Source organism: Nicotiana sylvestris, chromosome 3 (genome assembly GCF_000393655.2).
Source record: "Nicotiana sylvestris chromosome 3, ASM39365v2, whole genome shotgun sequence".
Taxonomy (NCBI): domain Eukaryota; kingdom Viridiplantae; phylum Streptophyta; class Magnoliopsida; order Solanales; family Solanaceae; genus Nicotiana; species Nicotiana sylvestris.
The window spans coordinates 200,919,495-200,991,583 of NC_091059.1; the positions used below are offsets into that span (position 1 = coordinate 200,919,495).

The window sequence follows — 72,089 nt, forward strand, 5'->3', positions numbered from 1 at the left end:
TCGGCTTACACCAACCAACCCCAGCTTCACACCAGACACTCCCCAGACCCCCCTCGTGACCAAACCATACTTGGTTTGGTCCGAATCTAACCAGGGAAACATGAATCCCGGATCTGAGCTTTGGAACTTTGTAGTTCCTCGTCACTAGTTCATACCCGTTCGAGCCAAAGAAATTAAGGTCCAAGGGACCTTAATCGAAGTGTTTCTCATCTGAGAAACACTTCGATTAAAGTCCGTTCAGCCTTAAGAAAGTCTGTCCAAGTCCGGTTCAAGGTTTCCGATTTTTCAAGATTTGAGGTGAGTCTGCCTTCTTCCCTTATTTGTTTGGTCCATGTGAGGGATTAGATGTCTGTTCATGTTTTGTGTCAATTTGTGTTTTGAATTTTTACCAACTTCCGTTTGTCCACCTTGTTTGAACCACTATGTTTGTTTGAACCCCTCATATTCTGATAAGACATATGTATTGGGTTGTATTCCAAATTTGTACTGATTATTTGACTCCTCGAGGGTATTTCTGTTTAGTCAGTATAATTCAAACCATGTGTCCCATACTTTAAATGTCTGATTTTTGGCTTCGATTGTGTATGTTAATGCTAATATAGTCGAGTCGACATATGTCGTCAATTAGTTTCAGCTACCCGAACAAAGTTAAATCAATTTGCTTCTGATGAACATTTGCCTGAAACAATTAAGAACCAAGTCCAGTTACTTATAGCTGTTAATATGATTTCAGAAACCTAAGGCTTGGTCTGTTAATTGAAATCTGAGTTGATGGCATGTGCACTTGTGCACAGCATGTGCATTGTGCACAGCCTGTTTCCTTCATAAAAGGGGCTTTTAAATTTAAAATGTGTTGACAGCATATGCTGTCAGATAGATTCTACTGCCCATACCTTGCTTTAAAAAAAAGTATTAAACCTTTTAAAAGCTAAATCTGCCAGGGAATGTTGATAGAGGTTAATACTTAAATAACTAATGGGAATCTGAAATGGAAATGCACATGGGAGGGGCATGGTGATATTCTGAAAACAGGCTGTTAAAAGGTTGAGTTTGAGACTTATAAAAGGGGGGATAGGAGGACCATCTGGAGGGGGATACACAGAGGTGGCATAGATAGAAGAGAGAATCAGAACTGAAAAAGAAAATACACACACTGTGAGGAGTGTTGAAAGAGAAAGCTTGAAAGACATACAAAGAGATACAGAAATTATACAATCTACAATCAGAAATTGTTTCTTCCTATTTGTTATTTGGGTTTTCAGTTGTTTAACTCGTTGAAATCAATTCTGATTGTTTGAAGTTCCAGCTGTGTCTATTTAGTCAAGTGTTTTCCATTGGTTCACTATTGGTTTGGTCTGCTTGGAGTTCTTGATTCTATTCCACTGGGTTGTGCTCTCGTTTGGCTATTTCTTTCTATTGGCCATAGTTGCATTTCTGCACTTGAGCCTTTTCTGCTGTTCGTTTTGTTTTGCTGCTGCCCTGTCCTGCTGCTATTGCTAGTCCTGTTTCTTTTGCTGCTGATTTCAACATCTTCTTCTTTTCCTTTGCACATTCAGCATTTTCAGGTACACATTTCAAGCCCATATTGATGTAATTGAAACAGTTTGAAAGCATGAAATGAAAAAGGTTGAAGAAGTTCAAAATCATTTGTTGTAATATTCATGGCATATTAAGGGGCCTGTGTAGTTGTTAGTTCCCAGTTCAATAGTACGAAAATGTATGTTAACTAATACACTTCTGAGCTTGGTCCTTCATGTTTTAGTTTGTAGCTATTTGTTAATACAAGGTATGGATACTCCAAACTTATACTATGTTGACTTGTTTTATTTTAGTCTTTGCTGGGTCTCGTTAGGCAGTACATAATATCATATTCAAATCCCATTAGTAACAACGCCTAGTAGTTAATTCCTTTATTTCAGCCCCAATAAGTCTAGTAAAATTCAATTCAAGAAACGTTTGGACACAAGTATAATATTGGGTCAATCTCGAATGTAATTTCTTTGTCCAATTAAAGTATGTTTCATAAGTTATGGCATCCCTCCGCTTTGTAAATAATCAATCAGAAATTGATAAGAATCCGGATTAGACAAAAGCATATAGTTAATTTAGCATTTTCCTTCTCTTTTAGTTTTTTTAGGGACAAATGTATTAAAATGTAGCCACTTTAGGATATCCTTTTCTAAAATAGAGATGAGCCTCGCCAAATAAAGATGCAAAATTGCGGGGCTCTCAATAAATAACCATGATAATTATTTAGAATTCAAGACAGGTCATTTAATAGCCTTCTGCAAAGATAATAACGCGTTAGACTCTGAAGGCGCGGCTTAATTAAATCATATTCTTAAATTCGGGTGCACATTGATGTGACCCAAATCCGAATCTCAACGAAGTCCGAATGTGTCGACGATCACGGGTGCATTGATTGTGACGTGGTTCGAGATGCATTTCCACGACGTTGCAATTCCATAAAAATAAATGATAATAATAAAAGCGGTTTAAACTTAATAAAAGCACGTAAGTCATAACATGTATTTAAATCAGATATTTAGCCATTATAACAATTTAAGCGACCGTGCTAGAACCACGGGATTCGAGGGTGCCTAACACCTTCCCTCGGGTCAACAGAATTCCTTACTTAGAATTTCTGGTTCGCAGACTTCATTTGGAAAAGTCAAAAATTTCCTCGATTTGGGATTCAAGATAAACCGGTGACTTGGGACACCAAAAGCCAAACCTTTCCCAAGTGGCGACTCTGAATTAAATAAATAATCCCATTTCAAATATTGTCACTTAAATTGGAAAAACTCCCTCGCGCATTTAACCCTTCGGGGCCGGGCGCGCAAAAAGGAGGTGTGACAGCACACAGATCCGGTCCTGCATCCTCAACACACCATCATCACCAATGGTCATATCTCTGGCATCATCATGATGAACTCTGTCCTTAAGGACAAGCAAATGCGGATCATAATACTGGCGCTCTTTGATGCGATCATATAAGGAAGACCGAGAAACCACACAAGCCAACACCCGACTGGGCTCCGAAATATCCAATCTCACAAACCGATTGGCCAAGGCCTGAACATCAATTGCAAGGGGTCTCTCCCCAACTGGAATATATGCCAAACTCCCCATACTCACTGCCTTTTGGCTCAATGCATCGGCCACCACGTTGGCCTTTCCCGGATGGTACAGAACAGTGATATCATAATCCTTAAGCAACTCTAACCATCTCCCCTGTCTTAAATTAAGATCTTTTTGCTTGAACAAATGCTGAAGACTACGATGATCAGTGAACACCTCACAAGATACGCCATACAAGTAATGCCTCTAAATCTTTAATTCATGAACTATGGCAGCATACTCTAAATCATGAACGGGGTAGTTCTTCTCATGGGGCTTCAACTGACGAGAAGCATAAGCAATAACTCTACCCTCCTGCATCAACACACAACCAATACCAACTCCCGAAGCATCACAATACACAGTATATGAACCTGAAGCTGATGGTAAAACAAACACTAGAGTTGTGGTCAAGGCTGTCTTAAGCTTCTGAAAGCTCTCCTCACACTCGTTCGACCATACAAATGGAGCACCCTTCTAAGGCAACTTGGTCAAGGGTGATGCAATGGATGAAAATCCTTGAACAAACCGGCGATAATAGGCTGCCAACCTAAGAAAGCTACGAATCTCTGTGGCTGAGGATGGTCTGGGCCAACTCTGAACCGCCTTTATCTTCTTCGGATCAACCTGTATACCCTCGCTGGACACCACGTGCCCCATGAAAGCCACTGAACTGAGCCAAAACTTACACTTGGAGAATTTTGCATAAAGTTTCTCCTCCCTCAATCTCCGCAACACAACCCTCAAATGCTCTGCATGTTCCTACTGACTACGCGAGTATACCATAATATCATCAATGAATACTATAACGAATGAATCAAGATAAGTCCGGAACACGCTGTTCATCAAATGCATGAATGCTGCTGGGGCATTGGTTAGCCCGAAAGACATAACAAGAAACTCATAATGACCATATCTGGTCCTGAAAGCAGTCTTAAGAATATCTGAATCCCTGATCTTCAACTGGTGATAGCCCGAACGGAGATCAATCTTAGAGAACACCCTCGCTCCCTGAAGCTGGTCAAATAAATCATCAATGCGAGGCAAAGGATACTTATTCTTAATTGTTACTTTGTTTAATTGCCTATAATCAATGCACATTCTCATCGTGCCATCCTTCTTCTTTATAAATAAAACCAGTGCACCCCAAGGCAACACACTAGGCCGAATGAACCCCTTATCTAGGAGTTCCTGAAGTTGTTCTTTCAATTCTTTCAACTCTACTGGTGTCATACGATATGGCAGAATAGAAATGGGCTGAGTGTCCGGCAGCAGGTCAATACCAAAATCAATGTCCCTATCCAGTGGCATGCCCGGCAGGTCTGCAGGAAACACATCGGGAAAATGCCTCACAATTGGGACAGAATCGATACTAGGAGTCGCAGCTCCAACATCCCTTACAAATGCTAGATATGAAAGGCAACCCTTCCCAACCATATGTTGGGCCTTCAAGAAAGAGATCACTCTACTAGGGATATAATCAGTCACACCACGCCACTCGATCCGCGGTACACCCGGCATAGCCAAAGAGACTGTCTTAGCATGACAGTCTAGAATAGAACGACTTGGAGATAGTCAATCCATGCCCAAAATGACATCAAAATCCACCATGCTCAATAGCAATAGATCCACTCGGGTCTCCAGACCCCCAATAGTCACCACACATGACCGGTACACATGGTCTACAACAACAGTATCGCCCACTAGGGTAGATACATGAACATGTAAAGCAAGAAACTCACGGGGCATACCCAAATAACGAGCAAAGTATGATGACACATAAGAAAAGGTGGAATTGGGATCAAATAATACAAAGGCATCTCTGTGGCAGACTGAAACAATACCTGTAATGACAGCATCCGAAGCAATAGCGTCGGTGTAAGCACGTGATTTTTGCCCTATATGAGAAATACTCCCAGAAAATGCAAAATAAAATGATTTTCCTTGGTGTGCAATTTTGAGTATTTTTGTGATATTTTTGGATAATTATTTGTATTTGTCTGTGTTTGCTTATTTGTTAAATTAATAAAAAATATAAAAATATGTCGCATTTTGCATGTAGGATTTCATTCTACAATTGTTAGTAATTAAATTAGTTTTACAAAAATTAAAAATTACAAAAATAGGCATCTTTTGCATTTTTAGCATTTAATGTCCAAATGAACAATTTTATGCTTAATTATTACTTAATTGTGCGTTAATTGTTATTGGGAGTTAATTTGCGCTTTTATAACTTAATTTAGTTCTTAATAATAATTTAAGTATTTTTATAATTTAGTTTTAGAAAATAAAAGAAGAAAAGAGAACAAAAATACAAAGAAAAATCGGATTGGGCCACTTCTTTAAAATTCAACCCCAGGCCCAAACATTTGTCCAACCTTCTCCATGACCCAGTCCATCTCCACATGGGTCGACCCGGTCCGCCCCATTAACCCAATCCATAACCCAATACCCCTATCTTGCATTTCAAAGACACAAAACAAAAGAAAAAAACAAAAGAACAAAAAACCCTAAAACACTAACTCATCCGCCTCCTCTCTTCATCCTCTCAAAACTCCAAGCTCACAACCATGGCTGCCCTCACCTAACTCTTCGTCTACTCAGAACAACCAACGTCACCACCATCCACGTCGACCTCCCCGTCTGCTTCGCCGTTGTTTCGCCGGAAAACCCTCGGCCAAAATGGAAGGAAAACCCATCGCCATGGATGCCTTGTTATGTGTGTTTGCTACTGCTTCATTTTCTTCAGCCTGCTCCAGTAGTGTCACTGCTGTTTGCTCCGTCGTCTCTGAGCTTTGCCATCGTCGTCCATGGCGGCACTGCCTTCCCGCCATTGACGCTGCCCGACTAGTCGAGCTTTCTGCTTGCTCGCCGTTTGCGTTGTCATCAACCAAGCAGGCTGCTTCAGGCTTTGCTTCAGGCTTTGCCATCGTCGTCCATGGTGGCTGCCTTCATCTTCTTCGCAACATCCAGTCTGCACTGCCCCATCCCCAGCTGTCGCGTCTTTGTTTCACTACTGCCCGTCCAGTCGAGCAAGCATCGACGACTCGGGGTGCTGCTGCCTTCTGCTTCGTTTTCAAACGATGCCAACTCCTTTGGTCATTCGTTCATTCGTCGTTGAGTTCGTTGTTGAGTCCGGGCAGATTTATTCCCATTTGAGGGTTGTCGAAACAGTCCATACAATCGAATTCGTCGTTGTTCATCTCCGGTTAGTAGATTTTCGAGTTTTATTTTTTGTCCGTATTTTGTTTTGATATTTTCGAATCTAAAATCGGCAAATGTTTGTTTTGTTTATCGTTTGAATTAATTTTTAGTTCATGTTCATGTGTTGTTTGTTAAATTAATTTTTCAGATTCCAAATGAAAGATTAATTACTTGTTTTTCATGTTTATTTCATGTTCGTATTATTGTTGAAGTGAATATTTGTTAGTTTAATGTTTGTTAGATTCAAATTGAAATTTAATTAATTATTTCTTCAATTTGTTTCATGTGTTATGTATTTTCCAGAAAATATTAATGTTGTTTGAATCGTTAGAATCCGTCATGTTTGTTGCTTAAAAACAGATTTAATTCATGTTCATCTTTGTTTGAAGTTCATGTTTAAATCCAGTGATTTAATGTGAGTTTATGTTTGTCTTTGATTTGTTAATTTAGTATTTTGTTGTTTGTATTGTTGTGTTCTTGCTCATACATTCATGGTCTAAATTAACTAGGATTGGTTCCCGATATGGTTAATTCATTCCATTAATTTTGAGTTGTGTTGTTCATGGTGTTCATATAATTGTTGTTGAAGATTGTTGAGAAATTGGTCATCTTGATCATATTTTGGTCAAGTTATGATTAATTGAGTGTTTAGAGCTGATGGGGGTAATTTGGTAAATTGCATTGCATTCGGGGGTAGATTTGTAATTGCAATAAGGTCGGAGGGGTAGTTTGGTAATTGAACATTATTTTGATTCTTTATGTTAAGCATGGGGGACAAATATAATGGGGTGGGGTTTTTGATGTACTTGTTTAATATAATGGGGGACAAGACAAAACATAATGGGGAGGAATCTTGCACTTGTTTAATGTAGGCATGGGGGACATATTGTAATGGGTTGGTAATGTGACATTTATTTAATGTAGGCATGGGGGACAAAGTTTTAAAATAAAGAAGACATTTGATAGTGGGACAAAGCATGCCATTGGGGGAATAATTTGGGGGTTGGGAATTGAAGACTTGTCTTGCTATATATAGAGTGATTCTTGACATTAAAAGAGAGAGTTTTTGGGGGGAGAGAAAAAGACTTGAACATTGAAGAGGAAGACTTAAAGAGAGAGAGGATTATTATTTGGGAGAATATTTTTGAGAGTAATACTTTCTGAAAATCTGAAGAAGTGTGGTAGAGTTTTGAAAAGAGAAAGACAACTTAAACTTTCACTTGAATAATTTCCGTTTGTTTTTTTCGAGTGTTATTCAAAAATCAGAAACTACTGCATCTTGTATCTTTTCTCTTTTCTGCTTTGACTGCGATTGTACTCTGGCATTGCTGGGTTTTCAATCTGTTACTGGGTTATTCTACTGGTTGTTGCTGGTTTTGCGATGTTGCTGAATCTGCTGTTGCTGTGGTATTATTGCTGCTGACTTCTCCTTGTTTTGTTCCTGTACTGCTGTTTCCAGGTACACATTTGTACAATCTCGGCTTGAAGCAAAAAATGAAATATTAATCAGGCTTTGTTCCTGTTGAATTCCTCCTGTTGGATTTGTGTTTGAATATTAATTTTTCTTTCTTCGTATAAAGATGTAGTTGAATGATTAATGAATAATGAGGTTGCATATGTATACTTTCTTCATCTAATAATGTTAGTTTAAATTAATCGGAGAATAATTAATCTGTTTTGATATTATGGTCAATCTCATGTTCTAGTATTATTGAATAACAGAATATAAAATGAAAGCAGTTTTTCTTTGTACAAACTCGATCGCAATTTTCCATTCGCATTAGCCGTAAACTAATAACTAATAAGTTACGTTTTTCAGCATGTAAATAATTAAGAGATTTTCTTTTATTTTAGAGACGAACTTAATAGAAAATATAGTCATTGTAGGTTTATCCTTTAAAAATAAAAATGAGACGAGCCTCGCCAAATAAAACGTATAGATTGCGGGGCCCTCACAAAATGTATGGTTTAATTAGAATTCGGAAGGACCGTTTAGCGAATTTCACGGTCTTCCCCAAAATAATAACGCGATAGTCTCTTTAGGCGCGTGTTTAATATTTTACTTTCTTAAGCCCGGGTGCACATTGATGTGACCCAAATCCAAATCTCAACGGAGTCAAAATGTGTTGACGATCACGGGTGCATTGATTGTGACGTGGTTCGAGATGCATTTCCACGACGTTGCAATTCTATAAAAATAAATGATAATAATAAAAGCGGTTTAAACTTAATAAAAGCACGTAAGTCATAACATGTATTTAAATCAGATATTTAGCCATTATAACAATTTAAGCGACCGTGCTAGAACCACGGGATTCGAGGGTGCCTAACACCTTCCCTCGGGTCAACAGAATTCCTTACTTAGAATTTCTGGTTCGCAGACTTCATTTGGAAAAGTCAAAAATTTCCTCGATTTGGGATTCAAGATAAACCGGTGACTTGGGACACCAAAAGCCAAACCTTTCCCAAGTGGCGACTCTGAATTAAATAAATAATCCCATTTCAAATATTGTCACTTAAATTGGAAAAACTCCCTCGCGCATTTAACCCTTCGGGGCCGGGCGCGCAAAAAGGAGGTGTGACAGCTCTGGCGACTCTGCTGGGGATAAGCTCCCAGAACCACTGGTTCAGGGTTCAAGAATTCGAGCTTAGAATAATTGTTATATTTGGCTTTATTATCTTATCTTTATTACATGTTTTTGCATAACGTGCTAAATGTTGTCTTTTACCGCTTTGATATTATCTGAACTATATATAAACTGTGCCGAAACCCTTCTCTTCTTACCTCCGGGGAGAAGCTCGCTGGTCGAGACTCCCTATTCTGTTAGTGTCAATACCTGAAATAAGAAAGAGGCCGGACAAGTTACAAAGCCGGACGATCTCGCGGGTCCCCGGTACGTAGCCCCCTCCTCGACTCGAGTTGTCCGCTCGGGTACACAGTCTAGAACAAATACCCAGGTTACGAACCTAGAATAACTTGACTTCATGCCGGATCCCTAGTAGGAACGCTTATTTGCATCATGTTGCATTTGACTTAGGGGACTCAACACAGGGGTTGGGTCCGTCTAGGACTAGCAACCTGAAATGAAAAGACCATCCTGTTGCATCCTATTTGTTTTCGTGCATTTATTTGTCTCGGACATGCATGCTGCCTCACTTTGGAGTATTTGAAAAATAAAAAAAAATAAAAAAATATAACAGTGTATAGGGCTAATTTTCTACTTTGAAAAATAGCAATGCCCAATTACTGTCAAAACTCTGCCGAAATTTTGCGATAATAAAAAGGGAAAATGTTTTGTCTTCAATAATTTGCTTTACTAAGAAAAAGAAAAAACAAAAAGATAGAAAAATAGTCTTTTATTTTTGGAAAGTTGTTTGTTGAAAAGGAAAGAATTTTGTTCTAAAATAATTCGGTTAATTTGACCGAACTACGCGGGTCTGATTCTCACCGGATGTGAGATACGTAGGCAAACCTCATCGGTTCCAGCCCCAATTTTCAAAAATCAAAAAAAAAAATATTTTCCTTTAGTTCTTTCTTTATAAATCTTTCTTTAGAAAATACAAAAAAAAAATAATATAGAAGTTTTTTTAAAAAAACTCAAATAAAAAAAAATTTCTTCTTTCTGAAGTCTTTATACGAAAAAAATAAAATAAGAATTAAAAATCAGCAACAAAAATCCAAAAATACTCTTTGCTTTTTAGTCTCTCTTTTGTAAATGTCCATAAAAAAAAATTTGAAAATTTGAATTCCAAAATATTAGAGCTTTTCTTTAGAAGTGATTTTGTATATAAATAAAACTCAGAAATTCCACATCATTTTCTTAAAAGTTCCTCTTTCAAAAATTTAAGAGGCAACATCATAAATCAAAAAAAATATATACATTCTTTCTTCCGTAGAAAAGGTGAAACAAATGGAAAAAAAATCAACCAAACATATTTTCTTTTTTGTTAAAAAAAATAATAAAAACAAAAAATTTCCCAAAGTTCAAGTCAAAAGCAAATAAATTTTTAGAAGTCTTTCTTTAAAAAATAAAACAAAAATCAAAATAAAAAAAAATTCCTTTCTTCTTTTAAAGCTTTTCTTTCAAAAAATTCCAAAAAAAGGGTTAGTTTAGTTACTCCATTTTCGATGCCCGAACTACGCCGGTTTGATTCTCACCGGATGTGAGATACGTAGGCAACTCTCATCGGGTCCAACCCCACCTTTTGCTAAAATAGCCAAAAATCAATAAATAAATAAAAACGTGTCAAATTTTAAATTTTGCCATAAATAAGTTGGGTGGTGTCCAACCTTCCCTTTTGCTAAAAATAGCCAAAAATATATGTCAAATTTTAAATCTGTCATAAATAAGTCGGGTGATGTTGTTTTGTCATAAATAGCCGAATGTTCCCGAAAGGGACGCCGGAAGGCTGACTTTGCATAAACAGCCACCTTTGGGTCATTTTTTAAGGTTTGGTCCAGTTGACTCACACAGCCTTAAAATCTTCGTCACCGAGGCGTTGAAAGGCCGTGTTGGCAATATTGAGTTTTCTAATTTGAAAAACGATAAAAAGAGTCATAAATAAGTCAGGTGATGCTGTTTTGTCATAAATAGCCGAATGTTCCCGAAAGGGACGCCGGAAGGCTGACTTTGCATAAACAGCCACCTTTGGGTCATTTTTTAAGGTTTGGTCCAGTTGACCCACACAACCTTAAAATCTTCGTCACCGAGGCGTTGAAAGGTCGTGTTGGCAATATTGAGTTTTCTAATTTGAAAAAAAAATGATAAAAAGAGTCATAAATAAGTCAGGTGATGCTGTTTTGTCATAAATAGCCGAATGTTCCCGAAAGGGACGCCGGAAGGCTGACTTTGCATAAACAGCCACCTTTGGGTCTTGTTTAGTATTTTTTATCCAGTTGACCCACACAGCCTTAAAAACCTTCGCCCCGAGGCGCTGAAGGGCCGTGTTTGCAACACCAGGTTTTTATTGTAATTTGAAAAAAAAACCAAAAAAAAACAAAGAGTCAGCGGTCGGGTGAATACCGTTTGAATTTTGTCATAATAAGCCGAGCCAGCTTCGGTCGCGTCTTAAACCGTTCTTGCCGAAGTAGCCTTAGAGTATCTTTCAGTTGTCGAAAGGTTATTTTCGTAAAAGAACGGACAAGTTTGTAAAATGATCCTCCCCGGCCTCAAAATTCATGTGAAATTTGGAAGGGGCCACGTTTGCAAAAAATAACCGTTCGGTTGCATTTTGTGACTGTTGAAACCCAATTTTTATTATGAAGAAAAAAAATGTTTCATTACTTTTACCTTTCATTTGGCCCGAACTACGTAAGATCTGATTCATGCGGGGTCATGATACGTAGGCAATCTCCATCGGATTCGATCATAGCTATAAAATAAATTGAGAAAAAAAAAACTGAAAGAAAAGGAAAAAGAAAATCGAGTGAAAAAGAAAATAGAAAAAAAGGAAAAAAGAAAAAAAAGAGTGCAAAAAATAAAAGAGCGGCAAAAACAAGATCAAGAGTGACTAAAGAGAGGCAAGAATAAAAGAAAAGAGGTACATAGTGAAGAGGGCTAGTTTAGGGTCGGGATGAAACATGCAACCCGTTCAAAAACATGGTAAAAGCGTTTAACTGTTTAGGTGCATTGCATCCCATCGTGCGATTTCCTATATGTTAAATGCTTCAAAACTAACAAGGTTGTGTGTGTGAGTAAATTAGCTAGGTTCTGTTCAGGTGATTGGTTTTGTTTGTATGCAGTGATGAACAGCCTTGCACGCGGCCACAACATTATACACAAAACTGAGCTCCACCTCCCAGAAACGCCCATCCTTACCAAGCTCCATATAGTCCACCAATCAAATGTTCATCAGTACAATCCTCACCCAAGAGAGTCTTTCAAAAGGAATCAGTTCACCTCTATTGGTGAATCATACTCAGGCTTGTTCCAAAAGCTAGTCAAGCGAAGTCTGCTGCAGCCAGTGGCCCCAAATCGTCCAAACACCGAGTCCCCCCTCCCCGCATCGAGCTGATACTAGATGTAAATGCCACTCTAGAGCAGTGGGGCACGATACAAAGGACTGTTGGTCATTGGACCCTCAAAATAGCAGTTGAGGACTTGATTGAAGCTGAAAGAATCGTTCACCGGGACGAAAAGGTTCCTAATATGATGAACATTCCCCTGCCTACTCTCACAAATGGGCAATAGATGGAATGATCTGTGAAGCTGAGGAATTTGATCCGGCACTGAAGGCTATTGCAGCCATTGCCGAGACAGAAGAAAAGCCAAAAAACGATTGTCAAGCTTGAAGGTTCCCCATCAGACGGGAGTCTCGGTAGCCAGTCTTGCTATCCTTTCTGCATCTGGATTGTCTCAGGGTGTGATCCAGATATTTTACTTTATTGTCTTACTTTCCAATGTAAACCCTTCTATCTTCAAAAAATTTAAAAAAAAAACAAAAAAAAAACAAAACAAAAAAAAAACAAAAAAAAAAATCAAAAAAAATCAAATGAAATTGATATTTCATTTTCCCGGAATGTCTCTTTTCTTAAAATCTTGTCAATCTTCTCATTCTCTTTTAGTTCTATTAAACGCAGATTTCAATAATATGACATGCTTGCGGACTTCATGCCCGGATCTTAAAACTCTGTCAGACCTTGAAATAATGAGTCAAGAATTGGGTCGCAATGAAGAATAGCTTAAGGAAACAAGACAAAGAGTTGGAACAACTGAAGGAAAATTGATTCCCGAAATTGGAAAGGTCCATACATTACAACAAGAGTACTGCCAGAAAGAGTGCGTTGTACTTGGGACACATCGAAGGAAATGTCCTTGAAATAACTGTCAATGCAAATGCAGTCAAAAGGTACTATGTTGGATCCTTTATATAATAAAATCTTTTCCGTTTGAGATGACGAAGGCTTTCATTCTCGCTACCCAAACACTATCAACCCTTTGCAAAACCCATTTGAGCTGGTTACTCTTCTTTGATTACCCTCTTTGGAACCTGAAAATATTATTGAAAATAAAATGAAAAAGAAAAATGAAAAAAAGAAGAAGAAAGAATTGGAAAAATAAGAAATATATATACAAGAAAAAAAAATCCAAAAACAAAAGTGGCCTGAACTACGTCTGACTTGATTCCGAAAGGATACGTAGGCAACCTCTTCTTGGGGTTCAGTCACACCAAAATAAAATCCAAGAAGTCCCCCAAAAGTGAAACTGGGGCAGAGGTTATAACGATTTAGCAATAATCCCGCCCAAAAGGTTCCAAAGTTGTAGTTCAATCCAAATTCTTTTCACCCCAAACCTTGTTCAAGTCCTTCTGATCAATCGGCAAAGCGGTTCAAAATGGGAGGATGGAGTTATTTGGATCTGATACAACAAACTGAGAAGAATAAAATAAGAGAGTCTTATTGGTGAAAACCCACACGGGCACCGTAAGGCGATGGTAAGCAGAGAAAATCAAAACGAGAAGTCTTGTTAGTGAACACCCACACGGGCACTATAAGGAGATGGCAAGAAATAAAATGCAAAATGCCGGCTCGTGAAAACCCACAAAGGGCGCCCATGATCGAAAATAAGATCCTCACATCCATTAGCATCAACAGAGTCCTGGCAAGGTTCCTCGGTATTCAAGGCAAAGTTGTGATGAATTTTTGAGAGTCGGACGGTTTACACAGATCAGGCATCCAGTCCAAAAGGCATGTCATGTTCATTGAAGTCTGCATGTACTCCAGATAAGTCCTTCTCTCCTTTCCCCGAAAGGGACACTTCTAGTTTTAAACTCATTCTCCATTCAATTATTTGTTTCTCTTTGAATCCCTTTTGGTCTAACACTGTTCCAAAACCAAGACAAAGAAAGGATGGCAAGACTGATTTACAGGGCTTTCGTTGGATACACGCTAATGTGCAAAGGGCACCTAGCCTCAGCAGGGGGCATCAAGACGACCTCGACCGGTCATGGCAGCCTATAAAGGCAATTGAAGTCGAAAGGTTTGAGTTTCACATGGTTAATCGCCTCCACAAAGTTTAAAAAAAAAAACAACGCGATTCCCACGCGATTCCCCAAAGATTAGCCACTGCAGTTTAGGTTTGAGGATCAAAAATCCCGGACAAAAAAAAAAAAAAAAAGCCCCCCCTCGTAAAAATTCCCCAGCGAGCTTGCCCCAACAAATCCCCAGCAAGTCCACTTTGTTAAAAATTCCCCAGCAAGCTTGCCCCAACAAATCCCCGGCAAGTCCGCCTTGTACAAATTCCCACTGAGCTTCCCTTTGTACAAACCCCCACAAAGAATCCACTTTGTAAACATTCCCCAAAGAGTCCGCCTTGTACAAATCCCCACAGAGCTTCCCCTTGTACAAATTCTCACAGAGTCTCCCCAATAAAATCCCCATTGAGAATCTCTAAGCAAGATGAGACACAAAAAAAAGAGAAAAAAAAAGCCTCACGAGGCAAATCATCACAAAATCTGGAAATACAAAGCCTGAGTAGTCAAAAGAGTTTCGCCATTCGAATCCAATCAACGGCACGACTTCACGACAGAAATAAGGATGCAACAAAGCAACAAGAACGATCAAGGTCACCAAACCGACCGTCATTTCCGAACTAACAATTGTTCTTTGTTTGAAAAGTTAAAACAGGTATAATCCAAGACAACCGTGCAAGAAGCAGGTGTCGCCCAAAGAAGAAAGTACATGGGTACAAGAAATATTTTGACAATAAGGAATTCACTCGAAAGGTAAGTTTCCACGAGACTCCCTTTTATCTTCTACTAAAACAAGAAAATCCAAAAAAAGAGAGGCTAGCTAGCATTCTCGAACTTTACCCCCAACCAGTCAGCATTAGGGTTTTAAACCCTAAACTGAATTTTTCCCTTTCAGTCAGCATTAGGGTTTTAAACCCTAAACTGCACTTTTCCATTTAGTCAGCATCAGGGTTTTAAACCCTGAACTGAACTCTTTCATTCGGTCAGCATTAGGGTTTTAAACCCTAAACTGAACTTTTCCTTTCAGTCAGCATTAGGGTTTTAAAACCCTAAACTGAACTTTTCCTTTTAATCAGCATTAGGGTTTTAAACCCTAAACTGAACTTTTCCATTCAGTCAGCATTAGGGTTTTAAACTCTAAACTGAACCTTTCCTTTAGTCAGCATTAGGGTTTTAAACCCTAAACTGAACTTTTCCCTTTAGTCATCATTAGAGTTTTAAACCCTAAACTGAACTTTTTCCTTTCAGTCAGCATTAGGGTTTTAAACCCTAAACAGAACTCTTTCCCTTTAGTCAGCATCAGAGTTTTAAACCCTAAACTAAACTTTTTCCTTTCAGTCAGCATTAGGGTTTTAAAACCCTAAACTGAACTTTTTCCATTCAGCCAGCATTAGCGTTTTAAACCCTAAACTGAGCTTTTCCATGCAGTTAGCATTAGGGTTTTAAACCCTAAACTGAACTTTTTCATTCAGTCAGCATTAGGGTTTTAAACCCTAAACTGAATTTTTCCTTTCAGTCAGCAATAGGGTTTTAAACCCTAAACTGAACTTTCCAGTTAGTCAGCATTAGGGTTTTAAACCCTAAACTGAACTTTTCCTTTAATCAGTATTAGGGTTTTAAAATAACTGAACTTTTTCCTTTCAGTCAACATTAGGGTTTTAAACCCTAAACTGAACTTTTTCCATTCAGCCAGCATTAGGGTTTTAAACCCTAAACTGAGCTTTTCCATGCAGTCAGCATTAGGGTTTTAAACCCTAAACTGAATTTTCCCTTTAGTCAGCATTAGGGTTTTAAACCCTAAACTGAACTTTTTCCATTCAGCCAGCATTAGGGTTTTAAACCCTAAACTGAGCTTTTCTATGCAATCAATATTAGGGTTTTAAACCCTAAACTGAATTTTTCCTTTAGTCAGCATTAGGGTTTTAAACCCTATACTGAACTTTTTTCCATTCAGCCAGCATTAGGGTTTTAAACCCTAAACTGAGCTTTTCCATGCAATCAGCATTAGGGTTTTAAACCCTAAACTGAATTTTTCCTTTAGTCAGCATTAGGGTTTTAAACCCTAAACTGAACGTTTTTCCATTCAGCCAGCATTAGGGTTTTAAACCCTAAACTGAGCTTTTCCATGCAATCAGCATTAGGGTTTTAAACCCTAAACTGAACTCTTTTCCTTTCAGCCAGCATTAGGGTTTTAAACCCTAAACTGAGCTTTTCCATGCAATCAGCATTAGGGTTTTAAACCCTAAACTGAACTCTTTTCCTTTCAGCCAGCATTAGGGTTTTAAACCCTAAACTGAGCTTTTCCATGCAATCAGCATTAGGGTTTTAAACCCTAAACTGAATTTTTCCTTTAGTCAGCATTAGGGTTTTAAACCCTAAACTGAACTTTTTTCCATTCAGCCAGCATTATGGTTTTAAACCCTAAACTGAGCTTTTCCATGCAATCAGCATTAGGGTTTTAAACCCTAAACTGAATTTTTCCTTTAGTCAGCATTAGGGTTTTAAACCCTAAACTGAACTTTTTTCCATTCATCCAGCATTAGGGTTTTAAACCCTAAACTGAGCTTTTCCATGCAATTAGCATTAGGGTTTTAAACCCTAAACTGAACTTTTTTCCATTCAGCCAGCATTAGGGTTTTAAACCCTAAACTGAGCTTTTCCATGCAATCAGCATTAGGGTTTTAAACCCTAAACTGAACTCTTTTCCTTTCAGCCAGCATTAGGGTTTTAAACCCTAAACTGAGCTTTTCCATTCAATCAACATTAGGGTTTTAAACCCTAAACTGAATTTTTCCTTTAGTCAGCATTAGGGTTTTAAACCCTAAACTGAACTTTTTTCCATTCAACCAGCATTAGGGTTTTAAACCCTAAACTGAGCTTTTCCATGCAATCAGCATTAGGGTTTTAAACCCTAAACTGAATTTTTCCTTTAGTCAGCATTAGGGTTTTAAACCCTAAACTGAACTTTTTTCCATTCAACCAGCATTAGGGTTTTAAACCCTAAACTGAACTTTTTTCTATTCAACCAGCATTAGGGTTTTAAACCCTAAACTGAGCTTTTCCATGCAATCAGCATTAGGGTTTTAAACCACAAACTGAACTCTTTTCCTTTCAGCCAGCATTAGGGTTTTAAACCCTAAACTAAGCTTTTCCATGTAATCAGCATTAGGGTTTTAAACCCTAAACTGGACTCTCTTTCTTTCAGTCAGCATTAGGGTTTTAAACCCTAAACTGAACTTTTTTCCACTCAGCCAACATTAGGGTTTTAAACCCTAAACTGAGATTTTCCATACAATCAGCATTAGGGTTTTAAAACTCTAAACTGAACTCTCTTCCTTTCAGTCAGCATTAGGGTTTTAAACCCTAAACTGAACTTTTTTCCACTCAGCCAGCATTAGGGTATTAAACCCTAAACCGAGCTTTTCCATTTAGTCAGCATTAGGGTTTTAAACCCTAAACTGAACTTTTTTCCTTTAGTCAGCTTTAGGGTTTTAAACCCTAAACTGAACTTTTTCCCTTTAGTCAGCATTAGGGTTTTAAACCCTAAACTGAACTTTTCCTTTAGTCAGCATTAGGGCCCCAACCCTAAACTGAACTTTTCCCCAGTTGGTCAGTATGAGAGTTTCAACTCTAAAACTGAACTTCTCCCCAGCTAGTCGGTATTAGGGCTCCAACCCTGAACTAAGCATTCATATCTTCTTTCATCAATTTTATGAACTTCTTGGCGAATAATTCACAAAATTTTCCTAGTGAAACTGGGGCAAAAAATTTCGTTTGTTTGTTTTCCTCGCAGGTCTAACCTCGAGCCACACGGATCGAAATGACCCACGAGATGAGTCTCAACTCAGAATCTAAGAAGAAAAATACAAAAAGAAGATGTCCCGAGATATTCGGAAAGGCGAGAGGCGGATCGTTCAAAGGTTTGATCAAGGTCCCGAGTTCTACCAACCCCGTCCTATTGAGTATCGCAGAAATAAATAGGCGCCTACAACTTGCAAGCATCAAGATTCAGATCGGAGTATCATAGATAGGAATCTTGTAACTAGCAGTTGACATGCATATAAGTGTTTAGTTCAGTTTCAATTTTTCTTTGGTTGTAATAAGGCGGTCAGTAAAGCAGCGGTGACAACAGCAACAGCAGTAACAACAAGCATTGCAATCCCATGGTAGTCCCAGCTACCCAAAGTTTCCCGAACTACATTAACCTGATTCCCCTTTAGCCAGGGATATGTAGGAAACCTTTGAAGCAGAGGTTCGGTTAAATCTTTTTCAAAAAAAATGCTTCACACGGAGTACTCGGATAGGCAAAAATCGCTCACTTTATCTTTGCGCGAAAACCCTTCGTGTCTTCGGGCAAAGAGGGGCAGCTGTAAGCACGTGATTTTTGCCCTATATGAGAAATACTCCCAGAAAATGCAAAATAAAATGATTTTCCTTGGTGTGCAATTTTGAGTATTTTTGTGATATTTTTGGATAATTATTTGTATTTGTCTGTGTTTGCTTATTTGTTAAATTAATAAAAAATATAAAAATATGTCGCATTTTGCATGTAGGATTTCATTCTACAATTGTTAGTAATTAAATTAGTTTTACAAAAATTAAAAATTACAAAAATAGGCATCTTTTGCATTTTTAGCATTTAATGTCCAAATGAACAATTTTATGCTTAATTATTACTTAATTGTGCGTTAATTGTTATTGGGAGTTAATTTGCGCTTTTATAACTTAATTTAGTTCTTAATAATAATTTAAGTACTTTTATAATTTAGTTTTAGAAAAATAAAAGAAGAAAAGAGAACAAAAATACAAAGAAAAATCGGATTGGGCCACTTCTTCAATTTCAAACCACAGGCCCAAATAATTGCCCAACTTTCCCCATGACCCGGTCCACTTCAAACGGGTCGACCTGGTCTGCCCCATTAACCGAATCCATAACCCAATACCCCTATCTTGCATTTCAAAGAAAAAAACAAAAGAACAAAAAACCCTAAAACACTAACTCATCCGCCTCCTCTCTTCATCCTCTCAAAACTCCAAGCTCACAACCATGGCTGCCCTCACCTAACTCTTCGTCTACTCAGAACAACCAACGTCACCACCATCCACGTCGACCTCCCCGTCTGCTTCGCCGTTGTTTCGCCGGAAAACCCTCGGCCAAAATGGAAGGAAAACCCATCGCCATGGATGCCATGTTTTGTGTGTTTGCTACTGCTTCATTTTCTTCAGCCTGCTCCAGCAGTGTCACTACTGTTTGCTCCATCGTCTCTGAGCTTTGCCATCGTCGTCCATGGCGGCACTGCCTTCCCGCCATTGACGCTGCCCGACTAGTCGAGCTTTCTGCTTGCTCGCCGTTTGCGTTGTCATCAACCAAGCAGGCTGCTTCAGGCTATGCTTCAGGCTTTGCCATCGTCGTCCATGGTGGATGACTTCATCTTCTTCGCAACATCCAGTCTGCACTGCCCCGTCCCCAGCTGTCGCGTCTTTGTTTCACTACTGCCCGTCCAGTCGAGCAAGCATCGACGACTCGGGGTGCTGCTGCCTTCTGCTTCGTTTTCAAACGATGCCAAACGACCATCTCCTTTGGTCATTCGTTCGTTCGTCGTTGGTTCGTTGTTGAGTCCGGGCAGATTTATTCCCATTTGAGGGTTGTCGAAACAGTCCATAAAATCGAATTCGTCGTTGTTCATCTCCGGTTAGTAGATTTTCGAGTTTTATTTTTTGCCCGTATTTTGTTTTGATATTTTCGAATCTAAAATCGGCTAATGTTTGTTTTGTTTATCGTTTGAATTAATTTTTAGTTCATGTTCATGTGTTGTTTGTTAAATTAATTTTTCAGATTCCAAATGAAAGATTAATTACTTGTTTTTCATGTTTATTTCATGTTCGTATTATTGTTGAAGTGAATATTTGTTAGTTTAATGTTTGTTAGATTCAAATTGAAATTTAATTAATTATTTCTTCAATTTGTTTCATGTGTTATGTATTTTCCAGAAAATATTAATGTTGTTTGAATCGTTAGAATCCGTCATGTTTGTTGCTTAAAAACAGATTTAATTCATGTTCATCTTTGTTTGAAGTTCATGTTTAAATCCAGTGATTTAATGTGAGTTTATGTTTGTCTTTGATTTGTTAATTTAGTATTTTGTTGTTTGTATTGTTGTGTTCTTGCTCATACATTCATGGTCTAAATTAACTAGGATTGGTTCCCGATATGGTTAATTCATTCCATTAATTTTGAGTTGTGTTGTTCATGGTGTTCATATAATTGTTGTTGAAGATTGTTGAGAAATTGGTCATCTTGATCATATTTTGGTCAAGTTATGATTAATTGAGTGTTTAGAGCTGATGGGGGTAATTTGGTAAATTGCATTGCATTCGGGGGTAGATTTGTAATTGCAATAAGGTCGGAGGGGTAGTTTGGTAATTGAACATTATTTTGATTCTTTATGTTAAGCATGGGGGACAAATATAATGGGGTGGAGTATTTGATGTACTTGTTTAATATAATAGGGGACAAGACAAAACATAATGGGGAGGAATCTTGCACTTGTTTAATGTAGGCATGGGGGACATATTGTAATGGGTTGGTAATGTGACATTTATTTAATGTAGGCATGGGGGACAAAGTTTTAAAATAAAGAAGACATTTGATAGTGGGACAAAGCATGCCATTGGGGGAATAATTTGGGGGTTGGGAATTGAAGACTTGTCTTGCTATATATAGAGTGATTCTTGACATTAAAAGAGAGATTTTTTGGGGGGAGAGAAAAAGACTTGAACATTGAAGAGGAAGACTTAAAGAGAGAGAGGATTATTATTTGGGAGAATATTTTTGAGAGTAATACTTTCTGAAAATCTGAAGAAGTGTGGTAGAGTTTTGAAAAGAGAAAGACAACTTAAACTTTCACTTGAATAATTTCCGTTTGCTTTTCTCGAGTGTTATTCAAAAATCAGAAACTACTGCATCTTGTATCTTTTCTCTTTTCTGCTTTGACTGCGATTGTACTCTGGCATTGCTGGGTTTTCAATCTGTTACTGGGTTATTCTACTGGTTGTTGCTGGTTTTGCGGTGTTGCTGAATCTGCTGTTGTTGTGGTATTATTGCTGCTGACTTCTCCTTGTTTTGTTCCTGTACTGCTGTTTCCAAGTACACATTTGTACAATCTCGGCTTGAAGCAAAAAATGAAATATTAATCAGGCTTTGTTCCTGTTGAATTCCTCCTGTTGGATTTGTGTTTGAATATTAATTTTTCTTTCTTCGTATAAAGATGTAGTTGAATGATTAATGAATAATGAGGTTGCATATGTATACTTTCTTCATCTAATAATGTTAGTTTAAATTAATCGGAGAATAATTAATCTATTTCGATATTATGGTCAATCCCATGTTCTAGTATTATTGAATAACAGAATATAAAAAATGAAAACAGTTTTTCTTTGTACAAACTCGGTCGCGATTTTCCATTCGCATTAGCCGTAAACTAATAATTAATAAGTTACGTTTTTAGCATGTAATTAATTAAGAGATTTTCTTTTATTTTAGAGACGAACTTAATAGGAAAATATAGTCACTGTAGGTTTATCCTTTTAAATAAAAATGAGACGAGCCTCGACAAACAAAAATGCACAAGCTGCGGGGCCCTCTAAATGTATATATTAAAATACTTAGAATTCGGGACAGGCCGTTTAGCGAATTTTACGGCCTTCCCAAAATAACAATACGCTAGTTGCTTTAGGCGCACCTTTAATAATTTAACCTTCTTAAACACGGGTGCACATTGATGTGACCCAAATCCAAATCTCAACGGAGTCAAAATGTGTTGACGATCACGGGTGCATGATTGTGACGTGGTTCGAGATGCATTTTCACGACGTTGCAATTCTATAAAATAAATGATAATAATAAAAACGGTTTTAAACTTAATAAAAGCACATAAGTCACAACATGTATTTAAATCATATATTTAGCCATTATAACAATTTAAGCGACCGTGCTAGAACCACGGGATTCGAGGGTGCCTAACACCTTCCCTCGGGTCAACAGAATTCCTTACTAAGAATTTCTGGTTCGCAGACTTCATTTGGAAAAGTCGAAAATTTCCTCGATTTGGGATTCAAGATAAACCGGTGACTTGGGACACCAAAAGCCAAACCTTTCCCAAGTGGCGACTCTGAATTAAATAAATAATCCCATTTTGAATATTGTCACTTAAATTGGAAAAACTCCCTCGCGTATTTAACCCTTCGGGGCGGGCGCGCAAAAAGGAGGTGTGACAGTCGGGTCTACCTTGGAGTGCATAGAAATGGACCTGACCGCCCCCTGATTGACCTCCCCCTCTAGGGCGACCCCTGCCTGCCTGACCTCCACCCCTAGCTGGCTGGGCGGTTGGTAAAGTAACTGGAGCAGAAGTCAAGGGCTGACCCCTCTGCTGGGACGAACTAGCAACATGACGAGGACACTGCCTCCACACATGCCCAAACTCTCCATACTCAAAACAACTCCCAGGTGCTGGAGAAGGGGACTAAAGGAAACCCCTCGCACCGGAGTGACCAACTGATGCACTAGGCATAGAAGAACCCAAGCCGACGGGGCACGAGATAGACTCTGGGCTGGAAGGGGATTGAGTGATGACTGGCCCCGCTGAGATCCATGATGACTATGACCCGAAGATGCCCTGCGATACTCTGGGCCGGCTGACTGAGCTTGCCTGAAAGAACGGCCCCTACCATGCTGAGACTGGCCCCTCGAAGGAGCATCACTATAACTACCAGATCCTCGAGGACTCTTGGCCTCCCTCTCCTCTCGATCCTGACGGCGAACCGTCTCAATCTCGCTTGCAATATCGACCACCTCCGCAAACGTAGCACCCAACACCCTCTCTCGGGTCATAAGAATACGAAGGTGATAGTTAAGGCCATCAACAAATCTTCTGATCCTCTCAGATCTGTCAGAACCATCCAAATGGCATGACAAGCCAACTCAGAAAACCTCGACTCATATTGTGACACAGTCATATCCCCCTGTCACAACCACTCAAACTGTCTACGCAGCTCCTCTCTGTGGGACTATGGCACATACTTCTCCAAGAAGAGAATGGAGAACTGCTGCCATGTAAGGGGTGCTGCTCCAACCAGCCTACGTCTCTCATACGCCTCCCACCATGTAAAGGCAGCCCCAGTAAACTGAAAGGTGGTAGACACCACTAGTCTCAAGAATCCCTGCTGTACGGAGCATCCGCTGACACTTATCAAGAAAACCCTGGGCATCCTCGCCCTCGGCACCACTGAATGACGGAGGCTGGAGTCTACCAAACATCTCAAGGCGACGCTGCTCATCATCCGGCATAACTGGCACAACAAACTCCTAAGCTGGTGCAACCGGTTGAGCTGGAGGTGCCCCCGGTGTCTGTAGTCCATGCACTACCTGCTCAGGTGTGCGAGCAGCGGGGGTCTAATTGCCTCCCCTGGCCTGTGAAGTAGTTGCTGCTGTAGTGGCTGAAACTGCCTGAGCCAGGCCAGTGAAAACTGATAAGATCTGTGCCAAGGCCTCCTGAAGACCCGGAACCACGATAGGCACAGCTGGTGCCTGAACTGGTGCTGCTGGAGCATCCATAGCTGGAGCCTGATCCGGAGCCGGGGCAGCTGGTGGGTCAACAGGTGCTGCCTTCGCTGCTCTACTTCTGCCACATTCACGACCTCGTCCACGGCCTTTGGTGGCCTCAGTGGGTGGCACTGGTAGTCATCCACCTCGTCCAGTAGCTCGCGTCCTCACCATCTGTGAGAGAATGGAATATCAGAAGTTTAGTACTCGGACCAACAAGTTCGCAGGACAAGAGTTTCAAGAATATGAAATTTTCCTAAAGGTTTTGCAGCCTCTCGAGGATAAATACAGACGTCTCTGTACCGATCCACGAGACTCTACTAAACCTGCTCATGACTCGTGAGACCTAAGTAACCTAGGCTCTGATACCAACTTGTCACGACCCAATCCCCGAACCCGGTCGTGATGGCACCTCTCTGCGACGACAAGGCCCGCCAGACCAAAACGGAACACCTCTTTTAAACAGTTAATCATCATAAACAGTAATAACATATAATATAATACTCATAAATTGCGGAATTTTAACGTTAACAACAGCAGGAACCATCCTAACACAGCCCAAATCGGGGTGTCACAAGTCATGAGCTACTACAGAATCTATTATAGGTCTACAAAGTACGGAATCCGATACAACAGTCTGAAGAAAACATAAATGATAGAGGATAAGAGAGACAAGGGGCTGCGGGCGTCAACAGCTACCTCGTAACTCCAAATCACTGCCTAGCCTGGACGGAATCAGCGCTCAGGTGTGGACTCTGCTATACCTGAATATGCACACACGGTGCAGGGAGTAATGTGAGTACTCTGACTCAGTGAGTAATAATTATAAATAATGGCTGAAAGTATGAAAACACGTAAAGGCACAAAGCAATTCCATATAAAGCAGTAAAATCACTTAAAGCAGTAAATCAGTGAAGAAATCAAATGATATTCCTTTTGAAACAAGTAAAACCGGTAAATTAACAGGTAAATAACAAGTAGAAATCTGCCCCTCGGGCACAGTATCAATAGCTCAACATAGTATCAGCCCCTCGGGCTCAGTATCAATCACTCAGGACAGTATCAGTCCCTCGGGCTACCTCACAATCACTCATATCAGCCCCTCGGGCATAGTATCAATCACTCAGCATAATGGGTACCCGCGCTCACTATGGGTGTGCAGACTCCGGAGGGGCCCCTTACGGCCCAAACGCTATATCAAGCCACCTCATGGAATCATCACTCGGCACTCGGCTTCACATCACTCAAGCCACCTCGTGGCATATAAAGTATCTCAGGCCCTCAGCCTCATATAACTCAGCATATCCTCACATATGGCCCTCGGCCTCACTCAGTACAAAAATCATCACAAGCCCCTTGGGCATTAGTAAAGCAGTAGTTCTCAGCCCAAAACATGATGATAACAATTGAATTTCAGTCAAATATTCGGTAAAATCATCAATCGGGATGGATCAAGTCGCAATCCCTAGTAGTGAAAGAACCCACGCTCATCATCTAGCGCGTATCTTGCCTCAATATAGCACTACGATGTGCAGTCCGAGATTTCAAACCCTCAGGACATCATTTACAACCATTACTCACCTCGAACTGGCTAATTCTCTAGCTCGCGACGCCTTTTCTCCTTGAATTGGCCTCCACGCGCGTCGAATCTATCCAAAATCAGAACGAATACGTCACAATATGTTAAGGGAACAAAGCCCAAGCGAAAGCATTTGGAAAATATCAAAAATCCCGAAATTAGCAAAACCCGAGCCACAGGCCCACGTCTCAAAACTCAGAAATTTTTGCATCATCGGGTTTCTTATCTCGCCACAAGTCTATACATATAAAAATCTCTCAAATCGGACAACAAATGGCCCCTCAAATCCCAAATTTAGAATATTAAAACTCAAACCCTAGTCTTTCCTCTTTTTGCTAAATTTCCATGGATTCCAAGATCAATTTCACAATAAAAACGTGTTTTTAGTTCATAGGACTTACCTCCAATCACTTCCCATCGAAACCCCCTTCAATTCCCGTCCAAAAGCTCTCAAGGTTGCTCAAAAATGGAGGAAATGGGTTTGGGTTCGTGGATGAAATGTTTTTAACATTCTGCCCGGACCACTGTAGCCAACCCTATGCGATCGCGGCCCAATACTCTGCGATCGCATAGCATAAAAATATGCAGCTCCAGAATTAACCTTATGCGATCGTATCCTATCCTCTGTGATCGCATAGCACAATGACCTTAGCCTATGCGATCGGACACCTGCTCCTGCGATCGCATTGAACAAATCTCCACGAAAATCCCGGATTAACTTTACACTGTGCGATCGCATTGAACAACCAAACAACCCCTCAAAAATGCTTCTATGCGATCGCAATGCCACTCCAGCGATCGCATAGAGCAAAACCCTACAGCATTGATCTGCAGATTTCTACAACATCCTAAGTCCCAAAATCATCTGTTAGCCATCCGGAATCACACCGATGCCCCCGAGACCTCAACCAAAAGCACCAACACATCTTAAAACATTATTCAAACTTGCTCCAATCATCAAAACACCTCAAACAACACCAAAACCATCAAATTGCATCGAATTCAAGCCTAAGTTTCTTCTAAAACTTCCAAAACATGCATTTGATCAACAACCCGACCAAACCACCTCCGAATGATCTGAAATTTTGCACACACAACCAAAATCATCTAACAAAGCTACTGCAACTCTCGGAATTCTATTCCGACCCTCGTATCAAAATCTCACCTACCAACTGGAATTCGCCAAAATACTAACTTCGCCAATTCGAGCCTAATTCTTCTCTACAACTCCAAAACTCATTCCAATCGCGCTCCTAAGTCACAAATAACCTACCGAAGCTAATCGAACCATCGGAACTCACTTTCGAGCCTTCTAACACATAAGTCAACGTCCGGTTGACTTTTCCAACTTAAGCCTTCTTAAAAGAGACTAAGTGTCTCATTTCTTACCAAATACTCTCGGAACTCGAACTAATCAACTCGATCACATAAAACACGGATAACAAAGTGTAAAGAAGCTAAAATGGGGGAAACAGAGCGGTAACTCATGAGACGACTGGCCGGGTTGTCACACCATGGACATGGTTTCTAATTAAAAATAATTTTTAGATCCTATAGTCATTGTGTCTAATCATGTAAAGTAAAGCAAGCAGAATTTATTTGAACCAAAGCAAAATCCTATAGGCATATTATCTAACAAAACATATTTGAACCAAAATGAACCCTATAGGCATGCTATCAAATGCATTTGAATCGAAATGAACCCTATAGACATGTTATATACCCAACTTTTCCACAGTATACAACTACCCTCCCTTTTTACTAATCACCCCATTATCTGTTTCCAATTAATTATTACAGACCAATGACTGAATAAAAATTACATAAATAGAATAGAAGTTAAGCTATAGGGAGCCTGAAGTAGGACCAAAGCAAATCCTGGTGTACCAAGCCTTCACTAGTCTCAAATGCCCAAGAATCCATAGCCTAATTCATGTTCAGGTGTCTTAGAGTTCCCTAAGGACCTCAAGGATCCCGGGCAGTGCTCACACCCAGACTTTCCTCAAATAGAGACTGATTATGTGCAGTGTGGAAGAGCCAGCCCTGATATGCTAGAGTTCAGAGAGACCTCAGGGATCTCTAAGTAGTACACATACCAGAGGGGTAGGACTTAATGGACTAAGAATAAGTGTGAGTGCATAATTTAAAACAAAAAGTTTTGGTAAACAGTGTAGAGAAGGGTCTTAGGAGTGAGAAGGCCTTTTGTAAACCAGTACTAGTTTGGGTAAGGTAGCAGTTAGAAAAGCATGAAAAAGAACATCTTGAAATCAGAATACAAGTCACAAAACGAACAACTTCAGAAAAACACTTTGGCAAACAGACTCCACACAAGGAGAGAGAGGTAGGGGACACATAGAATACACCTTAGTAATAGTGGAGCATATAAACAACAAGGTATATAGAATTCTTATGGGGTTCTGCAGAACTGGTAGGTCATGAAACAAAGATCACAATAGAAACATGTTGAGGGCACATAAGCAACACAACTAGAGTTACATTGAAGAAACTAGATAACTCAGAAGGAGTAAGGCAGAACAGACAAGAACTTAAATGGACAAGCTAGGCAAGTGTTGACAAGTGTAGACATGCTGATCCCACACACAGCTTAGGCATGCTAGATAAATAGTAGACAAACAAGTAAGTTGAGACAACAGTTAGGCAGTGATCTAGGCATGTTGATTACATATGGAGCAACATGATAATAAAAACAATAAACAGGATTGTAAGTCACAACTAATGAACTGAACCAACAAAGAAACACATAGTTTTAGAATTTGAATCGAATCAAGACATACCAGTTAAGGAGAGAATACAGAGTATAGAGCAGAGATGGTGCAAATAGCTAGCCTTGGCTTACAACCAGCTGGATTAGTGAGAATTGCAAGTAACAGAAGAGAATAGAGAGCTTTTTAGAGTGTGAGAGTATTGATAAACTAATGCCCGTGTCTAAGAAGTTAAAATAAGAGAGTTTATATAGTAGTTCAAGAGTAGAGAAAATAAGGTAAAGTAATCAATAATCAACAATTAAGGGATTTCAGAATCAATCACACAAAGATTCAACATAGTCTTCTCGTTTAATCAAGGAAAATTAGCCAATGGTAATGGCAGGAACTAATTAAGGCAAGAGGTACAATTCGATTGAGTAAAGAAGTAAGAGTCAGATGCCTTATTAAGGAAAGGAGTTCAAATCAAACTAAAAGAAAGAGCTTTAGAATAAAATAGTCAAGGATTTAAGTAAGGAAAGAATCATGTAAAGAATCAGTAAATATACAGCGGTCAAATAAAGCAAGAACGACTAGTTAAGGTCACAAGCATGGAAATAACGAAGAATCATGCACACAAATTTTAACGGAGCAAATCACTCAACAATTTTGGAAAGAATGTATCAATTCCCATAAACAAATAGGTTGTGTAAAGCTTTTAGGAACATAGAGAAATTAGACGGAAAATAATTTGAAACAATAATTTCAAAACACTTAAAGAAGAAAAACTTGAAAGCATGTCAACACATAGAGATTCGAACAAACAGAAATCATAGAAGTCAAAACCTGAAGTATTGTAGTGTTTAAAAAAAATCGGTCAATGGTAAAGAAGTAAAAGAACCCAAAAGAATAGCCATGGAAGTTTGAAAACGCTTCAGATACCCAGAGGTTCGACCAACAAACTACAAGAAAACAAATCCTAATATAACAAAAAATATTTAGAAATCAATTAAGTAGTTAAGAAAATAAGGGAATTTTAGAAAAGGATTAGCGTTGAACTCAGAATCGCTCCAGATCTACAGAGATTTGAACCGATTCAAGTCTAAACTTTAGTTTTCTTGAAGAAAGGAGAAAGGGTAGAGAGAATCTGGCCTTTGAATCAAGGATTTGAGCCATGAGACTTTGATAGAAATCATTCACCGACCATAAACGAACCTTTGAAGAGCTTAAAATGAGATCTGGGCCAGATCTCTTAGAAATCCTTCCACGAATCCACACAATCGAGCAACCAAGGGAGATTGGAGACAAGTAAAGGCCTCGTACAACCATAGGATGCCATAGATCGGACAGGGATTTAAGGGATTAGAGCTGATTTTGGGTGGCAGCGGCTAGGGTTAGGTTTAGGTATTAGAGAGAACGGAGAGGAGAGGGTTTTAGGGCGGTTTTTTGGTGAGAATGGCCAGGTTTTTCGGGGGGGGGGGGGTCATTTGGAACCAAAAAAGGAATAGGGCAATTGTGGCAGTTGATCTCTGTGATCAACAGTCGAGATTGACAGGGTTTGGGGTCGGCTTGGACATTATAGGTTTGGGCTGGGTATATTTGGGCTAATTCAATTAAATTGGGGGGGGGGGGTTAAAATTGGGCTAGGTAATTAGGCTAAATCCGAAATAAGAGGGCCATTTGTTAAATACCTTATTTAATTAAGAAAACAATTTTTAAAAGTAACCAATAGGCTATAAGAAATGATATTAATGTTTGAAAATATTTTAAAATAATTACTTAATATTTAAAAAATATAAAAGGCTTTTTTCTAGTAAAATAATATAGTAATGCGTGTGTGGGCTATAATTGCAAAGTATTTACAATTGCAGCCTAAAAATATAAAAGTGACTATTTGTGCAACAATTGAAACTTAGTACAAATGTAAATATAAAATTAAACCACAAAATTATTATAAAACTGTTTGTGATGCAATTTGTGATTGTTTTATAAATAAAATGCAGGGAGAAATTAGTTAAAATATTTCAAAAATGCAGAAATTGTATAAAAATACTAGTTGATGCCAAAGAATAGTTTTGAAAATATTATAGAAAAAATTAGGTATCAACAGGTACATTGACGGGTAAGTTTATAGTGCTAGCGAAGATCCTACAGAAGAGGAAGGTCAATATAGCATGTGTCCAAGAGACTCGGTGGGTTGAATCGAGGGAACTTAGAGAGTATGTGGTATAGGTTAGGCGGGTGAATGATAGGTTAATGTCTATTAAGTTGGTGGTTTGACAGTGCACCCTAAATGTTGTTAGTGCGTATGCGCCGCAAGTAGGCTTGGATGAGGAGCTCAAGAAGCGTTTCTGGGAGGGGTTGGATGAGATTTTGCGTAGTATTCTGCCTGCTGAGAGGTTATTTATAGGAAGGAATTTTAATGGTCATATTGGGCCGATTGCATGCGGCTATGGAGAGGTGCATAGTGACTTTGGTTTTGGGGATAGGAACGCAGGAGGAACTTCGCTATTGGATTTCGCAAGGGCATTTGAGCTAGTGATGGCTAACTCTAGTTTTTCAAAGAGGGAGGAGCATTTGGTTACTTTTCAGAGCACGGTGGCAAAGACTCAGATTGATTATCTACTGCTTAGGAGGTGTGACAAAGGGCTATGTAAGGATTGCAAGGTTATCCCGGGTGAGACCCTCGCGATACAGCATAGGGTCTTGGTGATGGACGTCAGTATTATGATGAAGAGGAAGAAGAGGACTACATGTAGTTGACCGAGGATCAGGTGGGGAGCCTTGACTAAGGATAAAGCTTATGAGTTGGAAGGGAGGCTATCGGTCGTGAGAGCCTGGAAGAGTAGTGGGGATGCGAGCGTTATGTGGTCGACCACGGCGGATTATATATAGGAGGCAGCGAGAGAGGTGTTGGGAGTCTCGAAGGGTTTCGCAAGTAGGCACAAAGGCAACTTGTGGTGGAATGAAGAGAAGAAGGCAACGTACCTGAAGTTAGTAGGTAGCGCATACCAGGTTGAGAGGAGTGTGAATAGGGATAGATATAAAGTAGCTAGGAAGGAGGCAAAAATAGCAGTCACGGAGGCTAAAAATGTAGCTTTTAGTCATCTGTACGAGGATCTAGGGGCCAAAGGGGGGGGAGAGAAGAAATTATTTCGGTTGGCTAAGGTGAGGGAGAGGAAGGCGCGAGATATGGATCAAGTGAGGTGCATCAAAGAAGAGGATGATAGAGTATTGATGGGAGAGGTCCTGATTAAGCGGAGATGGCAGACTTACTTTTATAAACTTCTAAATGAAGAATGGGACCATGATATTGTACTAGGAGAGTTGGGGTGTTCCGAGAGCCACCACGATTTTGGGTATTGTAGGCGCATCAAGGTTGGAGAGGTCGTGGGAGATATGCGAAAGATGAGCAGGGGCAGAGCTACCGGGCATGATGAGATTCCGGTAGAATTTTGGAGGTGTGTGGGTAGAGTAGGTCTGGAGTGGCTGACAGGGTTGTTTAATGTTATTTTCAGGACGAAGAGGATGCCGGACGAGTGAATGTGGAGTATAGTAGTTCCATTGTACAAGAACAAAGGTGACATTAAGAGTTGTAACAATTATAGGGGTATCAAATTATTGAGTCATACCATGAAAGTGTGGGAGAGGGTAGTAAAAGCGAGGGTGAGGAGGACGATGTATGTATCAGAAAACCAGTTCGGGTTCATGCCAGGTCGTTATACTAAGGAAGCTATCCACCTTATTAGGAGGTTGGTGGAACAATACAAGGATAGGAAGAAGGATGTGCACATGGTGTTTATTGATCTGGAGAAAGCATATGGCAAGGTTCCTAGAGAGGTTCTTTGGAGATTCCTAGAGGCTAAAGGTGTGTTGGTTGCCTACATTAGGGCGATTAAGGACATGTATGATGGAGCTAAAACTCAGGTTAGGACAGTGGGAGGCAACTTCGAGCATTTTTCAGTTGTTACAAGGTTACACCAAGGATCTGCGCTCAACCCATTCCTGTTTGCTCTGGTGATGGATGCACTGACACAGCATGTTCAAGGAGAGGTACCATGATGTATGTTATTCACTGATGACATTGTTTTGATTGACGAGACGTGTAATGGCGTTAACAAGAGGTTGGAGGTTTGGAGACAGGCCGTTGAGTCAAAAGCTTTCAAGTTGAGCAAGACAAAGACGGAACCATGAATGTAAGTTCAGTGTCGAGCCGAGGGAAGAGGACATGGACGTGAGGCTTGGATCGCAGGTCATTTCTAAGAGAGGTAGTTTCAAGTACCTTGGGTCATTCCATGAGGTAGAGATATCGACGAGGATGTCACACACCGTATAGGGGTGGGGTGGACAAAATGGAAGTTAGCATCTGAAGTCTTGTGTGACAAGAAAGTGCCTCTGCTACTCAAAGAGAAGTTTTATAGAGCGGTAGTTAGGCCGGCCATGTTGTATGGGGCTGAGTGTTGGCCAGTTAAGAACTCACATACCCAGAAGATCAAAGTAGCAGAAATAAGGATGCTGAGGTGGATGTGCGAGCACACAAGGATGAATAAGATTAGGAATGAAGATAATCAGGAGAAGGTGGGCGTGGCTCCTATTGATGACAAGATGTGGAAAGTGAGACTCAGATGGTTCGGGCATATTCAGAGGAGGAGCTTGGATGCCCCAGTAAGGCGGTGCGAGCGGTTGGCATTGGTGGAAATGAAGAGAGGTAGAGGGTGGCCTAAGAAGTATTGGGGAAAGATGGTCAGGCGGGATATGGCGAGACTTCAGATCTGCGAGGACATAGAACTCGGTAGGAAGCTTTGGTTGTCGAGCATTAAGGTTGTGGGTTAGGAAGTATTTGAGCATATTTAGTCTTCCAGTGTGAGGTTAGGCTAATAGGATTTAGTCATAGACTACTAGTGGTCAGGGCTGTGTTTACACTACTCTTCCGTTTTCATAGTGTCGTGCATTATTTACTGGTCATTATTTCTGCCTTTCTTCTATTCACTGGTTCTTATGTTGTGTTATTATTTTCATGATGATACTGATATATTTTCTCTTTTTATCATTTCGTCTTCTTGAGCCGAGGGTCTATTGAAAACAGCCTCTCTACCCCATCGGGATAGAGGTAAGGTCTGCGTACACACTACCCTCCCCAGACCTCACTCGTGGGACTATACTGGGTTGTTGTAGTATACTTTTTTTGGATATAGTTAGATACACTAGTAGCTGAAAATTATTTTTATGCTATTAGTGAATTTCAACTTGTAATATCAAGTTATATAGTTATCAATTTCGTCATGTAACAAATTAATATTATCATAAAAATAACTCGATTATGTAAATATTTGGATACATTGGGACCTCGACTATTTCCTTATATAATGCTCTGAAATAAAGAAGAATGTCTATCAAAACCAATATGAGTATTTAACATGCAGTGACTCATAATCATCGGAGATTATTCAACTAGAAATTGCCTTTTAGAATATACTGCAGTGCAGTTCACTCTCATGCTAGACCTAAAAGTTTTATAGCATTATACACTTTACAACTATGGACACATATCTGCAGTGACACCAACCTAATATATTTAAAATTTCACTAGAATTTAGAACCATGCATGGAGATCTTGTTGTCTATTTTACTCTTAACTTCCATTGGTTCATTCATGTATAGTTCATACAAACATTATATGCCGGTATTTATCACTATATAGTTACCTTGTCCCTCAAGATTCTGTGTTAACAGTTGGGGTGAACCTGCAAAGGTATCATTAATCTCTATCAATAAAACCTTTTCGGGCAACTTGGGAACTATTCCCTCCGTTTCAAATTTGTCTCAATGTTTGACTGAGCATAATAATTAAGAAACGCAAAAAGAAAAACTTATGGTCTTGAAAGTGCCATGAGATTTCTATAACTATAACTGCATGCCAATAATGGCATTAGGAAGTTTAAGACATAATTGTTTCTATATATAGAAAGGAGTTATTTTTTCAAGACTAACAAGAAAATAATATTACATAAACTGAAACAGATGGAGTACGATATTCATATATCTCACGGTACCTGTGGGCGCTTATCGGCCTCGCTGGAGCTAGCTGTCCTGACTTTCAACTCTCCTCTACTGGTCGTAAGTTCATCCAAAATCTCAGCATCCGAAATTTCAATTTCAGCTTCTTCAATTCTTGGAATAGTTGCCTCCGTTTCCTAATAAATTTGACAGCATATATATAGATTTGTTTTAAGACATGAAGATAATCCAAAATGAATTAGGCCAGGAGACAAGACATACACTGAAAGAAAAGCTAAGTGCACGTTGTGGAGAACCAGCAAATTCCCCATACTCAGCTGCATCAAGCTCTTGCAAATGACGAGGGTGGAACAACTTGGGAAGCAAATGTTGCCTTATGCTTATGAGAATAAAGAATGGCAATGGGAAGAGAATGCCAGCTATGGGAATCCATGTGACTCCAAAGCACACAAGTAAGAACACAAATTGGAACACTGTGAATATTGCAATGTATTTGAATGGTACTGTCTCCACAAAAGATGCATGCATCCCTTTTAGGACCCTACAGCCATCATGGTACGTTTCGAGAAATCACATAATTTGTCATATCAAACATGTCATGACATTTCTGTAGCCAAAAAAGCATGTCATTAAAGATAAAATAAAAAGTAAAAAATTAAATTATTTTCAAATATAAAAAAATGTTATTCTTGTTGGAACAGACAGAAAAGGGAATAGTATTATGTAAAAAGGACTAGAGGGAGTAATTACTTCATATATCAAAATGAATGAACTTACTTAAATCTCCTGCTAGGGGTGATGAAGAGAAGAAAGATTCTTTCCCATAGTTGATTTCCTGGCAGGCTGTCAATAGCCATGTATGCAAAATATCCCCAAAGAACTGATGTTGGTATCTTTTTTATCACTGGCATTGCACCTACTGATGCTGCCACTAGTAGTGACTGCAATAGGTTGCTCACTCTTTGTTCATTCAATCGAACGGGCAAGTAAGCATCAATATGATTCTCTGGATCAAATTTTCCATTTAACTTTTCACCATTTTCATATTCATTTAGTTCATGCTTCATTACTGCCTCCTTCAAGTGTTCCAGCTCTTTAACTACAGCAGTCTGCACAAGATGTGTCAAGAGATTCAGTGGTATTTGAAAAGTTAATCAACGTTCAAGAATTGTATAAAATAGACTTACAACAGGAGAACTGTCTATTTCTATGAACACAGTTTGCATGTTGACATAGATTTCGGAGTTGCTAGCTTTTCGCCTGATACTTTCCTTTGCACTTTCAACCATCTTCTTTCGGATCAGCTGGTTAGCGTTAATTACACAAAGTGTTAACTTTCAAATTCAACAAACTAAATCAGTAGCATATATAACTTCTCACATATTAATTTGGTTATGTTTTACCTGTTTCTTAAGAACAACCAAGCTCTTAGTGTGCATAGGGGACTGTGGCAAGACACCATTTGAAGGAGGCAATCCAATCAAACCACATAGCAAAGTCTAAGGAGAAGCTTCAATCCATGTCAATATTATTGGTCTTGATTATTTAAACAGCAACAGATAATGATAGATGATAGACGATACCATAAATCCCAAGAGTAAGATATCATAATGATAAGAAGAAGGATTATTTAGGTTGAACTCCTTGTGTTGTGCCATCTGAGAAGCAACACTGTGATCGAAGAAATAGAGACCAGCTATCATCAAGGCTGGTATTAGGGCAGCAAATATGTATACTAGAGGAACCTTCCCCATATCCTGCAGTTAATTAGGTAGTGTTAAATTAATCCCAAGATTTCCCATATAATTAACCAACTGGTCAAGATGGAACCTTTCACAAATTTTACTTCACCTTAATTACAATCCAGTGATATAAAGAAGTAGATTCCCAAGGAAGGGGACTATAGAGCCTTCTAGGAACTCCAGATGGAAGTTTGCCAGGGACCATAAATGAGAGAGTTGACCACACAAGAACCATCAATGGAACTCCATAATCAGCTACAAAGCTTCTAAACCAGCCTGATCATTTTAACATAAAAATAAAGTTAGAGACCCAATGATAACATATAATCCCTTTGTCCCATTTTATAGGATACACTTTCCTTTTAGACTGTGCCAAAAAGAGCATATTTCTATATTAGAAATAATTTAATGTTAAACTTGTAATTCTATCCTTACTTAAATGATTTACCTTCATAGAAATATCTATGGCATGGCTAAAAATCCATATTTTCGCATATAATTTGCCTTTATTTATGCCTCAATCTTGTTAATTTTAATATGAATAATGAAGGCACGAGTTTAATTATGGGGCTTTATGTGTAGGAATTAATCGGAAGTGATTTAGAAATAATGCGCGTGATTTGAAGCCATAACCGAAGAATTTTGAGGGAGTATGTGTTTGACGTCCAGAAGGATGCACAACTCCAACTAAAACGCCAAAGGCAGCTGAGCACGAAATTGCAGAAAACTAGGCATCCGGGTTGGCGCTTGGCGCCCCGCAAAGAGGCAAAGGTAGCGGGCTAAAATGTTCATCGTCCGGCTTAGCTCCCCGAGCCAGCTATGGTGCCCAACTACGGAACCCTCCTATTTCGACTTGGAGGGGGTTTATTTCAGTCCTACATGTTCCTAATAAGTATAAAAGTGTTTCTAAACCAAATTTTGAGGGGCTCGACATTAGTCTTGAGCTTAGCTTCTTGTTTTCAATTTGTAGCTAGATTTTGGTGTTAGCTTGCTTTGACAATTAGTAGTATACTAGTGTAGACTTGTAGTAAAGTTTAGTAGCTTCATGGGTTTGGTGGGTTATTATCGTCAGTTCATAGAGGAGTTTTCATCCGTCGCAGCTCCATTGACTAGATTGACCCAGAAGGGTGCCCCATTCAGGTGGTCTGATGAGTATGAGTCGAGCTTTCAGAAGCTCAAGACAATGTTCAACTCCGGTATTGGTGTTGCCCCCAGGTTCGGGGTCATACACTATGCATTGTGTACATCACGTATTGGTCTTGGTGCAATGTTGATGTAGGATGGCAGGGTGATTGCATACGCATCTCGGCAGTTGAAGGTTCATGAGAAGAATTACCCTATTCATGACTCAGAGGCTTGGCGGTTTGCTTCAGAAATTTAAGATTCCCTAGTGGAAGTGGGAGCATATTACCACAGATTTTGTTGTTGGGCTCCCACGGGCTTTGAAGATATGGGTTATTGTGGATAGTTTGAACAAGTAGACGTATTTCATTCTGGTGGAAGCTACCTATTCTTCATAGCGACCTGTTGAGATCTGTTTCCTCAAGATCGTTCGTCTTCAAGGTGTGCTAGTGTCCATCATTTTTGATCGAGGCACGTAGTTCATATTGCATTTCTAGAGGGCTATACAACGTAAGCTAGGCACCCGAGTTGAGTTGAGTACAAAATTTCACCCCAAGACAGACGTGCAGTTTGAGTGCACCATTCCGATATTGGAGGATATGCTTCGCACCTGTGTTATGGATTTTGGAGGTTCTTGGGATCAATTCTTGCTGCTTGCAAAAATTTTCTACAATAACAGCTACCAATCCAGTATTCAGATGGCTTCTTATGTGGCCTTATATGGGAACCGATGTAGTTCTCCAGTTGGTTGGTTTGAGCCAAGGGAGGCTCGGTTATTGGGTACTAATTTGGTTCGGGATGCCTTGGAAAAGGTCACGATGATTCAGATCGGCTTCGTACAACACAGTCTAGGCAGAAGAGTTATGTTGATCAGAGAGTTTGTGATGTTGCATTCATTATTGGAGGGGGGTTTTGCTTCGGGTTCACCCACGAATAGTGTGATGAGGTTCGGGAAGAAGGAAAAGTTTAGACTTAAGCATATCCGACCCTTTGAGATTCTTGAGAGAGTTGGTGAGGTGGCTTACAAGCTTGCATTGCCACCTAGTTTATCAGTAGTTCACCTATTCCATATTACCGTGCTCCGAAAGTATCACGGTGATTCGTCCCATGTATTAGATTTTAGCTCAGTCCAACTGGACAACGATTTGACATATGAGGAGGAGCCAATGGCTATTGTAGCACAATAGGTCTGGAAGTTGACGTCTAAGAGTTATTTTTCTATTACAGTGCAGTGTAGCGGTAAGCCGATCGAGGCAGCCACGTGGGAATTCAAGTTTGATATGCGGAGTAGATACCCCCACATTTTCACCAGTCCATGTACTTTTATGTATTTGTTCGAGGACAAATATTTCTTTTAGAGGTGGAGAATGTGACGACTCGATAGGTCATTTTGAGTATTAGCCCTTATTTCTATGTTCTGAGACCTCTGTTAGCTCTGTTTGATATTTTTGGTTTGCGTTCATAGTCCTTATCGCTTTTTGAAAAGCTTTTATGTAAAATTTCAAGAAAACTTTAGTTTGTCTTTAAAAATAACTTGAGTTGACCACGGTCAACTTTTGTTAAAACAACCCCGTATCGGTATTTTGACATTTCCAATAGGTTTGTGTATCATAATTTTGGAATTGGGCGTATACCCAAAATCGAAATTAGAGGTCCCTAGATTTATTTGACTCATTTTGCAAAAAAGTAGTATTTTGAAAGTTTGTAAATTTCCTAAGTTTGGCCGTAAATTGACTTCATAGCTATCGGGTTCAAATTTTGATGTTGAAACTTGGAATAGGTCTGTATCTCTTTTTGAAACTTGTATGCAAAATTTGGTTCAATTCGGAACTTATTTGGCATGATTTGGATGATTATATGTGATTCTAGTCGTTCTTAAGTTCCTTTTGAAATATAATTCATTTTGAGGTTCGATTTGTAGATTTAGATGTTATTTTGGTGATTTGAGTTCATATGATATTATTACACTTATATGTATGTTTGGTTTAGAGCCTGAGGGGCTCGAGTGAGTTTCTGATGAGTTTGGATAATGCAAAGTTAGTTGGTGTCTTTCCAGCTCCGGTGCTCTGTTGCAGCTCTCGCATTTGCGAAAAATAGCTCGCATATGCGAGCATGGACTGGGTTGGGTTAATCTTGCAATTTCGAGGAACTTGTTTGCATTTGTGAACTGTCAGAGGTCGCATATACGACTCAGTGGGCTTTGAGTGATCTTCGAAATTGCGAAGAAATTGTCTACATTTGCAAAGGTGGGTCTATTCACAGTTGCAAATTCTGGACCTTTGTGGCAGGGTTTGCTCTTGCGACCTTTGTCTAGCATTTGCGATGCTCGCAATTGCGAACAAGACATCGTAATTGTGATATCTGCAGCTGGGTAAAAGAGGGACAAATCGAGACTTAGCTCATTTTACACCATTTCTCAACCCTAAACACTCTATATGCGATTTTCCAAGAGATTTCTCTTTCCAAATTCATTGGTAAGTGACATTAATCCATTTTTTTTCAATTACCCATTACTTTTCATGAGATGTCAACATCGAATTTAGAATTTTCACGTAGAAATTAAGGATCTGGGGTAGAACTAGGGATTTGTGTAAAAGTGAGGTTTAGACCTCAAATTGATGTCGAATTTAAAACAAATAACATAATGGGCTCGAGGGTGAATGGGTAATCGGGTTTTGCTCTGATCCTCAGGTTTTGACCAAGCAAGCCCGGGGTTGGCTTTTGTTGACCTTTTCAAAAATGATCAAAATTGAACCTCTCTCATTAATGGGTTCTTTCTAAAGCTTATTTTGAATCATTTGTTTGATAATCTGCTAGATTTGGTTGTTCAAAAGGCAAGGTCGTGGTTGGTTGATTTATTTGATTCATGAAGTGAGGTAAGTGTTGGGTCTAACCTTGACTCGAGAGGATTAGGGAACCTTGAACTATGTGATATGTGAATTATATGGAAAACGGCATATATGCGAGGTGACGAGTGTATATACGCCGTCATGATATTTGTTTCCAGGTTTTCATTTATTTGGTGATATATCTTGCTTAATGCCTTAATTATTTCATGCTTAATTTGACTTCTATGCCATAATTGTTAGTTGTCATCTAATTATTCTTATAATAAATTATCAGTCCCTTCCATGACTCCATGCTTATTTGCTACTTGCCTCTGCTTGCTTTACTTGCACACATAAATTGTCATATGCTTTATTTGCCTTATTGTTTTGTAATATTTGTTGCATTCTATAAATGTGGTTTCCTGTGCATGAGTTGTTTATTTGATAGATATCAGTGTATTGGTAAAGTTGAGACTTCGAGTTGTTGAGATTCTTGATTTATTATGCGGTTCTTTATTGCTTTTTACATTTACCCTCCTGATGTAGAAATTCTTGTAAATTTTTCTTTTAAAATTGTTTATGTTGAATGAAATTATTTGGGGAGCGGGTTGCACGCTGCAACAACAACATAAAGATAATGATTTGAAATGGTGGAATAAGGACGGATTATGACATTGACAGATGATGATATGGTGGGATCAGGTTGCGCGTCGCAACCGATTGTATATCTTGTACTTGTTTATGATTTGTTGGATTTTCCTCGGTATTGTGATATGAGACTATGAGACTGGTTATTATGGGATCTCTCATAGTTGAATTGAGTTTATTTTCATGAGTTAACTGCTTTACTTCCATTTCCTGTTTTTCCTGTTATTATTATTACTGCGTACAGGTTATGTAAGTGACCCTTCTTAGCCTCGTCACTATTTCGTCAAGGTTAGGCTCGGCACCTAAAGAGTACATGGGGTCTCTTGTACGCATACTACACTCTACACTTTTTGTGCAGATACCAGAGTGGGTCCCAGTAGTGCCGAGCGAGATTTCTCGGATCCAGCTACCTGTGAAGACTCGAGGTATATCTGCACGGCGTCCGCAACACTAAAGTCCCTTTCTATGTTATAATTGCGGTTTATTTTGATTCAAACGGTTGTATTTTGTTCAGACTATTATTTGTAGTACTCTAGACACTCATGTAGTCATGACTCCACATTCTGGTATTTGTATTTGGAGTACGTCGTTCAGTAGTTTATCATCTTATTTCAGACTATTTGGTTTTGTTGCTATTGTTTGATTTGAATTGCTAAGACTTATTAATAAATATAGCTAACGTTGGCTTTCCTAGCAAGTAAAATTTTAGGCGTCATCACGATCCCGAGGATAGGTATTCCGGGATATGATGGTTAGCAAGTCTTAGCTAGGTTGCTCGGGGATGAGCAAGAGCTTAAGTGTGGCGTGGTGATATTTGGATAAAAATTAAAAAAAAAAAATCGCAAGAAATTTTCCTTATATTATACATCAATCTTGTTAACTTTAATGTGAATATTGTCAACTCGAGCTTAACTATGGTGCTTCATATGTAGGAATCAATTGGAAGTGATTTGGAAAGAATGCACGCGATTTCAAGCCAAAGAGGAAGAATTTTAAGGGAGTATGAGTTTAGCATCCAGAAAGGCGCAAAGCACCAACTAAAACGTCAAAGGCTGCTGAGCACAAAATTGCAGAAAATCGGGTGTCCAAGGTGGCGCTTGGCGCCCCTCAATATGACAAAGACAACAGGCGAAAATCTTCTCCATCTGGATTGGCACCCTGCGCTAGCTGTGGCGCCAACCTCAAAACTCTCCTATTTCAACTTGGAGAATATTATTTCGTGCATGTTCCTAACAAGTATAAAAGGGGCTTTAAACCTAATTTTGATGGGTTGGACATTATTTAGAGGCAAGATCAATGTGCAAAGCAATTTTGGAGGTGAAAATCATCGAGTTCTTCATTGCTTCATCTTTATTTATCCATGCAAAACACTTGGATGATTGTTACTTTAATTAAGAGTGGCTAAGCACTCAATTTTCTTGGGTTGTTGTTACCATGAATATTGAAGGTTTATTAATTACATCTTTATTAATTCGAGTTATCATCGTTTGTTATTTCTCTAATTCTAGTTTTAATTTATGAATCATGTGTCCACCAATTTACTCTTCTATCTTTGCTATGCTTGGGAAATCTATGTTTAGATTAGACCACAGTTAGAAAGAGCTTATTTCTAAACCCGTGGCTCGGGGAAAGATTTTGCTGTTATGATAGGTTCATATCTAACAGTCTCGCTTAGTTGAATATTGTATTGTATTCGTTTATGATAGATTCAATATCATAGGAATATAGGATTGATATATTATGAATAGACAGATAAATAAACATGCTATTGATATAAACGATCCAATCAAGTAGCAACCATAGATAATTCAGATTAACATGTGTAGTTACGAACTCAATAGGATTAATAAACCGATCACAATCCTGGAATCTTCATCTCCTCTGATTAAAATCTGATCATAAATTCTTACGCTCCTGTCAGTTTAGTTAATTGCTTGTTTATTTTTTGTGATGGTAGTTTAGTAGAAAAACAATCATTCTTGATTATTTTTGAAAGTTAACTAATCTTAAGTTAGCTTAATTAACAATTACTTTAAGTCTTTGTTGGCTGGACATCCGACATTTATTTGACGGTCATGTATACGTGCATGTACTTGGGGAACCAACAATAACATAGCTGGATATACAAACCTGTGCCATACCACCATGACCTTGCTTTCCTGCTCTTTAAGGCTGTATAGAGAAGGCCAATAGTGAATATGATTCCAAGCAACCCATTTGTGTAAAGCCAATGAAACTTATATTTTTCTGAACTTGGGTCCTCCGATTTAGGGATGTGAAACTCACTCACCAATCCCTGCAAATTAAAATTACATTACCAATGCGACCTGATTAAGATTTCATTCTTTAATAGACACATTAATCTTTTTGTGCATTTAAAATACCTTAATTGCCTCTTGCATGAAAAGCACGGTGATAAGCATGCCAAAAGTCTCCCCAGCAATCCTTGTAAATCTATTGACGATGGAACAGGCATTAAATACTGCTAGAAGAATCAATATTAGAGCTGTCCACACACAAACCCTGCAAATTTATTTTGCATTATTTATATATGAGTTATGATGTAATTTTGTATCTGAAAATTGAAAACACACTATATACACCATCCAGTCCAAGCTAAGTAAAGGGTTTGTCCCAAGTCGTCTCTCCCTTTGGCAAACTTGTAGAGGTAACTGTACATAATAATAGTAGGTTCTGCAACTCCTAATAGCAATAGAGGTTGCCCACCTAATATGGAGTGAATGATACCACAAATAGCAGTAGAAGCTAAAGTCTCCACAGTGCTCAGGCTCCTATCTAACATTGCAAATCGAGTCAATTAATGCATGTGATAATAATTTTTTTATCAAGAAAGTTTGTTTGTTTTGAACCTCATTTGACAATAAAAGTTTGAAATACTGTATAGAAGAACCTGTATCTCTGCTCAACTGTTCTCCAAAAGCAATAACTGGAAGAGCAGATGCGAAAAATATATACGTAGTTGGAGCCAATATCCTGGCAAGAAACATGTAAATTATCGTTTGCTAAATTAAGTTTGTTTTAGAACCAACTAATGAAAAACATATACCCTATCCCGGATCTGATACCGGCAATCCAATCCTGCTTGTAGCAAGACACGCGCCCTCCAATATCCTTTGCAATGCCTTTTAATGGAATTCCCTGAATCTTCATTACTGTTGATAACCGTTAGTTACCTGATTTTTGTCGTCTCACATTCTTGCAGGGACTTTGTTACTATTTGTTTCTCAAACTAAAAGTTCTCAGTGTTCGTTCAGAGATGCAACTGCTTAAAAGAAGAGCCAGGAGTTGGTAGCTCTTACTTGCTAGTAGGGCCTTAAACACCGTACCAAAACTTGTGCTCTTGTGCCTAGGTTATTATTATTATTATTATTATTATTTTTTTATTTTTTTTTGGAATAGAAAATTTTGTAGATTCCAATAATTGGCTAGCTGGCCACGTCTCTGATGAGAAGAAGACAATTAAATTAGGTCAACTCAAATATAAAATATTGGTTCAAAACTAAAAGCCAAAGGTCACGCATGACGATCTGAGCTAACTTTAAGTTTTTTCAAAGATTAAGATGAAGATCTTATAGTCATGTCACCATGGCCGTATCATTCATTTGTTTTTTGTGAGTTGCACTTATCATTAATTTCTCTCATTTCACGTGTAAGTACTCGATCAGGAACCGTACACATTGTATTATTAAAAATTAGACTCGTGATGTGGGTCTATTAAATGACGACACGTGTCAGTAAAGTTTGAAGAAAAGTGAAGAATGACATGTAAAGATGATATGTGAAACACCCCCGGGACCGAACATACTCATACCGTGCTTGTTAGCCCCGAAACTGATCATCATGAAATAGCCCAGATCAGGCGCGAGAGAATATCTCATAATTACAAATGAGGAAGGAATAAATTAATCCCGGATTATATGGGATTTACCATCATTACACCATCAGTTACAAATCAATTATTAATAAATGCAATAAATGATTGTAACAGTCAGAACAAGGCAATCAATTACGAGATTGACTCAACGCGCATGAGATTGACTCAACAGGCACGAGATTGACTCAACAGGCACGAGATTGACTCAACAGGCGCGGGATTGACTCAACAGGCACGAGATTGACTCATTAATTACGGAGTTAACTCATCAGTTATGGAATTAACTCATCAGTTACGGAATTCCAGCATTTACACAGCTGTTACAAGTATTCCAAAAGTAATGGATGGATTGAGTAAATGCTCATAATGGACCCTTAATTCAAGGAGACTAGTTACTTAGATTTGGCCCTATAAATAGACATACTTTTACCACCATCAGGGGAATCTAATTTTCTTCTCTACAATTTTATACATTATAATTCGTAGCATCTTGCTCCCAAGTTAGCCATAGTTCAGCCCTTCAAGCTCTGTTCAGCTCATTATCCTATCAAGGATCATTCAATAAGAATTCTTTATTCTTTGCTTTATTTTTATTATATTATCTGTCATTGAATTTATTTCCCACTTCTCTATCACGTTGTATTAACGAAATTTTATATCTTTCGGATTGAATCGGTTACTTGTGGCCCGTCATTTAAAATTATTGCTTTGACCTTGAAAACTATTTTTTGGGTTAAACAGTTTGGTTCCGTTACCGGGAACTCAAGCAAATTTGCTATTCATCCAAAGATAGTAATAATTTTTGTTAATATTCGCTTGTTTTCAGTTTAAACCTTCATCATGGCCGAAATTTACCAATCAACACAGTTGAGGACAACCAATTTGGAGATGGCGTACCATGCAAAATAAAAAGGGAAAAATACCCATGATAATGATATGTGTCACGACCCCAATCCCCGGTCGTGATGGCGTCCAACATGATGCTAGGCAAGCCCGACCAATTCGTCACTCACAATCCCTTATGTAGAATTCATTACCAATTAATAGGATTTAATGCCAAATTAACATGATTATAACTCTGTAGTAATAGATAAACAGAGCGGAAAATCCATAGAATATCAATATAAATCCAACCAATCTGGTGTCACGAGCCAAGAGCCTCTAATACAAGTATGTGTAGCAACCTATACATAGAGTTGTCTAGAATGCAAAAAATAAAGAGGATAAGGGGAGAAATCGGGTCCTGCGGATGCCATGCAACTACCTCGATGACTCCGGAATAAGTTGAACAGCAGAAAGATCAAACTATGCCTTCGGGATACCTGTATCTGCACACATGGTGCAGATAGTAAAATGAATACTCCAACTCAGTGAGTAATAGCAATAAATAATGACTGACGGAAAGAAAACTCGTATAACACTACGCAGTTCTATATTAAAACAGTGATAATATCAAAAACAGCAACTGAATGAAGAAGTCAGTTAAAAGTCGTTTAAGCCAGTATTCATTTCATTTACTACTCATAATAACCGAATTCATATTCCAAGAATAGTCGACTGCGCTCACTGGGGGTGTGCAGACTCCGGAGGGGCTCCTTCAGCCCAAGCGCTATACTACTGCGGCATGCAGTTCGACCCATATAATATACTACTGCGGCGTGTAGTCCGATCCAGATAATATACTACTGCGGCGTGCAGTCCGATCCATATAATATACTACTGCGGCGTGCAGTCTGATCCATATAAAATACTACTGCGGCGTGCAGTCCGATCCATATAATATACTACTGCGGTGTGCAGTCTGATCCGCATAAATATAAATACTGTTGCGGTGTGCAGCCCGATCCATAGCATATCAAATACCCTCACCATGGGGGTTCTCGACCCCTCTCAGTCAATATAGACTTGGCCTCTCGTGCACACTAAGATAAGACGGGGTTCTCAACCCACACGCTACTCTCATTAGGATTTAACAATTTCTAAAGCTGGTTCATATTATGTTTATCAGTTAAGAACATGACTGAGGGTATGATTTCGACAAGAAAAGTGAGGTCAACCAATACAAATGCCCCCTAAGGGTTCTACAAATCGGCACAAGGCCCCAAACATGGCAACTAGCCCATAATATAACGATATTAATTAAGTCTCAGTCAAAAGTACAATAGAGTCATCAAACGGGATGGACCGAGTCAAAATTTCCAATAGTAACAGACCCCATGCTCATCATACAACGTGTGTCTCATCCTAACATAGTACCACGTTGTGCAAATCCAGGGTTTCAAACCTTCAGAACATCATTTATAACCATTACTCACCTCAAGCAGGCCGAAATCCTAGCTCGCTACTCCCTTGCCTCGCAAATCAACCTTCTCGAGTGTCGAATCTGATCAAGACCACAAGTAATACGTTACAATAGGCTAAGGGAATACAACCCAATCAAAAAAAACTCGAAAAATATCAAAAATCACGAAGTTGGCAAAACCCGAGCCCCGGGCCCACTTCTCGAAAAATCAAAAAATTGACATCACCGGATTCCTTATCTCGCCACGAGTCTATGCATATCAAGTTTACCGAAATTCGAGCTCATATTCTCCCTCAAACCCCCAAATTTCTATTTCAAAAGTCAAGCCCTAATCCTTCCCCTTTTAATCAAATTTCCATGAATTTAGATGTTGAATCTACAATTAAATGATGTTTTTAGGTCATAATACTCACCTCCAATGAATCCCAGTGGAAACCCTCTTTAATCTTCGTCCAAAAGCTCTCAAGGATGTTCAAAAATGGAGGAAATGGGTTTGGGTTAGCAGAATAAATGTTTTTAACATTCTGCCCGGATCACTGTAGCTAACTCTGTGCGATCGCATTCAAGCCCCTGTGATCGCGTAGACCAAAAATTCCATGGTCTCAAATTACCCTATGCGATCGCAACAGGCCCTATGCGATCGCAGTGCCTTACCAAACAACACTGTGCAATCGCAACCCCTTAATGCGATCACATTGAACAACCAAACATCCCCTAAAATCCTTCTATGCGATCGCATCCCTTTGTGCTATGCGATCGTATAGAGAAAAATTGCTCTGCACTGACTGTTGCATTTTTGAAGCATTTTCCAACTTCAAAAATTCCCGTTAACCATCCGAAGTCACTCCGAGGCCCCCGGGATCTCAACCAAAAGTGCCAACCCATCCTAAAACATCATTCAAACTTGTTTCAATCATCAAAACACCACAAACAACACCAAAACCATCAAATTACATTAGATTCAAACCTAAATTTCTTAAAAACTTCTGAAATACGCATTTGATCAAAAACCCGACCAAGACACCTCTGAATGATCTGAAATTTTGCACACACATCCAAAATCACCTAACGAATCTATTGCAACTCTCAGAATTCCATTCCGACCCCCGTATCAAAATCTCACCTACCAACCGAAATTCGCCAAAATACTAACTTCGCCAATTCAAGCCTAATTCTACTCTGGACCTCCAAAATCAATTCGGATCACACTTCTAAGCCACATATCAACCCCTGAAGCTAACCGGATCACCAGAAATTACATTCAAGCCCTCTAACTCAATAGTCAATATCCGGTTGACTTTTCCAAAACAAGCCTTCCTTAAAGAGACTAAGTGTCTCATTTCCTATCAAAACCAATACGATTTAACTCCAACACACCGAATACCAATAACAAAACATGAAGAAGAATAAAATGGGGGAAACGGGGCAGTAACTCACGTGACGACGGGCCGGGTCGTCACATCCTCCCCAACTAAAACAAACATTCGTCCTTGAGCGGGTCAAGAAACATACCTGGAGCCTCAAACAGGTAAGGATATCTGCTCCCGCATCTCCCGCTCGGTCTCCCAAGTAGCCTCCTCCACGGGTCGACCTCTCCACTACACCTTCACTGAAGCAATATCCTTTGATCTCAATCTCCGAACCTGACGACCCAAAATAGCCACTGGCTCCACATCGTAGGTCAAATCGTCATCCAACTAGACCATGCTGAAATCTAAAACATGAGATGGGTCCCCAACATACTTCCGAAGCATAGAAACATGGAATACCGGATGCACACTCGACAGGCTGGGTGGCAAAGCAAGCTCATAAGCCATCTCCCCAATCCTCCGAAGCACCTCAAAAGGCCAAATGAACTGCGGACTCAACTTGCCTTTCTTCCCAAACCTCATAATACCCTTCATGGGCAAAACCTTCAGCAAGACCTTCTCACCAACCATATAGGACACATCTCGAACCTTCCGGTCCGCATAACTCTTCTGACGTGACTGAGCTGTACGAAGTCTTTCCTGAATCAACTTCACTTTCTCTAAGGCATCCTGAACCAAGTCTGTCCCAACATCCTAGCCTCGCCAGGCTCAAACCAACCAACTGGAGATCTACACCGTCTCCCGTACAAGGCCTCATATGGTGCCATGTGAATGCTGGACTGATAGCTGTTGTTGTAGGCAAACTCTGCAAGCGGCAGAAACTCATCCCAAGAACCTCCGAAATCAATAACACAGGCACGCAACATGTTCTCCAGTATCTGAATGGTGCGCTCGGATTGTCCGTCCGTCTGAGGATGAAACGTTGTGCTAAACTCTACCTGAGTACCCAACTCTCTCTACACGGCTCTCCAAAATTGCGAAGTAAACTGAGTACCTCTATCTGAGATTATGGAAACCGGAACACCATGCAACCGAAAAATCTCCTGGATATAAATCCCTGCCAACCGCTCTGAAGAATAGGTAGTACACACTGGAATGAAGTGCGCAGACTTGGTCAGCCTGTCCACAATCACCCAAATAGAATAAAACTTCTTCGAAGTCCGAGGAAGACCACTCACAAAATCCATAGTAACTCTCTCCCACTTCCACTCAGGAATAATCATCGGCTGAACTATGCCACCCGGTCTCTGATGCTCGTACTTTACCTGCTGACAGTTGAGACACTGAGCCACATACCCTACTATATCCTTTTTCATCCTTCTCCACCAGTAGTGCTACCTTAAATCCTGATACATCTTCGCGGCACCTGGATGGATGGAATACCGCGAGCTGTGGGCCTCCTCCAATATTAACTCCCGAAGCCTATCCACATTGGGCACACAAATCTGGCCTTGCATCCTCAACATGCCATCACCATCAATGGTCACATCTCTGGTATCATCATGCTGAACCCTGTCCTTAAGGACAAGCAAATATGGATCATCATATTGGCGCTCTCTAATGCGGTCATACAAGGAAGACCTAGAAACCACACAAGCCAACACCTGACTAGGCTCTGAAATGTATAATCTCACCATCCGATTGGCCAAAGCCTGAACATCAACTGTAAAGGGCCTCTCCCCAGCTGGAATGTACGCCAAACTCCCTATGCTAACCGCTTTCTGGCTCAACACATCGGCCACCACATTGGCCTTCCCGGGGTGATACAAAATGGTAATATCATAATCCTTGAGCAACTCAAGCCACCTCCGCTGCCTCAAATTAAGATCCTTTTGCTTGAACAAATTTTGAAGACTGCGATGATCGGTGAATATCTCACAAGGTATGCCATATAGATAGTGCCTCCAAATCTTCAAAGCATGAACTATGGCAGCCAACTAAGTCATGAATAGGGTAGTTCTTCTCATGGGGCTTCAATTGACGAGAAGCATAGGCAATCACTCTACCCTCCTGCATCAACATACAACCAATCCCAACTCTCGAAGCGTCACAATAGACGGTATAAGAACCTGAAGCTGATGGTAACACCAATACCGGAGCTGTGGTCAAAGTTGTCTTGAGCTTCTAAAAGCTCTTCTTGCACTCGTCTGAACATCCAAACGGAGTACCCTTCTATGTCAACTTGGTCAAGGGCGAGGCAATAGATGAAAAACCCTAAACGAACCGGCAATAATAACCCGCCAAACCGAGGAAACTGCGAATCTCTGTGGCTGAGGTTGGTCTAGGCCAACTCTGTACCGCCTCTATCTTCTTCGGGTCGACCTTAATACCCTCGCTAGACCTCACGCGACCTAATAAAGCCACTAACCCAAGCAAAAACTCACACTTGGAGAACTTTGCATAGAGCTTCTCCTCCCTTAATCTCTATAATACCACTCACAAATGTTGTGCGTGCTCTTCCTGGCTACGCGAGTACACCAATATATCATCAATATAAACAATCATGAACGAATCCAGATATGGCCGAAATACACTCTTCATCAAATGCATGAACGCGACTGGGCATTAGTCAGCCCGAAGGACATAACAAGAAACTCATAGTGCCTATATCTAGTCCTGAAAGCAGTCTTCATAAAATCTGAATCCCTGATCTTCAACTGGTGATAGCCTAAACGAAGATCAATTTTGGAGAATACCCTTTCCCCCTGAAGCTGGTCAAATAAATCATCGATATGGGCAGGGGATACTTGTTCTTCACTGTTACTTTGTTCAATTGCCTATACTCAATGCACATTCTCATTGTGCCATCCTTTTTTTTCACAAATAGAACGCTGCACCCCACGGTGACACACTAGGCCGAATGAACCCCTTATCCAGGAGCTCCTGAAGCTGATCCTTTAGTTCTTTCAACTTTGCCGGTGCCATACGATATGGAGGAATGGAAATGGGCTGAGTGCCCGGCACCAGGTCAATACCAAAATCAATGTCCCTATCCGGTGGCATGCCCGACAGGTCCGAAAGAAACACATCGGGAAATTCCCTCACCACTGGAACATAATCAATGCTTGGAGTCTTAGCTCCAACATCCCTCACAAGAGCCAAATATGATATACAACTTTTCCCAACCATACGCTGGGCCTTTAGAAAAGAAATCACCTTGCTAGGCACATAGTTAGTCACGCCACGCCACTCAATCCTCGGAACACCCGGTATAGCCAAAGTGACTGTCTTAGCATGAAAGTCAAGAATAGCATGACACAGAGATAGCCAATCCATGCCCAGAATTACATCAAAGTCCACCATGCTCAACAGCAATAAATCAACCCGGGTCTCCAGACCCCCAATAGTCACCAAACACGACCGATATATGGTCTACAACAATGGTATCACCCACCGGGGTAGATACATGAACAGGTAAGGCAAGACATCCTCGGGTCGTACCCAAATGATGAGCAAAATATGAAGACAAATAGGAATAGGTGGAACCGGGATCAAATAAAGCAAAGGCATCTCTGTGACAGACTAAAACAATACCTATAATAATAGCATCCGAAGCAATGGCGTCGGGTCTGCCTGGGAGTGCATAGAAACAGGCCTGACCGCCCCCTCTAGGGCAACCCTTGGCTGCTTAATCTCCACCCCTAGCTGGCTGGGCGGGTGGTGAAATAACTGGAGCAGAAGTTGAGGGTTGACCCCTCTGCTGAGATGAGCTAGCAGCATGGCGAGGACACTCCCTCTGCATATGCCTGAACTCTCCACACTCATAGAAACTCCCAGGTGCTGGGAACTGGGACTGAAGGGAGCCCCTCGTGCCAGAGTGGCTCGCTGATGCACTTAGCCTAGAAGAACCCTGAGCAGATGGAGCACTAGACGAACTCTATGCTGGAAGAACGCTGAGAGATGGATGACTCTATTGAGAACCCTGATAACCACGACCAGAAGATCCACCTCGGTACTCTGGTCGAGTTGATTGAGCGGGCCTGAAAGAACGACCCCGACTCTACTGGAACCGGCCCCTTGAAGGTGCGCCACTGAAACTGCCAGAACCACAAGGCCTCTTGGCCTATCTCTCCTCTCTCTCCTGACGGCGAGCCGTCTCAATATCACGAGCAATATCAACTGCATTCTCGAAGGAAATACCCAAAAATCTCTCTCGATTCATCAGAATATGAAGGTGATAATTAAGACCATCCACGAACCTCTTAATCCTCTCCCAATCCGTCGAAACTATCCATGAGGCATAACGAGCCAACTCAGAAAATCTCGCCTCATACTGAGACATAGTTATATCTCCCTGGCAAAGCCACTCAAACTGTCTACACAGCTCCTCCCTCTGAGACTGCGGTATCCACTTCTCTAAGAAGAGTGTGGAGAACTCATGCCAAGTCAAAGGTGTTGCATCTGCCGACATACGCCGCTCATACGCCTCCCACTAAGTGAAGGCCACTCCAGTAAACTGAAATGTAGTAAAAGCCACACCGCTGGACTCAAGAATCCCTGCTGTCCGAAGCATATGCTGACACTTGTCGAGAAAACCCTGGGCATCCTCGCCCTGAGCACCATTGAAAGAAGGAGGATGAAGTCTACTGAACCTCTTGAGATGACGCTGCTCATCGTCTGGCATAACTGGAACCCTGTACTCCTGAACGGGTACCACTGGCTGAGCTGGAGGTACCTCTGGAGTCTGTAATCCCTGCACTACCTGCTCAGGTGTGCGAGCAACGGGGATCTGATTGCCTCCCCCGGCCTGCAAAGTAGCTGCTGCTGTGTGGCTGAAACTGCCTGAGCCAGGCCTGTGCAAACTGTCAAGATCTGGGCCAATGTCTCCTGGAGACCCGATATCAGAATGGGCACAGCTGGTGCCTGCACTGGTGCTGCTGGAGTCTGGTCCTGAGCTGGGGCAACTAAAGGATCCACGGGTGCTGCCCCTGCAGCTCTACCCCTACCACAACCACGACCGCGTCCACGACCTGTAGTAGCCTCAGTAGGTGGTACTGGTGGTCGTCCGGTACGTCCGGTAGCTCGAGTCCTCACCATCTGTGAGAGAATGGAATAAGGAGAAATTTAGGATTCGGATCAACAAGTTCGCACGACAAGAATCTCGAAAATGTGGAATTTTCCTAACAGGTTTCGCAGCCTCCCGAGGATAAGTACAAACGTCTCCGTGCCGATCCGCGAGACACTACTAAACCGGCTCAAGACTCGCGAGGCCTAGTAACCTAGGCTCTGATACCAACTTGTCACGACCCCAATCCCAGTCGTGATGGCGCCCAACACGATGCTAGGCAAGCCCGACCAATTCATTACTCACAATCCCTTATGTAGAATTCATTACCAATTAATAGGATTTAATGCCAAATTAACATGATTATAACTTTGTAGTAATAGATAAATAGAGCGGAAAATCCATAGAATATCAATATAAATCCCACTGATCTGGTGTCACAAGCCAAGAGCCTCTAATAAAAGTCTGTGTAGCAACCTATACATAGAGTTGTCTAGAATGAAAAAAATAAAGAGGATAAGGGGAGAAATCGGGTCCTGCGGACGCCATGCAGCTACATCGATGACTCCGAAATAAGCTGAACAGTAGTAGAAAGCTCAAACTATGCCTCCGGGATACCTGTATCTGCACACATGGTGTAGGGAGTAAAGTGAGTACTCCAACTCAGTGAGTAATAGCAATAAATAATGACTAACGGAAAGAAAACTCGTATAACACTACACAGTTCTATATTAAAACAGTGAAAATATCAAAAACAACAACTGAATGAAGAAGTCAGTTAAACGTCCTTTAAGCCAATATTCATTTCATTTACTCCTCATGATAACCGAATTCATATTTGTACTGCTTCGGCGTGCAACCCGATCCATATAGTATACTGCTGCGGCGCGCAACCCGATCAATATATATATACATACTGCTGCAGTGCGCAGCCCGATCCAAGAATAGTCGACTGTGCTCACTAGGAGTGTGCAGACTCCGGAGGGGCTCCTTCAGCCCAAGCGCTATACTACTGTGGCGTGCAGTCCGACCCATATAATATACTATTGCGGCGTGCAGTCCGACCCATATAATATATTACTGCGGTGTGCAGTCCGATCCATATAATATACTACTGCGGCGTGCAGTCCGATCCATATAATATACTACTACGGCGTGCAGTCCGATCCGCATAAATATAAATACTGGTTCGGCGTGCAGCCAGTTCCATAGCATATCAAATACCCTCACCATGGGGGTTCTCGACCCCTCTCAGTCAATATAGACTTGGCCTCTCGGGCATACTAAGATAAGACGGGGTTCTCAACCCACGCGCTACTCTCATTAGGATTTAACAATTTCTAAAGCTGGTTCATATTATGTTTATCAGTTAAGAACATGACTGAGGGTATGATTTTGACAAGAAAAGAGAGGTCAACCAATACAAATGCCCCCTAAGGGTTCTATAGATCGGCACAAGGCCCCAAACATGGCAACTAGCCCATAATATAACGATATTAATTAAGTCTCAGTCAAAAGTACAGTAGAGTCATCAAACAGGATGGACCGAGTCCAAATCCCCATTAGTAACAGACCCCACGCTCATCATATAGCGTGTGTCTCATCCCAACATAGCACCACGTTGTGCAAATCCGGGGTTTCAAACCTTCAGAACATCATTTATAACCATTACTCACCTCAAGCAGGCCGAAATCCTAGCTCGCTACTCCCTTGCCTCGCAAATCAACCTCCTCGAGCGTCGAATCTGATCAAAACCACAAGTAATACGTTACAATAGGCTAAGGGAATACAACCCAATCAAAAAGACTCGAAAAATATCGAAAATCACGAAGTTGGCAAAACTCGAGCCCCGGGCCCAATTCTCGAAAAATCAGAAAATTGACATCACCGGAGTCCTTATCTCGCCATGAGTCTATGAATATCAAGTTTACCGAAATCCGAGCTCAGATGCTCCCTCAAACCCCCAAATTTCTATTTCAAAAGTCAAGCCCTAATCCTTCCCTTTTTAATCAAATTTCCATGAATTTAGATGTTGAGTCTACAATTAAATGATGTTTTAGGTCATAAGACTCACCTCCAATCAATCCCAGTCGAAACCCTCTTTAATCCTCAACCAAAAGCTCTCAAGGATGTTCAAAAATGGAGGAAATGGTTTTGGGTTCGCGGATTAAATGTTTTTAACATTCTGCCCGAATCACAGTAGCTAACTCTAAGCGATCATATTCAAGCCCCTGCGATCGTATAGACCAAAAATTCCATGGTCTCAAATTACCCTATGCAATCGCAACAGGCCCTATGCGATCGCAGTGCCTTACCAAACAACACTGTGCGATCGCAACCCCTTCATGCGTTCGCATTGAACAACCAAAAAGCCCCTAAAATCCTTCTATGTGATCGCATCCCTTTGTGCTATGCGATCGCATAGAGCAAAATTGCTCTGCACCGACTACTGCATTTTTGCAGCATTTTCCAACTTCAAATATTTCCGTTAACCATCCAAAATCACCCCGAGGCCCCGGGGACCTCAACCAAAAGTGCCAACCCATCCTAAAACATCATTCAAACTTGTTCCAATCATCAAAACACCACAAACAACATCAAAACCATCAAATTACATCGGATTCAAGCCTAAATTTCTTAAAAACTTCTGAAATACGCATTTGATCAAAACCCCAACCAAGACACTTCCGAATGATTTGAAATTTTGCACACACATCCAAAATCACCTAACGAAGCTACTGCAACTCTCGGAATTCCATTCCGACCCCCGTATCAAAATCTCACCTACCAACCGGAATTCGCCAAAATACTAACTTCGCCAATTCAAGCCTAATTCTACTCCGGACCTCCAAAATCCATTCCGATCACACTCCTAAGCCACATATCAACCCCCGAATCTAACCGGATCATCGGAAATCACATCCGAGCCCTCTAACTAAATAGTCAACATCTGGTTGACTTTTCCAAAACAAGTCTTCCATAAAGAGACTAAGTGTCTCATTTCCTATCAAAACCAATCCGATTTAACTCCAACACACCGAATACCGATAACGAAACATGAAAAAGCATAAAATGGGGGAAACAAGGCAGTAACTAATGTGACGACGGGCCGGGTCTTCACATCCTCCCCAACTAAAACAAACGCTTGTCCTCGAGCGGGTCAAGAAACATACCTGGAGCCTCAAACAGGTGAGGATATCTACTCTACATCTCCTACTCGGTCTCCCAAGTAGCCTCCTCCACTGGCCGACCTCTCCACTGCACCTTCACCAAAGCGATATCCTTTGATCTCAATCTCTAAACCTGATGACCCAAAATAGCCACTGGCTCTACATCGTAGGTCAAATCGTCATCCAACTGGACCATGCTGAAGTCTAAAACATGAGACGGGTCCCCAACATACTTCCGGAGCATAGAAACATGGAATACCGGATGCATACTCGACAGGATGGGTGGCAAAGCAAGCTCATAAGCCACCTCCCCAATCCTCCGAAGCATCTCAAAAGGCCCAATGAACTGCGAACTCAACTTGCCTTTCTTCCCAAACCTCATAACACCATTCATGGGCGAAACCTTCAGCAAGACCTTCTCACCAACCATATATGACACATCTTGAACCTTTCGGTCCGCATAACTCTTCTGACATGACTGAGCTGTATGAAGTCTTTCCTGAATCACCTTCACTTTCTTTAAGGCATCCTGAACCAAGACTGTTCCCAACATCCTAGCCTCGCCAGGCTCGAACCAAACAACTGGAGATCTACACCGTCTCCCATACAAGGCCTCATATGGTGCCATCTAAATGCTGGACTGATAGCTGTTGTTGTAGGCAAACTCTGCAAGCGGCAGAAACTCATCCCAAGAACCTCCGAAATCAATAACACAGGCGCACAACATGTCCTCCAGTATCTGAATGGTGCGCTCGGATTGTCCGTCCGTCTGAGGATAAAACGTTGTGCTCAACTCTACCTGAGTACCCAACTCTCTCTGCACGGCTCGCCAAAACTGCGAAGTAAACTGAGTACCTCTATTTGAGATGATGGAAACCGGAACACCATGCAACCGAACAATCTCCCAGATATAAATCCCTGCCAACCGCTCTGAAGAATAGGTAGTACACACTGGAATGAAGTGCACGAACCTAGTCAGCCTGTCCACAATTACCCAAATCGAATCAAACTTCTTCGAAGTCCGAGGAAGACCACTTACAAAATCCATCGTAACTCTCTCCCACTTCCACTCAGGAATAATCATCCGCTGAAGTACGCCACCCTGTCTCTGATGCACGTACTTTACCTGCTGACAGTTGAGACACCGAGCCACATACCCTACTATATCCTTTTTCATTCTTCTCCACCAGTAGTGTTGCCTCAAATCCTGATACATCTTTTCGGCACCTGGATGGATGGAATACCGCGAGTTATGGGCCTCCTCCAATATCAACTCCCGAAGCCCATCCACATTGGGCACGCAAATCCGGCCCTGCATCCTCAACACGCAATCACCATCAATGGTCACATCCCTGGCATCATCATGTTGAACTCTGTCCTTAAGGACAAGCAAATGTGGATCATCATACTGGTGCTCTCTGATGCGGGTATACAAGGAAGACTGAGATACCACACAAGCCAACACCCGACTAGGCTCTGAAATGTCTAATCTCACCATCCGATTGGCCAAAGCCTGAACATCAACTGCAAATGGCCTCTCCCCAACTGGAAGGTACGCCAAACTCCCCATGCTAACCATTTTCCGGCTCAACGCATCGGCCACCACATTGTCCTTCCTGGGTTGATACAAAATGGTAATATCATAATCATTGAGCAACTCAAGCCACCTCCGCTGCCTCAAATTAAGATCCTTTTGCTTGAACAAATGTTGAAGACTGCGATAATCGGTGAATACCTCACAAGGTATGCCATATACATAGTGCCTCAAAATCTTCAAAGCATGAACTATGGCAGCCAACTCTAAGTCATAAACAGGGTAGTTCTTCTCGTGGGGCTTCAACTGACGAGAAGCATAGGCAATCACTCTACCCTCCTGCATCAACACACAACCAATCCCAACTCTCGAAGCATCACAATAGACGGTATAAGAACTTGAAGTTGATGGTAACACCAATACCGGAGCTGTGGTCAAACCTGTCTTGATCTTCTGAAAGCTTTTCTCGTACTCGTCCGACCATACAAACGGATCACCCTTCTGTATCAGCATGGTCAAGGGCGAGGCAATAGATGAAAAACCCTGAACGATCTGGCGATAATAACTCGCCAAACCGAGGAAATTACGAATCTCTGTGGCTGAAGTTGGTCTAGGCCAACTCTGTACCACCTCTATCTTCTTCAGGTCGACCTTAATACCCTCGCTAAACACCACGTGACCTAAGAAAGCCACTGACCCAAGCCAAAACTCACACTTGGTGAACTTTGCATAGAGTTTCTCCTCCCTCAATCTCTATAATACCACTCACAAATGCTGTGCATGCTCCTCCTGGCTACGCGAGTACGCCAATATATCATCAATAAAAACAATCACAAACGAATACAGATATGGCCGAAATACATTGTTCATCAAATGCATGAACGCGGCTGGGGCATTAGTCAGCCCGAAGGACATAACAAGAAACTCATAGTGCCCATATCTAGTCCTGAAAGCAGTCTTCATAATATCTGAATCCCTGGTCTTCAACTGGTGATAGCCTGAACGAAGATCAATCTTGGAGAATACCCTTGCCCCCTGAAGCTGGTCAAATAAATCATTGATACGGGGCAGGGGATACTTGTTCTACACCGTTACTTTGTTCAATTTCCTGTAGTCAATGTACATTCTCATTGTGACATCCTTCTTTTTCACAAATAGTACCGGTGCACCCCACGGTGACACACTAGGACGAATGAACCCCTTATTCAGGAGCTCCTAAAGCCGATCCTTTAGTTCTTTCAACTCTGACGGTGCCATACGATATGGAGGAATGGAAATGGGCTGAGTGCCCGGCACCAGGTCAATACCAAAATCAATATCCCTATCCGGTGGCATGCCCGACAGGTCCACAGGAAATACATCGGGAAATTCCCTCACCACTGGAACCGAATTAATGCTAGGAGTCTCGGCTCCAACATCCCTCACAAGACCCAAATATGATATACAACCTTTCCCAACCATACACTGGGCCTTTAGAAAAGAAATCACCCTGTTAGGCACATAGTCAGTCACGCCACACCACTCGTTCCTCGGAACACCCGGTATAGCCAAAGTGACTGTCTTAGCATGACAGTCAAGAATAGCATGACACAGAGATAGCCAATCCATGCCCAGAATAACATCAAAGTCCACCATGCTCAACAGCAATAAATCCACTCGGGTCTCCAGACCCCCAATAGTCACCAAACATGACCGATATACATGGTGTACAATGGTATCACCCACCGGGGTAGATACATGAACAGGTAAGGCAAGACATCCTCGGGTCGTACCCAAATGATGAGAAAAATATGAAGACACATAGGAATAGGTGGAACCGGGATCAAATAATGAAAGGCATCTCTGTGGCAGACTGAAACAGTACCTGTAATGATAGAATCCGAAGCAATGGCGCCGGGTCTGCCTAGGAGTGCATAGAAACGTGCCTGACCGCCCCCTGGTCGACCTCCCCCTCTAGGGCGACCCCTGGCTGCCTGACCTCTACCCCTAGCTGGCTGGGCTGGTGGTGAAATAACTGGAGCAGAAATTTAGGGTTGACCCTTCTGCTGAGATGAGCTAGAAGCACGGTGAAGACACTCCCTCCGCATATGCCCGAACTCTCCACACTCATAGCAACTCCTGGGTGCTGGGAACTGGGACTGAAGGGAGCCCCTCGTGCCAGAGTGGCTCGCTGATGCGCTTGGCCTGGAAGAACCCTGAGCAGATGGAGCATGAGACGAACTTTGTGCTGGAAGAGTGCTGAGAGATAGCTTACTCTGCTGAGAACCCTGATAACCACAACCATAAGATCCATCTCGGTACTGAGGTCGAGCTGACTTAGCGGGCCTAAAAGAATAACCCCGACCGTGCTGGAACCGGCCCCTCAAAGGAGCGCCATTGAAACTGCCAGAACCTCGAGGCCTCTTGGCCTCCCTCTCCACTCTCTCTTGATGGTGAGCCATCTCAATATCACGAGCAATATCAACTGCATCCTCGAAGGAAATACCCAGAACTCTCTCTCGAGTCATCAGAATACGAAGGTGATAATTAAGACCATCCACAAACCTCTTAATCCTCTCCCGATCCATCGGAACTATCCATGAGGCATTACGAGCCAACTCAGAAAATCTCGCCTCATACTGAGACACAGTCATATATCCCTAGCGAAGCCACTCAAACTGTCTATGTAGCTCCTCCCTCTGAGACTGCGGTATCCACTTCTCCCAGAAGAGGGTAGAGAACTCTTGCCAAGTCAAAGGTGTTGCACTTGCTGACCTACGCTGCTCATACGCCTCCCACCAAGTGAAGGCCGCTCCAGTAAACTGAAATGGAGTAAAAGCCACACCACTGGACTCAAGAATCCCTGCTGTCTGAAGCATACGCTGACACTTGTCGAGAGAACCCTGGGCATCCTCATCCTAAGCACCACTGAAATAAGGAGGCTGAAGTTTATTGAACCTCTCGAGACGACGATGCTCATCGTCTGGCATAACTAGAACCCTATACTCCTGAACGGGTACTACTGGCTGAGCTGGAGGTGCCTCTAGAGTCTGTAATCCCTGCACTACCTGCTCAGGTGTGCGAGTAGCGGGGGTCTGATTGCCTCCCTCGGCCTGCGAAGTAGCTGCTGTTGTGGTGGCTGAAACTGCCTGAGCCAGGCCTGTGCAAATTGTCAAGATCTGGGCCAATGTCTCCTGGAGACCCGATATCACAGGTGTTGCCCCTGCTGCTCTACCCCTACCACGACCATGACCGCATCCACGACCTCTAGTAGCCTCAGTAGGTGGTACTGGTAGTCATCTTGCACATCCGGTAGCTCGAGTCCTCACCATCTGTGAGAGAATGGAATTAGGAGAAATTTAGGATTCGGATCAACAAGTTCGCACGACAAGAATCGCAACAATGTGGAATATTCCTAACAGGTTCTGCAGCCTCCCGAGAATAAGTACAGATGTCTCCGTACCAATCCGTGGGACTCTACTAAACTGGCTTAAGACTCGCGAGACCTAGTAACCTAGGCTCTGATACCAACTTGTCACGACCCCAATCCCCGGTCATGATGGCGCCCAACACGATACTAGGCAAGCCCGACCAATTCGTCACTCACAATCCCTTATGTAGAATTCATTACCAATTAATAGGATTTAATGCCAAATTAACATGATTGTAACTTTGTAGTAATAGATAAACAGAGCGGAAAATCCATAGAATATAAATATAAATCCCACTGATCTGGTGTCACGAGCCAAGAGCCTCTAATAAAAGTCTGTGTAGCAACCTATACATAGAGTTGTCTAGAATGCAAAAAATAAAGAGGATAAGGGGAGAAATCGGGTCCTGCGGACGCCATGCATCTACCTCGATGACTCCGGAATAAGCTGAACAGCAGCAGAAAGCTCAAACTATGCCTCCGGGATACCTGTATCTGCACACATGGTACAGGGAGTAAAGTGAGTACTCCAACTCAGTGAGTAATAGCAATAAATAATGACTGACAGAAAGAAAACTCATATAACGCTATGCAGTTCTATATTAAAACAATGAGAATATCAAAAACAACAACTGAATGAAGAAGTCAGTTAAAAGTCCTTTAAGCCAGTATTCATTTCATTTACTCCTCATGATAACCGAATTCATATTTGTACTGCTGCGACATGCAGCCCGATCCATATAGTATACTGTTGCGGCGCGCAGCCCGATCCATATATATATATATATATATATATACTGTTGCAGCGTGCATCCTGATCCAAGAATAGTCGACTGCGCTCACTAGGGGGTGTGCAGACTCCGTAGGGGATCCTTCAGCCCATGCGCTATACTACTGCGGCGTGCAGTCCGACCCATATAATATACTACTGCGGCGTGCAGTCCGATCCATATAATATACTACTGCGGCGTGCAGCCCGATCCATATAATATACTACTACGGCGTGTAGTGCGATCCATATAATATACTACTGCGGCGTGCAGTCCGGTCCGCATAAATATAACTATTGTTGCGGCGTGCAGCCCAATCCATAGCATATCAAATACCCTCACCATGGGGATTCTCGACCCCTCGCAGTAAATATAGACTTGGCCTCTCGGGCACACTAAGATAAGACGGGGTTCTCAACCCACGCGCTACTCTCATTAAGATTTAACAATTTCTAAAGCTGGTTCATATTATGTTTATCAGTTAAGAACATGACTGAGGGTATGATTTCGACAAGAAAAGTGAGGTCAACCAATACAAATGCCCCCTAAGGGTTCTACAGATCGGCACAAGGCCCCAAACATAACAACTAGACCATATTATAATGATATTAATTAAGTCTTTGTCAAAAGTACAGTAGAGTCATCAAACGGGATGGACCGAGTCCAAATCCCTAATAGTAACAGACCCCACGCTCATCATACAACGTGTGTCTCATCCCAACATAGCACCACGTTGTGCAAATCCGGGGTTTCAAACCTTCAGAACATCATTTATAACCATTACTCACCTCAAGCAGGCCAAAATCCTAGCTCACTACTCCATTGCCTTGCAAATCAACCTACTCGAGCGTCGAATCTAATCAAGACCATAAGTAATACGTTACAATAGGCTAAGGGAATACAACCCAATCAAAAAGACTCGAAAAATATCGAAAATCACGAAGTTGGCAAAAGTCGAGCCCCGGGCCCACTTCTCAAAAAATTAGAAAATTGACATCACCGGATTCCTTATCTCGCCACGAGTCTATGCATATCAAGTTTACCAAAATCCGAGCTCAGATGCTCCCTCAGACCCCCAAATTTCTATTTCAAAATTCAAGCCCTAATCCTTCCCTTTTTAATCAAATTTCCATGAATTTAGATGTTGAATCTAAAATTAAATGATGTTTTTATATCATAAGACTCACCTCCAATCAATCCCTGTCGAAACCCTCTTTAATCCTCGTCCAAAAGCTCTCAAGGATGTTCAAAAATGGAGGAAATGGGTTTGGGTTCGCGGATTAAATGTTTTTAACATTCTGCCCGGATCACTGTAGCTAACTCTATGAAATCGCATTCAAGCCCTTGCGATCGCATAGACCAAAAATTCCATGGTCTCAAATTACCCTATGCGATCGCAACAGGCCCTATGCGATCGCAGTGCCTTACTAAACAACACTGTGCGATCACAACCCCTTCATGTGATTGCATTGAACAACTAAATAGCCCTTAAAATCCTTCTATGCGATCACATCCCTTTGTGCTATGCGATTGCATAGAGCAAAATTGCTCTGCACTGACTGCTGCATTTCTGCAGCATTTTCCAACTTCAAAAATTCCCCTTAACCATCCGAAATCACCCCGAAGCCCCCGGGACCTCAACCAAAAGTGCCAACCCATCCTAAAACATCATTCAAACTTGTTCCAATCATCAAAACACCACAAACAACACCAAAACCATCAAATTACATCGGATTCAAGCCTAAATTTCTTAAAAACTTCCGAAATACGTATTTGATCAAAAACCCGACCAAGACACCTCCGAATGATTTGAAAATTTGCGCTCACATCCAAAATCACCTAACGAAGCTACTGCAACTCTCGGAATTCCATTCCGACCCCCGTATCAAAATCTCACCTACCAACCGGAATTCGCCAAAATACTAACTTCGCCAATTCAAGCCTAATTCTACTCCGGACCTCCAAAATCAATTCCGATCACACTCCTAAGACATATATCAACCCCCGAAGCTAACCGGATCACCGAAAATACCATCCGAGCCCTCTAACTCAATAGTCAACATCCGGTTGACTTTTCCAAAACAAGCCTTCCTTAAAGAGACTAAGTGTCTCATTTCCTATCAAAACCAATTCGATTTAACTCCAACACACCAAATACAGATAACAAAACATGAAGAAGCATAAAATGGGGGAAACGGGGCAGTAACTCACGTGACGACGGGTCGGGTCGTCATAATATGTAAGTAACAAGTAGAGAAAAATGGAGAATGTACATCGATATATTGGTACCGCAACTATCTGTACCAGAGCTGATTATAATGGATCTGTACGAAACACTTCCGAAACAGGAGGTTCAAATACACCGGGTAATTTTAATTTGCAAAATTTAGTTTTAACCTTATAGAAATAAATCAAGGAACAGAACGAGCAGATAGAACACCTCTAGGAATTCCTATCTATCCTACGAGAATGATATGCATAACCATTGCAGCACCAGAATTTAAACAGAAAAAGACACGGTAAGTCGAATCGACACTAATAAGTGTCCAAAAACATGTTCGAAAACCGAGGTGATTCCGGATATGATTGAAAGAGTTAGAAGAATAATGCCGGACCTTCTCGAAACTGAGGAGTAAAATTTACATTCGATATAATACAAAGCTTTGAGTAGAGGAAGACACGTTCATTCAATTGAAAGTCAAAAATAGGTTCGGAGATCAAGTGGATGTGATTCTTGGGTGATTCGAATCTAAATGCAAAAATCTAAAAAACAGGAGAAGAACGAAGATTCGGAAGAACATGGGTAAAACACCCACGAGATTGCTTACAAAGATACCACACGTAACAACTGAAAAAGAAGAGATAGTTGCGGGATGGAATAGACACGAGGAAGGAACGTTCATTAATAACCTTGGACAATTATACAAATATTTTCGGAAGCAATTATTGAACCGAAGGCATCAGAAGCCATGAGGTCAAATGCTGAAAAACTAGAAATTATCATTGACTTCCCAAATAGGAAGGTTTACGTTGGTCGAGACTCGACACCGAATTTAAAGGTAAGGAGATTAAACTTTTACATGCTAACAAAACTGCTTTACTTGCCTCCATGCTAACATAGCAGGTGTACCACCGGAGAAAAAGTTTTATATGCTCAATATTGACCCGCGGTATAATCCGGCCAAGCAAAAGAAGAAAATGGAGTCAAATCATAAAAGATAAAGTTACAGATCTTCGAAAGATCGGTTTAGTCCGAAAAGTCGAATCATTCGAACTTTCTATCTAACAACAATGCATCATTAATTTCAAAATTCCGAGGAGAAAGATGATTGTCGGTACACCAAATTGTCTCGGATGTCTCGGTAAATGCAATTTTAATTCAAGAAGATAAAGGTACACATTCTCCTATCTATTATAAAATGCTCTTAGATAAGGAAACTACATATCTACATTTTGATAAGTTGGCATTAATTGTAGTTTCCCTAAATCTAAGGCCTTATTTTCAATGTCATTCAATTCCCGTAGTCACTATATTTTCATTACGCAATATTTTACATAAACATGAACTGTCAGGAAGGCTAGCTAAATGAGTAGTCGAACTAAGTGAATATGATATTGTTTATCAGCCACGTACGACTATAAAGTCACAAATTTAGCAGATTTCATGACTAATTTTAGCTCGAACATATTACCCGAACATGTTATTTCTGGGATAATTCTCGGGATCTTGACCTTCTACATAATTAGGTCCACAAGTACTAAACTTCCCGAGTTAGGGCCAATGCTTAATGCCTATCAGGGAAAGTAGTTAGATAATTCATAAAAATTATTTTATTACTAACAGCAAAGCCGAGTATAAAGCATATGCTACATGGCTTAAATTAGCTTGGGGACTCAGAGCAAAATATTGATTTAACGATTGATCAAATCCAAGAAAACTATGCAGCCCAAGAAAATCTAGCTAAATATCTAAGCCTTTCTTAATGGCTAATTGTATTATGACTCGGATCGATTATCCCGTAAATCTCAAATATTATTTCGGACATGTGTCCCTCTCTACTTGGAAGTATGTTCATATACTCCAATTTAGATTCAAAATCCAATCAGATTAAATATCTCTTCAGGACAAATCTACTAAGATATATATTTATTTGGGATCAATACTCCCTCAAACTCAATGTCTTACTAGGGTCAATACTCCCATAAATTTTAATGGGGTCAATACTCTTGTAAATCCTACCGGAATTAATATTCCCTCAGATATAAAGTCTATTTGGATCAATCGATCCTATTTTACGCCTGAATGAAAAGGAGACGTCCTCTTCATAGCATTTAAAGTATATAAATGAGCTCTCTTTCATATAAAAGTTAGACACCCAAAGGTGCAACATTAAGACATTGCACATGTAACGATGCATTCAAATATATATTTTAAGTCTAAAAGACTAAGTATGAGCACTCAAATAATTTTTTTAAGTGCCAAGAAAAATTAATACTCGGATAAATTCTTTAAAAATATCAAATGATGATATTAGACCCGAAAGACACGAGGAACACTGTATTAATCCCGTTCTAGGTTACAACCCTTTTGGTAAAAAGAAAAGGGGGGGGGGGTTAAGCAGTCATCATCTTAATACATACCTCCGAGTCCCGTATATTTTCCTTTTCACGAAATGGACCACGTGGAAGGAATAATTAAATTCTCGAGATTTCATACTTCAAAACTCTAACACTTGGGGACTATATATATGGAAGGCAAAGAAGACTAGAAAAATCAAAATTCAAGTCAAGCCTATGGTCTACCCAACAAATCGAAAGTTAAGAGCAAAGTCACGAGCCAAAAACACAAGCATGACTCGAAAACCTTTGAAAACATATTCGTAAATATAAACGAATGTTTCAAAAAGGTTAAAGACAGAATATTAGTTACGAGTAAAAATGCACATCTTTGTACTTACTCAAAAACTGTTGTACCTGAAAACAGTTACGGATGAAAAAGCATTACCTTTGTATTTATTTGAAAACTGTTATCAATAAAAATAGTTATAGGTAAAAATTCATACCCTTATATTTAAAACTGTTGTAAACAAAAATAGTTATCTCCTTGTGCTAATTCAAAAAAAATTGTTGCAAAAAAAAACACTTACGAGTGCAAGCTTATGTCGAATCTGTTAAAAGAAAAAATAGTTGCAAAATGAGTTATAAATGATACACAAACACATGTGAAATGTTATGAAAGTTAAATGTAAAAACTTTCTTCAAAACATTGTTAAAGAAAAACATGTGAAAATTCCTATCTCTCTTTTGTATATTTACACCATTATGAAGTTGAGATGTCTTCTTTATTAAGTGTCGTTCATAAAAGGGCCCTCTTTTATAATTCGTGCTTATTCAAAAAAGTCACGGAGCATTGAAGCATTTTTAATTCAAAGTTAAAGGGTGAAACAAAAACCCAAACATTAAAATAGGCAGAAAATAAAGCCGAAATATACATATCAAACTTTACAAACATAAGGCAAATTTTTGTCTTCAAACCCCGAAATAAGACAGGGGTAAACCAACCGATTATTAACGAAAGGAACATAAGCGATGGAGTTATAATCTGAATATCTAAGTTCTGCACTCTTTTTTCATTCGTCCGGTTTTTATCCCTATTGGATTTTTCTGGCAAGGTTTTTTAATGAGGCAGCGGCAAGGATGAAAAGGATAAAATCTTCCACTTCCCGGTCACACCATAGTGAGTAACCGGAAAGTGGAGGGACTATCCGTGTTAGTAAAAATTAGACTCGCCATGTGAGTCTATTAAACGGCGACACGTGTTTGAAGAAAAGTGAAGAATGACATGTAAAGATAATATGTGAAACACCCCCGAGACCGAACATACTCATACCGTGCCTGTTAGCCCCGAAACCGATCATCATGAAATAGCCCAGATCAGGCGCGGGAGAATATCTCATAATTACAAATGAGGAAGGAATAAATTAATCCCGGATTATATAGGATTTACCATCATTACACCATCAGTTACAAATCAATTATTAATAAATGCAATAAATTATTGTAACAGTCAGAACAAGGCAATCAATTACGAGATTGACTCAACAGGCACGAGATTGACTCAACAAGCACGGGATTAACTCAACAGGCACGGGATTGACTCATTAATTACGGAATTAACTCATTAGTTATGGAATTAACTCATCAGTTATGGAATTAACTCATCGGTTACGGAATTCCAGCATTTACACAGCTGTTACAAGTATTCCAAAAGTAATGGATGGATTGAGTAAATGCTCATAATGGACCCTTAATTCAAGGAGACTAGTTACTTAGATTTAGCCCTATAAATAGACATACTTTTACCACCATCAGAGGAATCTAATTTTCTTCTCTACAATTTTATACATTGTAATTCATAGCATCTTGCTCCCAAGTTAGCCATAGTTCGGCCCTTCAAGCTCCGTTCAGCTCATTATCCTATCAAGGATCATTCAGTAAGAATTCTTTCTTCTTTGCTTTATTTTTATTATATTATCTGTCATTGAATTTATTTCCCACTTCTCTATCACATTGTATTAACGAAATTTTATATCTTTCGGATTGAATCGGTTGCTTGTGGCCCGTCATATAAAATTATTGCTTTGACCTTGAAAACTATTTTTTGGGTTAAACACACATTATGCCAGATATTATGTGTTCCTACCGGTCCTTAAAATAAAACGAAAATAAGCAACTTTGTCCCATGCATGAATCCTTAGGAACTATATATGGAGTATCACATAAGAACGTACATGGAAAACTGCAAATTTAAGTAACACTTTTTGCCAACCAAATATTCGAGAGTACGAGGATGACGATTCATATCCACAAAATAGTTGGATATATAGCTCTAGTGTACACGATACATTGACTGACACTAATTGGATGGCGGAAATTTTGCTCTTCACAACTCTCTTTGCACATCAGAACCGATTTCCCTCTAACTTAGCCAAGTCACGCAAACCTGTCAAACTCAAAAGTAACTCATTTAGAAATTCTCATTTTGAAGGGACCTTCAGCGAATCCAAAGCCGTTTCTTGAATCCCTCTAATACTGCCATGTAGAGCTAATAATAAAATAAAAGTACCGCAAATCTAGACACCATTTAATATACATCTGAAGTCTTATCCATACACAAATTTCAAAATCCCCATATACCACATATGAATCTTGAACACATTAGAACCTTCTCGGTAGTCATCTACTCTACTCCAATCTCTGACGTACAGCTAATACACACCGAACAACCTATGCTCCACCAGCATATGAATATCCAAAACAAGCAACCAAGCAATTTATTTTCCTTACCCACTACATCTGCATCGAATATCAAACTTGTAATGACCCGGCTAGTCGTTTTAAGAATTAATGCTCTGATCCCTTATTAACTGCATTCCCCGTGTTTGTTTCTGCTATTGTGAGTTGCCGAGAGGATTTATTTGGAGTTTCGGAGAGTTTTGGGACACTTAGTCCATAAATGAGAGTTTAAGTTTTAGAATTGGGACCGTAGTTGGAGCAATGCGAAGACGGCCCCATAATGGAATTTTGTTGGTTCTGTTAGCTTCTTTGGTGATTTCGAGCTTAGGGGCTTGTTTGGATTGTGTTTTGGAGTTCCATAGCTTATTTAGGCTTGAAATGCCGAGAGTTGAATTTTTGAAGTTTCCGGTTCAATAGTGAGATTTTGATCTAGGGGTCGAAATGGAATTCCGAGAGTTGGAGTAGCTTTGTAGTGTTTAATGTGATGTGTGTGCAAAATTTTAGGTCATTCGGATGAGGTTTGATAGACTTTTGATCGAAAGCAGAATTTGGAAGTTTGGTGGAATCCCTAGGCTTGGATTGGAGAGTGATTTGTGGTTTTAGCATTGTTTTATGTGATTCGAGGGTTGGAATAAGTTCGTAGGATGTTTTAGGATTGGTTAGCAGGTTTGGGTGAGGTCCCGGGGACCTCGGGTGAGTTTTAGGTGCTTAACGGAAGTTGAATTGGACTTAGGAGAAATCTGACGTTGGTTGAACCTGTCATAACCGCACCTGCGTGTGAGGGACCATAGGTGCGGCGCCTCAGAAGTGGATAAGTGACTGCAGAAGCAGAATTTGACCAAGGCTCCAGAAGCCGCAGGTGCAAGAAGTCGGTAAGGGAGTCGCAGAAGCAGAATTTTTGGTTTAATGAAAAGTCGTAGGTGTGTCTTGGTCTTCACAGAAGCAGGACCGCAGGTGCGGTCCCAGAGCCGCAGATGCGGTTCCACTGGTCAGAAAAAGGGTAGAAATGAGGGTTTAGTCTCAAAACCTTAGAAATTGATTTGGGAGCTCAGGATTGGCGATTTTGGGAGAGAATTTCACCTGGTGTTTTGGGTAAGCAATTCTTACTCAGTTTTTGTTAATTTCCACGAATCTATGCTTAAGATCATCCTTTAAATTCGAATTTGGGGTGAAAATTTGGAGGAAAATTAGAAAAGTTCTTAGGCCTAATTTTTGAGTTTTGATCAAGATTTTGATGTCGGATTGGAGTAATTTCTGTATATATATAACTCGTTAGCATGTGAGGATTTTGAATTTGTAAATTATACCCGATTCTGAGGCGTGGGCCCGGGGGGAGGGATTTTTGGGCGATTTTCCTAATTTTGCGTATTAGCTTTGAATTAATTAGTTGAATTAGTTACTTGAAGTTATATTTACATTATGCAATTGATTTTAATAGATTTGGTCCATTTGGAGTTGAGTACTCGTGGCAAGAGCGTAGTTTCAGGTTGATTTTGAGCCGGTTCAAGGTAAGTGGCTTGCCTAACCTTGTGTGGTGGAACTCCCCTTAGGATTTGGTATTGATGATATGTGAAATGCCTTGTACGTGAGGTGACGAGTGCGTACATATGCTAATTTTTGAAAATCTTGTTTTCATTAAGTAACTGTAACTGTGTTTTCTTCCATGTTTATACTACTTGCAATTAAGCCTACTGTTAGCTTAGGGAAGTATGTCTAATTGACATAATTGCTTTACTTTCTCAAACTATTTTATTTGAATTTTGTGCAGCATGCTAGGTTAGAAATACCTGTTTTACCTTGGTATGAAATTGGATTGAACTGAATATTCTTCGGTTGCTGCTGTGTATTTACTTTGGGGCTACGGGACGGTATTCCGGGAGATCTCCCTGCATGTTTACTTTGGGACTATGGATTTGTATTCCGGTAGATCCCCCTACACATTTATATTGGAACTACGAGACTGCACCTGGTAGATTCCCCCAGTATCGGGTATTTACATTTGGGACTACGTATCGGGATTCCGGTAGATCCTCACGCACTATGAGTTGGACTATGGGACAACACCCGGGAGATCCACTGGATATTTACATTTGGGGACAACAGGGCGGTATCTTGGGAGATCCCTGGTTGTTATCTCTATGTTGAGTTGTATTCCTTTTGTGCTTATTTTGTCTCTGTTGTAGTTGTTGCTACTCTTATTACCATGTGTTACTCTAATACTGTTTCTTTTCCTTATATATTATTGTATATGACCGGTAGGGTCCTGACCTTCCTCGTCACTACTTGACCGAGGTTAGGCTTGGCACTTACTGGGTATCGCTGTGGTGTACTCATGCCATTTCCTGCACATATTTTTCGTGTGCAGATCTAGGTACTTCGACTCAGCCCTACTACCCTTGAGGCAAGGCGGTTCTCCAGATACTTCACGGTATATCTGGCATCCGCAGACCGAAAAGTCCCTTTCCATTCTCTCTTATAGTTTTAGCCCTTCTGTATTTATTTTGATTTAGACATTTTGGAGTTAGAGCACAATGTAGTATCCATAGCTAATGATTTCATGAGATTCTGGATTTTGGGAAGTTGTTCAGTTTGAGAGTTATATTTGTATATGGCGAGCGACATTTTAAACCTTCATTACGTTTATTCCGCAGTTTTTATTAGTTTTATCTGTTGTTTTCCATTTTTTTCCGCAATTGTTAGGCTTACCTAGTCGTAGAGACTAGATGCCATCATGATAGTTCACAGAGGGTGAACTAGGGTCGTGACAAGTAAGTACAGAGACGTATGTACTTATCTACGAGAG

General features: G+C 40.5%; 1 protein-coding gene across 4 annotated transcripts; it reads right to left on the bottom strand.

Annotated features, from left to right (window-relative positions):
• Nucleotides 1-24,382: 24,382 nt before the first annotated feature.
• Nucleotides 24,383-43,839, bottom strand: LOC104234751 (boron transporter 4-like). Of its 4 annotated transcripts, none has more exons than XM_070171373.1 (14): nt 43,603-43,839; nt 43,447-43,529; nt 43,139-43,331; nt 42,920-43,058; nt 42,666-42,831; nt 36,047-36,213; nt 35,779-35,952; nt 35,599-35,694; nt 35,383-35,499; nt 34,973-35,304; nt 34,457-34,736; nt 34,231-34,371; nt 25,478-25,545; nt 24,383-24,660 (listed from the first exon to the last, which is right to left on the bottom strand). In XM_070171373.1, exons 1-14 carry the CDS (start codon nt 43,704-43,706, stop codon nt 24,639-24,641), a joined length of 2,082 nt encoding a protein of 693 aa, XP_070027474.1. In that variant the 5' UTR covers nt 43,707-43,839; the 3' UTR covers nt 24,383-24,638. The 4 variants fall into 4 exon arrangements, with proteins under 4 accessions (XP_070027474.1, XP_070027477.1, XP_070027476.1 ...); XM_070171376.1 differs by having other exon boundaries at nt 43,139-43,327; nt 43,603-43,717; XM_070171375.1 differs by lacking the exon at nt 43,139-43,331 and having other exon boundaries at nt 42,920-42,989; nt 43,447-43,482.
• Between the last annotated feature and the right edge of the window lie 28,250 nt (nt 43,840-72,089).

What these genes read in the sequence shown, in the direction of transcription:
- LOC104234751 (XM_070171373.1), bottom strand. Translation starts at nt 43,706, where the DNA reads ATGAAGATTCAGGGAATTCCATTAAAAGGCATTGCAAAGGATATTGGA. An exon ending in ACAGTTGAGCAGAGATACAG is followed by an intron (nt 43,332 to 43,446) that starts GTTCTTCTATAC and finishes TTGCAATGTTAG; the next exon opens with ATAGGAGCCTGAGCACTGTG. An exon ending in TCTTACTCTTGGGATTTATG is followed by an intron (nt 35,695 to 35,778) that starts GTATCGTCTATC and finishes GCTTCTCCTTAG; the next exon opens with ACTTTGCTATGTGGTTTGAT.